Consider the following 60,948-nt stretch of genomic DNA (forward strand, 5'->3'; position numbering starts at 1 on the left):
GCAGCGGGTGTGTTATAAAGTTGCATGAATTGACTAATAGGAAACATCCAGAGCTGAAGGATCGCTCTTTACTAAACCACTGCATGCACTAACAAAATTAACTAGTACTAACAAATCTACTAATGATTCTTAGAGGCCTGTTTTGAAGTTTTCTGTGTTTCCCTGATGAGCTCCAGCCTGAATTTGCCTCATACATTGCTAACTGATGAATTCTAACCAAACATTTCTGTGGCCAGAGGTCGGCGTCTGAAAACCACAACTGCAAAGAAAGGTTTGTTTGCCGCTTACTCTTTAACCCTTTCACAATCGCTAAACCCTTTTTAATCCAGGCTCGACCGCCAGGTAGGTATACCCAGGGGGCATCGCCAGCCACCATATGCCCATGGGCCATGTCAGCCTGGATTAGGGTTCAAGGTCCCATCTCCTCTTCCTGTGCAGTCAATACAATTTCTGGCTTACTGTGAATGGATGCATCAATTGGCTGTCACCCAAATACCCTCCTCAGGATGGGTTGCACCACTGGTTGGGTCACTATCGATTCTCTTGGATCTATCTTCCCCAGGATGTCGTATGTACTGCCTCCTGTTACTTGTTGTGCAGCACACATCAAAGATGGGGCACAGTGGCTTCACTGACCTGGGTTTTGCCATGCCTTTAACCGGCAAAGGAATCTCAATGGAGCGGGGGTAAGGGAACAAAACATTCATATAAAACCTTCCTACGATTTGATAACCTCACAGTAGCTGGATTGTATTGTTGCATGAGAAGATTTCTAACTCTTTGAGGACGGCACTATACATTCAATGGAGTGTGATGGACCCATTTGGCTCTTGTCTGTCACCAATGTTAGTTGATGTCCTTATCGTTTCCTTCCTGGGTTTGCTTATAGCAATGAGCTGGAGATTTGTCTTTCATTCCAGGACAGACCCACAGAGCTGGTAACCCTACCTCCAAGACATGTTAACTTGCCTCCTGATACTCCCTGCCAAGTCTTACACCAAAAGAATAAGTCACTTGGGTAACCGTGGGATCCATACCCTCAGTAGGGAGTCGACTCCTTGAGCAGAAGGGAGAAAATTGGCCGGAAAAACGAGAGAATTTGGGAATGTTCCTGCAGGATTTTAACTGGTGGAACAACAGGTCCTGAAAGGGTAACGAACATGAATAATGGGACCAGTGAAGGGGTTAAAGGTCAGAGGACACAGAAAACTTCCTGTACTTTCTGAAGAGGCCAGACAACTTATCCAGAAGTAAAGACATACTAATCCTTTCAACCAGGACATTCTGGTTTTACTAACCATTACTAACACCACTAATGGTTACCTGCTTACTAACAATGGCGGGAGCTCTCCCCAGCTTTGCAGTGCATGGAAGCTTGAATGATCAGGGATGTGAACAAGAGTTGTTTATTGGAAACCTTACACACGCGTTGTTTATGGGCGGGTCGCTTTTTAAAGGGGCACGGTCTGATCAGATCGAGACCAAAACTCTTAAATTTGACCGAATTCTAAACCGTGAGGGTTTTGGAAATATCAAGCATGAATTCTTGTGTACACAACTCAAAATGTACAGCGTGCGTCTGTATCTCCAGTTGCGTGCCAAGCTAGCTGATCCATAGCCAGCGGGGTTAGAGGGAGGGATGCTATAATTGGCCAATGCATCTTTCCCTAGGCCAGGGAATGGGATTATTGGACAAGAAACCCGGCCGCTATTCGCCGGTTGGTAACTCTTGCTGGGGAAAGATGGAATTGGGCTTAGAAGCTGGCCTTTATTGAGAGCAGTATCTAGTCCTGTAGAAGGAATAGCCTGTAGACTGAACTGGCAGAGACATAGAGATAGCTCTGGGACTGGGTTCTACTGATGAGCCAGTTCCTTCTGGAGAGGCAAACCCCAGCAGGGGGTGGGGGAATAGGGGAATAAGAAGGTCTGAATTTTCAATCTTGTAAATTATGTTTTGTGCACAGATGGAGGTAATGAGCATCTACACAGGGCTTGTTATCAGCCCCTGTAGCACAACCGTTCCCCTTTAAAGGCATTGTAGCGGCAGGAATTTCTAGCATGTTAAGCAGTTCCCTGAGTGCAAACCTTCAGCATGGTGCCCTGCAGGGTCTGCTCAAGGAGGGAAGTTACATGAGAATCTCTCTGAGCCTCAGATTCCACAAACATGGTGTTATTGTTGCATTTTGCTATCTTTAAGGAGCTCCTCAGACATAATATAATCCAGCCGTGGGGATAGGTATTCCCCTCCAGACATCAACTCATCATCTCCCCTCAGTGCTGAGTACAGTACGGCGCTGCTTCACCACATAATTAGGATGTTGGTGCTGTCAGAACAACCTGGCAGATGATGTGAAGCAGGGCACAGCTTTGCATCTACAACTTGCAGCGTTTCAGTGTCGAAAACTGGGTCTCTACTAATGCATCGGATTTTGAGATGAAGAGAGAATCCTGGTAGCGTTAACGAGCAGAATGCCAAAATCCTCTCTCTCTCTCCGTGCTGTCCTCATTAAAATTCTCATCCTTGTTATCCAACCCCTCCCTCCCTACGCAATGTTCTTCAGCCCCACAACCCTCGCGATCTCCACACTCCTCCAGTTCTGCCCTTTTGCTCATTCCCTGTTCTAATCAGTCTGCCGTTGGCAGTTGTGTTTTCAAGTGTCTGAGTCCTAAACTCTGGAATTACCTGTCCACCCATTTAACACCCCCCCCCCCCCCTCTCTCTCTCTCTTTCTGTCTCAGTAAGAAGTCTCATAACATCAGGTTAAAGTCAGGCAGGTTTATATGGAATCACGAGCTTTCGGAGCACTGCTCCGAAGTGAGTCACCTGATGAAGGAGCGGCGCTCCGAAAGCTCATGATTCCAAATAAACCTGTTGGACTTTAACCTGGTGTTGTGAGACGTCTTACTGTGCCCACCCCAGTCTAATGCCAGCACCTCCACCTCATGCCTACCATCTCTCACTCTCCTCCTTTAAGGTGCATGTTACAAACCACCTTTTGATCATCTGTCCTAATATCTCCCGTGGTGTCACATTTTCTTTTTGAATGCTCCTATGGAGACTCCTTGAAATGTTTTACGATCATTGAATCCCTACAGTGCAGAAGGAGGCCTTTCGGCCCATCAAGCCTGCACTGACAACAATCCCAGCCAGGCCCTAAACCTGTAACCCCATGTATTTATCCTGCTCGTCCCCCTGATACTGAGGGACAATTTGCCATGGCCAATCCACCTAACTTGGAGTGTGAGAGGAAACCGGAGTATTCGGAGAAAACGCAGACACGGGGAAAACGTGCAAACTCCACAAAGACAGTGACCCGAGGCTGGAATTGAACCCAGGTCCCTTGCTCTGTGAGGCAGCAGTGCTAACCACATGCCACCGTGCCGCCCATTTGGTGGGCTAATGGTTATGTGATTGGATTGGTAATCTAGAGACCCGGGACTAATGATCCTGAGTCAATCCATCATGCACCTTGGAAATTGAAACTCAATTAATTAAACTTGGAATTTTAACACAAAACCAATCTCGGAAACGGTGCCCGGGAAACAAAAAGATTGTCATTTGAAAACCCCGACACTTCATTAACGTCCTTTAGGGAAAGAAAACTGCCATTCTTGCCTGGTCTGTTGTATTGTCCTGCTCCCTAACACAACAAACTAGCCGATGTGTGAGCCACAAGGCCCTACTGAGTTTACCCATGGGGTGAATATTCCTCCAGCTGTAGGGATCCTGTGTGAAATGATTTTAATTTGATACAGTTCAAGCCCCCAATGGGCATGCAACACTTAACTTGCAATTAACTGGCAAAGAAGGTGGCATATCAAAAGTCACACTTTAGAATCACATTTGTAAGGGTGGCGTGAGGAAGTTGCTTGAAGTAACCTGGAATCAGTGGAGGTAAACTCTACATCTCACCATGTCTGACTCCAAAGCTGGAAGCTTGAAATGGGAAGCCTTACGGATCCCGCCACTGATTGCCCTCACCTTGAGGAGCGCAAAAATTCAAAACAAAATAAATTTCTACTGAATGTTTGCAACAAAAAAAGGGAACTGAGTTCTTGAAAGCAGGAAATTCCTGTCGATTCTTCAAACGAGGATCGCGAGTTGTCAAAGTGGACTTTTTCTGACCTTTTATTCTAATGTGTTTGTGTGCCCTTTTTTTCTATCCAATAACGCACTTGTGTCTTTTCCAACAAACTAATAACCAGCAGCCATTGTGTTTGCTGTTATACTAACCTCACTAACCTGATTAACCGTTACTAACAGAACTGGTTTATGCAGACCTGCCAACCACCACCCCCCCTGTGAGCAGCTCTCTCACAGCAAAGAGAAGAACATCCTACAGCCTTTAATAGAGTCTCCAGCCGGGATACTCCGACCTCGCCTGCAACAGGGATTCTCCGGTCCCGCTGCAATGAATGGAATTTACGGCTGAGCGCCAAATTCCCCATTCTCGCTGGCAGCGGGAGTGGGGGTGGCGTGCGAGACTGAAGAATTCCAGCCTCCATCTTCCTTCCCCGCCCCACTGTTCTAAAATCCTCTCAGCTCCTCTGACATGGCCTGTTAGCACATTAGTTCCTGTTAGCACGTTAGTTTATACCTCGGTGCAACTCTTTATATGCAGGATACTGAAAGGCAGAGACTCAAACCTAGGAGAAGAGGAGTGTGCGGGGGTGGTGGTGCGGAGGGAATGTAGAAAGTCAGTTTAACTTTGTATTGCACAGAGGCTGGTGAATGTATAGATGGACTGGCGAGAGAGGCAGTGGAGACAGACAAGAAAGTCAAGAGACATTTCCATACATGCTTGAGGAAACAATTGGAAGAAGAGGCATTGTTGAATATGACGTGTTGATGATGACGGCCCTGATGTCCCAGGAGGGTTCTTCCGATCTCCCAGAGATATGGCACCATTTTTATCATGGTGAGAAATTAGGAAACTCACAAGTTACCTCCACTGCTGAGATTCGTTAGACACTGGGATCAGCCCAACGGACCACAAAGGTCTTTAGCATTCACTTTTTCCACTCTGGTACACAAGTCACCAATGTTCCCTCAAAGCCACTCTGTTGATCTCTTCAGATGACCTCATGAAGCCATGCAACAAAATATAAATTGGGCCGCACGCTTAAATAAATCACACGCATACTCCAGAGCAAAATTTAGCAGGAAGGTTGGCAGCCACCCAGGGTTTGTCCATCGTTTTCCCTCGTTAATCTCCACCAATTTATGAGTGCATTCTCTGGGGTGCTAATGAAGAAGGCAGTGCAGTGAAAGATCCAAATTCAACCCCAAGCCTGTGTTCAGATAACTCAACTCAGGCCAGGATAGCATGAAGAGATCTAAACATGGCTTCTGTCTTCCTGATCTTCAGAAGAGAAAATCAGACAGAATTCCCTCCCACAGTGTCCAATATTAATGGACATTAGATAACTGGTCCGCTATCAGATCCCTGACGCACGATGACACTTAACCGTTTGGGTCCACACCCAGAGGAATGACCACCTCAGGTGAAGGATAAAACCATGAATGGCCCAGGAGACTACAGAGCTCACCTTCCTTCTCTGAAAGGGCCATTCATTCTGTCCCATTCCTCTTCCCTTTTCCGACACCCTTCCCTTTCAAAGTGTCCCTTTCCTCCACTGTTGCTGAAAATTCCACATCCTAACAGCTCTCTGCATAGAAGAGGTTTTCCTAATCTCTCCCTTTGTTTATTTTCGATGAGAATCTGGAAGATATGCCTTGCTTTAACTTCACACATGTGAAACGCTACTGTCCGTTTCCCATGTGGCACCAAGTCTCTCTCGCCCATCCTTGCATTGCCTGCGATTTAAAATTCTTATCATCCTGTTTAAATTCCTTCATTGTCTTCCTTCCACATTCCACCCTCATTTTCCAGAAGTTCCTCCCATATTTTCCCCAGACTCCCTTTTCCACCAACTCTAGCCTTCTGTGGCTCCCACTGCTTCAGCCAAAGAATGGCAGCACCTTCAGCAGCCTGGGGACCAAGCCTTTTGCTGCCTTACCCAGTGTTTGCTCTGATTGCCCCTCAGTCCTGCTCCGACAATACTCCGTGGAAGTTGACACCTAGCTTTGCGGCACTGACCCAAGCTGGTGTTCTTTTTTAAAATTATTCTTCCATAGGATGTGGGCACCGCTGGCAAGGTAAACATTTGTTGCCCATCCCTCGAACCTTGAACTGAGTGGGCATTTCTGGGGGGCAGTTAAGAGTCACCCACATTGCTGTGCAGGCCAGACCGGGTAAGAATGGCAAATTTCCTTCCCTAAAGGGATATTAGTGAATCAGATGGGTTTTTAACAACAGTCAGTGATAGTTGTCATGGTACTTTCCATTCCAGATTTATTAATTGATTCAAAGGGGATTTGAATCCAATGTGGTCAGATCATCGGCTTAGACCACTGGATTATTAGCCCAGTGACATTGCCACACAATTACACAGTAGCGATGGCAAAGACATGAGAGCCAGTTGCCCTGTTCACAATGTCCCTTGGGATCTAACGTGTAGGATAGGTTATAGAGTCATAGAGATATACGGCACGGAAACGGGCCCTTCAGCCCAACTCGTCCATGCCGACCAGTTTTCCTAAACTGAACTAGTCCCCTTTGCCTGCATTTGTCCCCTTTCCCTCTAAACCTTTCATAGAAGATCGGAGCGGGAGGAGGCCATTTGGCCCTTCGAGCCTGCTCCGCCATTCATTATGATCATGGCTGATCATCCAATTCTATAGCCTAATCCTGCTTTTATAGAAACGTAGAAGATACCCAGGTTTCCCATTCATGTACCTGTCCAAACTTCTTTTAAATGTTGTAATTGTACCCGCCTCCACCACCTCCTCTGGCAGCTCATCCCCATATACTTCATCCTCTGTGTGAAAAGATTACCCCTCAGGTACCTTTTAAATCTTTCCCCTCTCACCTTCGACCTGTGCCCTCTGGATTAGGACCAAGAGGGTCACTATCTTCTCCCAAAAGAACATTTGGCAAACATTTTACTTTTGGGTGGAGCAGTGCCATTCACCACAATGGCACCCAAGGGTGCATTTGGTGCACTAAATGGATGTTATTCCCTCCCCCTCCCTCCCCTCCAGACTTTTCCCTCTTCTTCAAGACACTCCTCACTGGGGTGGGATAAGGTTCTACGGGCACTGGTTGCCACTTAGTACCTCACTTGTTATTCATACACAAGCCTAACCAGGGAGTGCCTGCAAAGCTATTTAACCGCATAAGTTGAGGAGGCAACACGTAAACCCCAATCCTGCCCACACCTTTAAAGTTTAAAGTTTATTTATTAGTTGCAAGTAGGCTTACATTAACAATGAAGTTACTGTGAAAATACCCTAGTTGCCACACTCCGGTGCCTGTTCAGGTATACAGAGGGAGAATTTAGCATGGCCAATGCACCGAGCCGGCACGTCTTTCGGACTGCGGGAGGAAACTGGAGCACCCGGGGGAAACCCACACAGACACAGGGAGAACGTGCAGACTCCGCACAGACAGTGACCCAAGCCGGGAATTGAACCCAGGTCCCTGGCGCTGTGAGACAGCAGTGCTAACCACTGTGCCGCCTCCAGCCACAATTCAGCACAATGTTTAGGAGGGTTTCCTTGGCTGAATCTTCCCTTCCGTAGTCCAGAAGCATCCAAGCAAATGGTACTGTTCCATTCACTGCCCCCAACGAACCCCGAATGTATGGTGGAACATTTGGGTGCAGTTTCCAAAACGCAAAGGTTGCAAAGACTGACTTTTCAACTTTTCAAATGAAAAATCACAAAACAGAAACGAACGCCGAAACATTTGAAATCCTGTCACATCAGCAGCTGAATTGCAAATTGGTCAAATGGACATTTCATTATGAGCTAGGAGTTTAGGGTGAAGGTTTTTTTTTAAAAAGGGCAAGCAAAAGACAATTCCTTCACATCTTTCACCTTAACTGTGCAGTTCCAAAACCCAGAACAAAAAACTGTTCTTTAATTGAGAGGCAGCAGAATGGAAGGTACCACGGGGAGAGAATCAAATAATTCACATCAAAGGATGGGTTAGACTTTCAATGAGTCACCTGTGCTTAATTGCAACCACCCAGCTTCCAGCTTGAGGCTGGCTGGAACAGGGTCTTTATTACCGACTGTGAAAGACACGGTGATTAATTTGATCCTTTTTGAGTTGGGCCACAGTCTGCGTGGTCTTCTGCTCACTGATCTGTACAGCGGATGTGTCCTCTGAGAGTTGACTTCATGTTTAGGACTCTGGCCTTGCATTGTCTCTCCTTTGATCAGTCTGTCTCCCACACATCATTTTCCTCTCTTTCTCTCACACTTTACTGCTTCCATCTCATTTTATCTCTCCTTCTTGTTTTTTATTTTGCTATTTGCTCACACTCTCCACCTCATTTTCCTTGGCGTCAGTATTTCTTCAATTCATTCCTCCTCCTGCTTATCTCTCATTCCTTGTTTCCTTCTTGCTTTTCTTTTATTTGGATTAGTTCATGGAAGCATGCCTCCTTGCCTTGCCCCGCACTTGTGGAGTGGTGCCCCTCAAGATATATATAACCAATTGTCCCTCTCTGATGGAGACAGATGCCTATGGTCTGTCATGATCAATGGCGTATTACATTATTCCGTTCTCTTTTGACTTGTCTCTTACCTTGTTTCCCTTTAAATTTTAAGGAAGTTGAAAGCCACTCACATGAAGGTGATAGAATCTAGAATCCCTACAGTGCAGAAGGAAGCCTTTTGGCCCATTGAGTCCACTAACTCTCTGACAGAGCATCCTTCCCAGGCTCACCTCCTTGTAACCCCACATATTTACCCTGCTAAGCCTCCTATCCTACACATCTTTGGACATTAAGGGCAAATTTAGCATGGCCAATCCAGCTAACCTGCACATCTTTGGTCACTAAGGGGCAATTTAGCATGGCCAATCCACCTAACCTACACATCTTTGGACTGTGGGAGGAAACCGGCGCACCCAGAGGAAACCCACGCAGACATGGGGAGAACGTGCAAGCTACACAGACAGTGAACCCAAGCCAGGAATCGAACCCGGGTCCCCGGCACTGTGAGGTAGCAGTGCTAACCACTGCGCCACCGCATCACACTGTATTTAAATGATGGTCCAGGACTATATTTCTCAAACCCCAGCCGAGCCCTGTTTATTTTAGTGGGGACTAGAGCAGGAAGGTGGAGTTGAGGTAGAAGGTCAGCCATGTCCTTATTGAATGGCGGAGCAGGCTCGAGGGATCGTGTGGCCAACTCCTATTTCTCGTGTTCTCAAATGAGGACTGCAGAGTGTTCTGTGTCACCTAGCCACACGGAGATAAAACAAATAGAATAAGAGAGCACCACCGGAGGTCCCCTGGGGGCTCCTAATATATCTGGGCTGTTGGTAAGTCTGTATATGTCAGTCACTGAAGAATTTAACATTTACTAATACTATTAACACTGGACGTTCGTGGGCCAAGGTACAGGGGGAGGGGAGAGGGTGTTGCTTCATATTTATTTCATCCTGTGGCACCTTAACCTTCGCAGTGAGGAGGCTACAGGGCACATTGAAACTTGAGGGGAAAGCTTTTCGAAGAGCATCCATTAAGGATGAGATTAGGTAAGAGTTCTGTGAAGAGCTGTTCTCCCTGCACTGGGTCACTTGTACGAGTGGTCAAAATTCCAGGACTCGGACTTGAAAGTTAATTGGTGGGGGAAGCAGGTGACATCCAATCATCACTGGTTCAAACCCAGCTCCCTCCATTACAGTAAAAGGTTCTGCTCTTGCTGGTCCTAAGGATCTTGTGTGGAATGGTCCAGGACTATATTTCTCAACCCCCAGCCGGGGTTTCCCAATTCCTAATGGCCATGGACACAAAACTGGAAATTGTCATTCAGAAGCACCAAGTGTGAGGTGTTGGGTGCCACACTAGTCCAGTGGAGGCTTTTCTGTGGTGCTGAGACTCATTATTAGGTCCATATAGAGGGAACTTGATTCGGAATCCAACTAATCCTGGCAGCACTTGTTGTTGACACAAGAGGTGGGGGAACAATTTAATCTCACTCCCTCTTCCCCTTCAGGAAACTGACAGGATTGAGTGTAACATTGTTCTCTCCTCCTCCTCCCCCCCCCGCCCCATATTTCTCTCCATGGAGGAATCATAGAATCCCTACAGGGCAGAAAGAGGCCATTCAGCCCATCGAGTCTGCACCGACTCTCTGACAGAGTGTCTTACCCAGGCCCTCTTCCCCACTCTATCCCCGTAACCCCACACATTTCCCATGGCCAATCCATCTAACCAACATGTCTTTGGACTGTGGGAGGAAACCGGAGCACTCGGAGGAAACCCACGCAGACACGGGGAGAATGTGCAAACTCCACACAGACAGTGACCCGAGGCCGGAATTGAATCCGGGTCCCTTGCACTGTGAGGCAGCAGTGCTAACCACTGTGCCACCGTGCCGCCCATTTGGTGGGCTAATAGTTATCTGGTTGGATTGGTAATCCAGAGACCCTGGACCAATGATCCTGAGTCAACCCATCATGCACCGAGGAAACTGAAAATCAATTAACTAAATAAATTTGGAATTTTAACACAAAACCAGTCTCGGAAACGGTGCCCATGAAACAAACAGATTGTCATTTTAAAACCCCTACACTTCATTAACGTCCTTTCGGGAAGGAAAACTGCCATTCTTGCCTTGAGTGGCTGACCAGACACATAGCAGTGTGGGTAAACGGCCTGGCAAGCTGTACCCAAGAAGGTTTGCACTGGAGGGCAGCTGGAGCTGAGCTTTCAGTCCCCCTACCAGCAATGTTCAGATCTGATGAAGGAATGTTTTAAAAATATCCTTTAGCTGCTTGACATTGAAACATAGAAACTAAAAGTAGGCCATTCGGCCCTTCGAGCCTGCTCCACCACCATTCATTATGATCATGGTTGATCATCAAATTCCATATCCTGATCCCCACTTCCCCCGCAATGATCCCCACCTCCCCCCCCCCTCAAACAAATGCCCCATTCCTCAGACTGCCTCACTTTGATGACCACAATTTAAGAGGCGGCACAGTGGTTAGCATTGCTGACTCACAGCGCCAGAGACCCCGGTTCAATTCCAGCCTCGGGTCGCTGTCTGTGTGGAGTTTGCACATTCTTCCCGTGTCTGCGTGGGTTTCCTCCGGGTGCTCCGGTTTCCTCCCACACTCCAAAGATGTGCGGGTTAGGGTGATTGGCCATGCTAAATTGCCCCCTAGTGTCAGGGGGATTAGAGGGTAAATGTGAGGGGTTACGGGAATAGGGCCTGGGTGGGATTGTGGTCGGTATAGACTCGATGGGCCAAATGGCCTCCTTCTGTACTGTCGGGATTCTATGAATGGCCTTTAGAAATTGACAATTTCTCTGTCATTTGGAGGAAATGCTACATTTTGATTCATGTGGGCAGAACAACTCGATCCCTACAGTGAGATCAGGATTCATCCCCCTGGTATTCGACAGCAACTTGAGGTCATTGCTGAATAGTAACTCTAGTCTTTGATTTTTGCTTCATTCGACGTAGCGACCAAGTGAGATGATGGTCAATTTAACCTCACTGACAGATTAAGGTGGTACAGGTTCGGGGTGAGTGGAGCGACTCCTCAATCAGACGGTCAATTATACGGGAATGAACCTCTGAATGTGCTTTGTAAATGCTACCATATCTGACATCCGATTCCCAATGTAAGTGAGATGTCTTATTGACAAGAGGAGTGGAATTGGATTTGGCAGCTGTATTGCCGTGGTACCCGTCATACAGTATGCCATGTGGCACTGCCAGACATGAGTCCAATCTACCCCCCCTTGTAACGCTCTGATATGGTGCCCCTGTGTGTTGTGTATGGAGTGGCTCCATCATGAATGAAGATATAGACAAGTGCCATTTGCGTAACGTCATTTTATGAAATGTATTTAAACAATTCTCAACGGTTTGCAAATGTTACAAATGAAGTTAGGAATGGGGAGGGAAGTCAAGCTGTCTTTAATCCTCTAAAAGGACAAAATAATTTTTGATAAATGAACCCTTGGTGTTATATCCCTCAAACTATCCAATAATCTGTACCATCACCAGACTTTATTACTGCTTGGCTCACTGTCCTCAATTGGTGATTCATTCTATAGATCTGTTGAGTGAGAAGCTTCGATCTGACTTCTCTTTGTCTTCCTAACTTCTTATTTTTTATTTGTTCTCCCTCTTTTTGGTGTTTCAGCCCTTTACCAGAATGGACCGACTGGCTGGATTAATGTTTGTAATTATTTATTTCTGGAAGTGTAACCGCGCCTGCGATGTTTTAAAGTTTATTCATTAGTGTCACAAGTAAGGCTTACATTAACACTGCAATGAAGTTACTGTGAAAATCCCCTAGTCGCCACACTCCGGCACCTGTTCGGGTACACTGAGGGAGAATTTAGCATGGCCAATGCACATCTTTAGACTGTGGGAGGAAACCGGAGCACCCGGAGGAAACCCACGCAGGGAGAACGTGCAGACTCCGCACAGTCACCCACACCGGGAATTGAACCCGGGTCCCTGGAGCTGTGAGGGCAGCAGCGCTAACCACTGTGCCACCGTGCTGTCCCATGAGGATGAGATTGTGAATTCTATCTTGTCACGGTCCCGTTCTGCTCTGGGGGGGGGGGGGGTTGTCACTCATCTCCTCGTTGATTTTCATTGTATGATGGTTCAATGAACAGACTGGTATCCATACGCAGAGTATTGGCATCAAGGAAAATGGGGCCACCTGGTGGTGACCTCAATGACGGTGCAAGCTCACAGCTCAGAGTGGGTGCAGGAGGAAAGGGAATTTAGGAGGTATCTGCATAAATCATTGAAGGTGGCAGCACAGGTTAAGAAAGCGCTTGGTAAAGCATTTGGAATCCTTGGCTTTCTAAATAGAGATATGGGCCAGAATTCTCTGACCAGGCCCACGGCTGGGATTCTCCAGTCCCGCTGCAGTGAATGGTGAGTGCCAAATTCTCCATTCTCACCACCAGGGGTAGTGGGGCATATGAGATCGCAGAACTCTGGACATTGAGTACAAAAGCAAGAAGGTTATGATGAAACGAAAACAGAAAATGCTGGAAAACCTCAGCAGGTCTGGCAGCATCTGTGGAGAGAGAATAGAGCCAACGTCTCGAGTCTGGGTGACCCTTCATCAGAGCTGAAACGTTGGCTCTATTCTCTCTCCCCGCAGATGCTGCCAGACCTGCTGAGATTTTCCAGCATTTTCTGTTTCTGTTTCGGATTCTTTGCTTTTATCTTAAGGTTATGGTGAACCCTTCGAAAACACTGATTCGACATCAAGTGAGCTTATTGAGTTCAATTTTGGGCACCGCCCTTTGGGAAAGATCCAAAGGCTGCAGAGGAAGTACAGAAAAAATTAAGAGAGTGTTTCTAGGAATGGTGAGCTTCAGTTATCGGGATAGATTGGAAAACTGGGGCCGTTGGAGAAGAGCAGTTTGAGAGGAGATTAGATGGAATCATAGAATCCCTACAGTGCAGAAGGGGGCCATTCGGCCCATCGAGTCTACACCGACCACAATCCCACCCAGGTCCTATCCCCATAACCCCATGCATTTACTCTAGCTCGTCCCCCTGACACTAAGGGGCAATTTAGCATGGCCAATCCACCTAACCCGCACATCTTTGGAGTATGGGAGGAAACCGGAGCACCTGGAGGAAACCCACGCAGACACGGGGAGAATGTGCAAACTCCGCACAGACAGTGACCCGAGCCGGGAATCGAACTCGGGTCCTTGTAGCTGTGAGGCAGCAGTGCTAATCACTGTGCTACCGTGCTGCCCTAGAGGTATTCAAAATCATAAAAGTCAGGGCAGAGTAGAAAGGGAGAAACTGCTCTTTATATAAGAGGCGAGAATTGGAGGGCACGGATTTAAGGGAATTGGCAGAGGAAGCGTTGGAAACATAGGGAAAATCTTCTTCTCTCAGCGGATGTTTTCGATTGGAATGCACTGCCCGAGAGCATAGTGGAGGCAGATTCGATCGGAGCTTTCAAAAGAGAATCGGATAATTATCTGAGAGGAAATGATTTGCAGAACTGTGGGGGAAAGGCAATGCTCGAGATTAGCGGAGTTGTACTTGCAGACCGAGGGCTAGTATAAACATGACAGACCGAGTGGCCTCTTTCTGGGCTGGAACCATCTCATGACCAGAATTTCACACTCTTCCTGGCAGGTTCTGAGGTCGCTGGGAGGATTAAAATTCCCCGAAATGGAATCCCTCCCGGATCCCGCCCACCCCAACATGGTCACGATTTTACGCCTGGGCTGGCAGTGCCTCGGAGAGGAGGCCCACCCTTGTCCCATGAGACCCTGATCTCCCCCGTCTCTACCCCATCACCACACCTAACCCACACCAATTCCGCCGCCCACTTCACCTTGCTGCTTGCCTTTCCTTCAGTTCCTGGCACTCTGTTCCAGGGACCTGGTTGCAGTGACACAAGTAGAAAGTGCTGGAAATTCTCAGCATGTCTGACAGCATCTGCGGAGCGAAATTGAGCCAACATTTTGAGTCTTTCAGCTAGTTGCAGTGCCTCTCCTGGCCACTGCAGCGCTGTTCCTGGAGTACCTGGCGAGCTGCCAGCCAATCTGATTGGCCAGGAACTCTCCAAGACCAAACTTTCCCCCGGCGACAAGGTGAATTCCCACCTTCTGCCAGTCGACGCTCACTTAGACCGTGAAATGGATGTGTTCCTCTCCGGCTCCCGCCATCCTGAAGGTTCTGGCCTGCGATTCCATAGTTTGGCCAACTCCAAGCTTTTTTTTGACATTGCCAACCTATGTAATTTTGCCAACCTTCCCCGCCGTCAACCTTTGAATAACTGCATGCTGTCACCATGCTGTGGATGCCACCCCTCAGTGCAAGCAGGGCGCATTCAGAACAGCGGGCAAAGTAAAATACTGCCCCCCCCCACCCTCCAGCAGAGGTTTCCACAAATAGCCATATGCCATTCACAGGGCATTATTGACAGATGCAGTGAAGTTCAGGAACATCAATCGTTGTCACACTGAGTGCCAATTTTCTGTAGTTGAAGCAGCTGGCATCATTAATGACTGATGGACACAGATGATGATGGATGTGAAAAAATGCTTATCTTGGTGAAAGGAAAGACTTGCGTTTATATAGCGCCTTGCACGACCTCTGGATGTCCCACAGCACCTTTTTAAAAAAATTCCTTCATTGGATGTGGCTGCCACTGGCTGGGCCAACAGTTGTTGCAAATCGCTAATTGCCCTCGAACTGAATGGCCACTTCGGAGGTCAGTTAAGATTCAAACCACAGATAAGGAGAGCAGATTTCCTTTCCTCAAGGTCCAAATCGACAACAGCTTCATGGTTAACATTAGATTTTAATTGAATTCAGTTTGCAGCATCTGCTATGGTGAGATTCGAACCCAGGTTCCTCAGAGCATTGCCCTGAATTCCTAGTCCAGTGACAATACCACTAGGCCACAACCACTTCCCAGGGTATGGGGTGTGTGCAGTGTTTCCTTTGAGGGTAAATAAGCCACGTTTATCCAGATCATTCAGATGAAATCATCAGAGCAGATCTTCCTTTGTTTTTAGAGGCACGGTCTTCATGGGGGGTAATGAGGAGAGTTTGTGTTTGTCACAGCAGGGATACACGTGGATAATAACCTTCCAGCGTTGGCCAGGTGGAATATAGGTTTACCCAAAGAGTTTTGATTTGATTTGATTTGGTTTATTATTATCACATGTATTGAGATACAGTGAAAAGTATTGTTTCTTACGTACTGCACAGACAAGGTATACCGTTCAGAGAGTACATAGGGGAGAAAGAAAGGAGAGTGCAGAATGTAGTGTTACAGTCATAGCCAGGGTGTAGAGAAAGATCAACTTAATGAGAAGTAAGTCCATTCAAAAGTCTGACGGCAGCAGGGAAGAATCTGTTCTTGAGTCGGTTGGTACATGACCTCAGACTTTCGCATCTTTTTCCTGACGGAAGAAGGTGGAAAAGTGTATGTCTGGGGCGCGTTGGTTATACTGGCTGCTTTGCCGAGTCAGCGGGAAGTGTAGACAGAGTCAATGGATGGGAGGCTGGTTTGCGTGATGGACTGGGCCACACTCACAACCCTTTGTAGTTTCTTGCGATTTTGGTTGCCCCACCCCATGATTGATGACACCTCGTACAGCAGCTATCTGGATGGTAGCACTGTAAAGCTACTGTTTGCCCATAGATATGCTGCACTGAGATACTCCCAAAAGCAGATAATATACAGTATTGAAAAAGCTGTGTACCCACAATACAGGGACCGGCCCTGTTCCCATGGCATGCCGGCCTTCATTGGTCAGGGCGTTGAGTATAGGAATTGGAAACTCATGTTGCAGCTGTATAAGACTTTGGTTTGGCCGCATTTGGAACATTGTGTACAATTCTGGTCGCCACACTACGTTGATGTTGATGCGTTGGAAAGGGTGCAGAAGAGATTTACCAGGATGTTGCCTGGTTTGGAAGATTATGAACTATGAAGAAAGGTTGAACAAACTTGGATTGTTTTCATTGGAGCGTCGGAGGATGAGGTGGGGGGAACCTGATAGGGGTTTACAAGATTGTGACAGGCTTGGATAGAATGGATAGTCAGAGTCTTTCTCCCAGGGTCAAAGGATCAATTATTCGGGAGTATGGGTTGAAAGTGAGAGGGGGGAAGTTTAAAAGAGATGTAAGTGGCAAGTTTTTCACACAGAGGGTGGTGAATGCCTGGAATGAGCTGCTGGAGGAGGTGGTGGAAGCAGATTCTATCACAACATTCAAGAGGCATCTGGATAGATACATGAATAGGCAGGGAATAGAGGGATATGGACCACGTAGAGGCAAGACAGTATTAGATTAAAGAGGCATCTGTGTCAGCACAGACTTGGTGGGCCGAAGGGCCTGTTCCTGTGCTGTACTGTTCTTTGTTCTTCTTTGTTCAAATATAAATGTTTGTCAAATGATTTTCCATTTCCATTTTAAATAAGGCTTTTAAATATCTTGTTCACCCTTCCATTGTCAAGTAATGGGTGAGTGATGCAGCATCACAGAGCAGCTTTGTGTTTGCATCCAGCAATGAACTGATCAGCTAACCCTGCGATAGATCACACGCTGGAGTAGCCCATCATTGGAAACCGCGCCCCCCCCCCCCCCCCCCCCCCACACCAACTCATTTCAGTGCTCGCGCTCTCTAATTGGGGTCCCAAGGTGGCAGGTTCAAGGCCCATTTCAGGACATGAGCACATAAGTCTAAGCTGACGCTCCAGCGCAGTACTGGGGGAAGAGCTGCACTGTCAGAGGCGCCATTTCTCAGAGGAGATATTAAACCCAGACCCGAGATGTCCGCCCTCTCACAATGGTTCCCATGGTGCAATCTCAGAGAAGAGTGAGAGGAATTGTCTCCTGGCCAATACTCTTTACTCTCTGTGACAAAAAACAAATTCTCTGGTTATTGTTGTTTGTGGGAGCTTGCTGTGCGCAAATTGGCTACCGCGTTTCATGCTTTACAACAGTGAGCACACCAAAAAACATCCTCGAAGGCTGTCCAGTGCTTTGAGACATTCAGTGGTAATGAAAGGCGCTATATAAATGCAAGTCAGTTTTCCTTTTCTCTGTTTTGTGTGTGAACTCTTGTTTTGAGAATGTGCCTCGATCTTGCCCCATGTGTCTCCAGGCGACAGGCACCCCCAGACTGATGACCTCAGCATCGCCAGCCCAATGTGTCACTGACGTTCTGAGTCTGTGACCAACAGCCATGTCTGAGCTTGGGTTGGGGGTGTTTGTATTAGCCAGTGCCTTTCAGCGTAAACTCTACAATACTGAGGTTTGATGACGGATTTATTTAAAATAATAATATATGTGTTGCCCCTTCCCATGGTCCTCCATTTTGCTCAATTTTTGCAAGAGGATCATCATCTCACATCCTCCTCCAATCAGGATGGACCGCGGTCCCGTTGCAGTTTTGTCAACGGCCAGCAGGGAGCAGAGTTTGAACCAACAGATTGATTGTGTTTGGGAGGTTTTCGTTTTAACTTTCCCCACAGGGGGTGGATTCTGCTCCACTCGCAAATTTTCAGCCCCCATCGGGGTGGCTTGCAGGCCCTCACCAAGCTCCTGTGAGAGGTGCAGCCCTTGGCACGATCCCTCTGAGAGACAGGACAGCGGAGGGGTGGGGCAATAGAGGAAGGACTACCTGGCCAGCAGTCTCAGTGGAGGAGATGGGCGCTACTGCTACTGAGGGAGAGCGCAAGGGTAGCTCAAGATGGAGGCCCAGTCGAAAGGCTTCTTAGAGTCATAAAGGTTTGCAGCATGGAAACAGGCCCTTCGGCCCTACCTGTCCATGGCACCCAGTTTTTACCACTAAGCTAGTCCACATTGCCCACATTTGGCCCATATCCCTCTATACCCATCTTACCCATGTAACTGTCTAAATGCTTTTTAAAAGACAAAATTGTACCCGCCTCTACTACTAACTCTGGCAGCTCATTCCAGGCACTCACCACTCTCTAAGTGAATAAACTGCCCTCTGGACCCTTTTGTAGCCCTCACTCTTAACCTATGCCCTCTAGTTTTAGACTCCCCTATCTTTGGGAAAAGATGTTGACTATCTACCTTATCTATGCCCCTCATTATTTTATAGACCTCTATAAGTTCACCCCTAAGCCCCCTACGCTCCAGGGAAAAAAGTCCCAGTCTATCCAGCCTCTCCTTATAACTCAAAGCATCAAGTCCCGGTGGCATCCTAGTAAATCTTTTCTGCACTCTTTCTAGTTTAATAACATCCTTTCTATAATAGGGTGACCAGAACTGTACACAATATTCCAAGTGTGGCCGTACTAATGTCTTGTACAACTTCAACAAGACGTCCCAACTTCTGTATTCAATGTTCTGATCAATGAAGTAAGAAGTTTAACAACACCAGGTTAAAGTCCAACAGGTTTATTTGGTAGCAAAAGCCACACAAGCTTTCGAGGCTCTGAGCCCCTTCTTCAGGTGAGTCACTGGTCACTCACCTGAAGAAGGGGCTCAGAGCCTCGAAAGCTTGTGTGGCTTTTGCTACCAAATAAACCTGTTGGACTTTAACCTGGTGTTGTTAAACTTCTTACTGTGTTTACCCCAGTCCAACGCCGGCATCTCCACATCCTGATCAATGAAACCAAGCATGCCGAATGCCTTCTTCACTCTGTCTACCTGTGACTCCACTTTCAAGGAGCTATGAACCTGTACTCCTCGATCTCTTTGTTCTATAACTCTCCCCAATGCCCTGCCATTAACTGAGTAAGTCCTGTCCTGGTTCGATCTCCCAAAATACACATCGTATTTATCTATTTTAAACTCCATCTGCCATTCATCGACACACTGGCCCAATTGATCAAGATCCTATTGCAATCCCAGATAACCTTCTTCACTGTCCACTATGCCACCAATCTTGGTGTCATCTGCAAACTTACTAACCATCTCTACTAAACTCTCATCCAAATCATTAATATAAATAACAATAGACCCAGCACCGATCCCTGATGCACACCGCTGGTCACAGGCCTCCAGTTTGAAAAATAACACTCTGCAACCACCCTCTGTCTTCTGTCATCAAGCCAATTTTGTATCCAATTGGCTACCTCACCCTGGATCCTGTGAGATTTAACCTTATGCAACAGCTCACCATGCGGTACCTTGTCAAAGGCCTTGCTAAAGTCCATGTAGACAACATCAACTGCACTGCCCTCATCTACCTTCTTGGTTACCACTTCAAAAAACTCAATCAAATTCGTGAGACATGATTTTCCACTCACAAAGCCATGCTGAGTGTCCCTAATCAGTCCTTGCCTGTCTAAATGCCTGTAGATCCTGTCTCTCAGAATACCTTCTAATAACTTACCCACTACAGACATTAGGCTCTCCGGGTTCTGTAGTTTCCAAGCTTTTCTCTGCAGCCCTTCTGAAACAAAGGCCATCCTGCCATCTTCAGGCACCTCACCTGTGGCTGCCGATGATTCAAATATCTCTGCTAGGGGTCTGGCAATTTCCTCCCTAGCCTCCCACAACGTCCTGGGATACATTTCATCAGGTCCCAGGGATGTAACTACCTTGATGTGCTTTAAGACGTCCAGCACCTCCTTCTCTGTAATATGTTGCCCTGTGGGTGAAAGGTTATCAGGGGTAGGTGGGAACGTAGGGTTGAGGATGCAATCTGGTCAGCCACAATCTTGTTGAATGTGGAGCTGGCCCAAGTGGCTGAATGGCCGACTCCTGCTCCTAATTTGGATGTACATAGGCTCATGGAGCAGGGCAGGCGCTAAACATCTCCAGTAAGATTGGCTTACTGTGCACAATTAAGAGCAAATTGGCCTCTTACCTACACAGGCCACCCACTATGAATAGGCATCCAAATACTGCCTCCAGGAAACTCTCCTTGAAGCAGGCACACCTGAAGAGACATGACCCTATTCATCTTGGTCCTGATTTTCCTCATCCTGACCCCTTGCCTCCCAGACCGGCCCCACAGGGCTGAGAAAATCCCACCCTACGTCTCTCCTTCCTTTCCCACTTCTCCCTGGCTGTCCTGTCTCTCAACACCAAGTTAAAGGTGAGACTTCTTACTGTGTTCACCCCAGTCCAACGCCGGCATCTCCACATCATGTCCTGTCTCTCGCAGGATCAGAACCTTTCTAATATGCGTTCAGTGAGTTGCAGATTAATTCCCAGTGAACGAGGTTCCCTTCAGGATGGGGGTGGGGGGAGGTCAGAACTATTTCTGGGTTCCAAACCCATCCCTTGGGTTGGGAGAGGTGGGTAAGTCGCCTCACCCTCCTCTTCATATGGCCTGGAGACGGGCTCGCTATCCAATCCAGGATGGGTGAGTGGGCTCTGGAAGTTGGAGGCCCAATGAAAGGTCTTCCAGGTTGAGAGGTGTGGCAGGCTGTAATAGAGAGTAAGTAAGTGAGAGGGAGTTTCAAAATGGAGGTGCCCGCTCGCTCGCTTTTTACAACTTCAATTCAAAAACAGATCTTGCGGCTGGGTGAGGGGAGAGGGTTTCCCCTCAACTGGGCAGGCTGTGGCTGCTTCTGCACTTACAGAGGAAGGGAGGGTGTCTAATCCTCTCAGGAGAACTGGCACCCCACACCCTGCCATCGGTAGGCTGCCTCTAGGCAATAAATGGCCCCTGTCCTCTCATTGAGGTCTTCAGCTCAGAGGGAGGCCCTTTGGCCCATCATGTCTGTGCCGGTCAAAGAAAACCACTCAACTATCCTAATCCCATTTTCCAGCACTTGGTCCATAGCCTTGTATGCCCTGGCATTGTAAATGTGCATCTAAATACTTCTTAAATGTCATGAGGGTCTCTGCCTCCACCACCCATTGTCAGTGGGGAATCTGGAAGATCCCAGTCAGTTTCCTTTAATTGGCTCCCACAGGCTCTTAACAAGCTCACTGGAGTACCTTCCCTCCTCCCATCCATTCCCCCATCCGCACAAATAGCCCAGGGCCAGGATGGAGCTGGAGAACCTGGCATGCCAGGTGTGCCCACCTGCCCGCCCACTGCCAGTCCCAGCTCAGGCCGGAGGCTCAGAACCCAGCCCCCGAGCGCCCAGTAATCTGCCTCAATGGAAGTAAGCAACTCCACCTCCCACTTCCTCACCTGTCATCTGCTTCCTCCTCTGGGTTTCTCCCTCTCCTCCTGAACTTCCTCAGCCCACGTCTCAGTCAGATGTAGACAGTGACTGTTGGCAGGATGTTTGATCATTGAGTTGAAGCATGAGATCCGTCCGTACACACAATCCCCGGTTGGTGAATCGTCAGGACTGAAGGCCTGGGAGCTGTTGCTGTGAATCTAAGGCGGTGTGTGTTCTCTGATCCCTGGGATTGCCTCACAGCATCTGTGCAGGATTGAATAATGTGGATGATTTTGCGAATCTCGGACAGGGTGACAACCCAACAGAGCTGACTGACAATTAAGAGTCCAGTGTTCCTGCAGTGCCCCACTTCCCTTCACCTGAAAGCTGCTAAACTGGGACAGGGGGAGATATTCAGTCATGTAGCCAACCTTTCCCTATTCAAAGTTTGGTTATAATATTCAAACCTTTATTCGATTGTATTACGATCATCTCGTGAAATGTTTCTGCAATCAAAGCTTGTATGTGGCTTAGGAAATAATCTTATGTTATTATAGCAAGCAATTTTCCAACTATGCATGTAACAACAGCTGTTAAAAAACTGTAAAATGTTAATACTGTCCCTCATGAGAGTCAATACAGATTGTGGTTCTGCCATCTCAATGTTTTGTTGAATCTGTTAATGGAAAATAAAATATATTGTTTGTGTAACAATACTCTCGTTCTTTCAACAAGCACATAGGAACGTAGGAATTGGGAGCAGAAGTAGGCAAATTCAGCCCTTTGATTTGATTTGATTTATTATTGTCACATGTATTAGTATACAGTGAAAAGTATTGTTTCTTGCGCACTATACAGACAAAGCATACCATTCATAGAGAAGGAAACGAGAGTGCAGAATGTAGTGTTACAGTCATAGCTAGGGTGTAGAGAAAGATTAACTTAATGCGAGGTAGTTCCATTCAAAAGTCTGATAGCAACAGGGAAGAAGCTGTTCTTGGCACGTGACCTCAGGTTTTTGTATCTTTTTCCCGACGGAAGAAGGCGGAAGAGAGAATGGCCGGGGTGTGTGAGATCCTTAATTATGCTGGCTGCTTTGTCGAGGCAATGGGAAGTGTAGACAGAGTCAATGGATGGGAGGCTGGTTTGCGTGATGGATTGGGCTACATTCACGACCTTTTGTAGTTCCTTGTGGTCTTGGGCAGAGCAGGAGCCATACCAAGCTGTGATACAACCAGAAAGAATGCTTTCTATGGTGCATCTCTACCATTCAATCAGATCATGGCTGATCTCTCCCTGGTCTCAAATCCACCTCCCCTTATCCCCTTGTCCCTTTTTTAATAAGAAATATGTCTATTTCCTTCTTAAACCCATTCAATGATTCAGATTCCACCGCGCTATGGGGCAGTGAGTTCCACAAATTCAACACCCTCTGTGAGAAGTAGTTCCTCCTCATCTCAGTTTTAAATCTACCGCCTCTCAACCTATACCTGTGACCTCTTGTTCTAGATTGCCCCATAAGAGGAAACATTTGGTCAACATTTACTTTATCAATCCCTTTTTAAATTTTAAACACCTCGATCAGATCCCCTCTCATCCTTCTAAACTCCAGCGAGTACAAGCCCAAACTGTTTAATCTCTCCTCATACGTCAACCCCTTCAACCTCCTCTGAACTGCCTCCAATGCCACCACATCCATCCTCAAATAAGGAGACCAAAACTGGGCACAATACTCCAGATGTGGTCTCACCAACACCCTGTACAACTGCAACAACACTCCTCTATTTTTATACTCCAGTCCTTTTGCAAAAAATGCCAACATCCCATTTGCCTTTTTTATTACGTGCTGCTTCTGCATTCCGACTTTCTGCGATTCATGAACTTGGACACCCAGATCCCTCTGTCTGGACGCATTTTGAATCTGCTTTCCATTGAGGTAATAACTTGCCTTTCGCATTAACAAACTATTCCACCGACCAGCTATAATCCTCTTTTATTCTTCTGTGGGATGTGGGCATCGCTGGCTGGGCATGCATTAAATACCCAGCTCTAACTGCCCTTAAGAGGGCATTTAAGAGTGATCCATATTGCTGTGGGTCTGGAGCTACATGGAGGCCAGACCAGGTAAAGACGGCAGATTTCCCTCCCTAAAGGACATTAGTGAACCAGATGGGTTTTTTCCAACAATTGACATGGTACAGTACGGTACGGCACGGTAGCACAGTGGTTAGCACTGCTGCTTCACAGCTCCAGGGACCTGGGTTCGATTCCCGGCTTGGGTCACTGTCTGTGTGGAGTTTGCACATTTTCCTCGTGTCTGCGTGGGTTTCCTCCGGGTGCTCCAGTTTCCTCCCACAGTCCAAAGATGTGCGGGTTAGGTTGATTGGCCATGCTAAAATTGCCCTTAGTGCCCTGAGATGCATAGGTTAGAGGGATTAGTGGGTAAATATGTAGGGATATGGGGGTAGGGCCTGGGAGGGATTGTGGTCGGTGCAGACTCGATGGGCCGAATGGCCTCTTTCTGTACTGTAGGATTTCTATGATTCTATGAATGGGCATCATTTAATTCCAGATTTATTCTGCCGTGATGGGATTCGAAGCTGGGTCCCCAGAGCATTACCCTGACTCTCTGGAATGCTAGCCCAGTAACAACACCACTACGCCACCATCTCTCCTAGTCCAGAAGGCCCAGGCTGAATCACGTCCGCACCATGGGCAGCGGTGTCCCCAGCCCGTGGAGACAAGCTTGAGGGTTGGACTGGGAGGAAATTCACAGAAGCTGGCATTGGGTCAGCGAGCTGACACACTCCCCTCTCTGGACAATCTTTCCCAAACTGAGTCATCAGCTGAGAGGCTGGGCAGGGGTGTGTGACCAGTCTGCATAATTAATGGCGTGATTGTGTGGATGGAGAGTCACCACTAAGGCCCAGGCCCAGCAGATGTCTGGAGATAGTTTGCCAAAAGCTGGCCGGATTGAGGGTGCCCCCAACGCTCCTACATTCACCCTCCACCCCTGGCCAGTGCCCTGGCAGCTGTGGCCAGAGTTATTTTTCCAACAGATCCCAAGCTCCTGAGAGGGCAACTCAAGATGGAGATCTCTGGTGGTCCCTATACCTCAGTGGCACCGCCAATCTTTGCCAATAAAACTGTCATCCATCTGAAAGTGCAGGCCAAGTAAGAGGGAATCCGTCTATTGCCCACAATTGGACAATGGGCACAGGGATTGGTCTGTAATTGGCCAAGGCCAGGTCACACACACTCCAGCAGAAGATCTTGCTCCAATGTTGCAAACAGGAGTTGTTGGATTGCATTCAGGAGATTTCTTTTTAGACATTCATGGGATGTGGGCATCACTGGTTGGACCAGCATTTATTGCCCATCCCTAATAGCCCTTGAACTGAGTGGCCAGGGACAACTTTGTAAGAGTTACATGTAGGGAGAGACAAGGGAAAGGTGGCAGATTTCCTTCATTAGTGAACCAGGTGGGTTTTTACGACAATGGTTTCATGGTCATCATTAGACTTTCAATTCTAGATTTGTATTGAATTCATATTTCTGCCATTAGTGGGATTCGAACCCAGGTCCCCAGAGCATTACCCTGGCTCTCTAGAATACTTGTCCAGCAACAATACCACTTCGCCACTGCCTCCTGACTGATAACACTCATTGAGAACCAGAGACACACAGTCATCTCCCCAGAGCTAAATTCTCCAGGAGTCCTGACCAAATATGTATCAACATGCACGGTGGCACAGTGGTTAGCTCTGCTGCCTCAGGGCGCCAGGGACCCGGGTTCGATTCCCGACCTTGGGTGTCTGCCTGTGTGGAGTTTGCATGTTTTCCCGTGTCTGCGTGGGTTTCATCCAAGTGCTCCGGTGTCCTCCCACACTCCAAGGATGTGTGGGTTAGGTGGATTGGCCATGCTAAATTGCCCCTTAGTGTTAAGGGTGTAGCTAGGGTAAATGTATGGGGTTATGGGGATAGGGCCTGGGTGGGATTGTGGTCAGTACAGACTTGATGGGCCGAATTGCCTCCTTCTGCACTCTATGATTCTATGAACATCTCACAACAGCTCAAAGACGGGGAGCAGGACGAGATGACTGAGACCTTGGCGACATTGCTTCAACACCGGTCAGCAGGTAAAAATATCATTTTGATTCTTGTTTTCAGATTGTTTTAAGTTTGTTTCGAAGCCAAAGTCCAGTTGTATTCGCGCAGGCCGCTGACAGGACAAAACAGACAAACCTCACTCATCCTTTAGATAAAAGCAAATTACTGCCGATGTCGGAATCTGAAACAAAAACCGAAAACGCTGGAAAATCGCAGCAGGTCTGACAGCATCTGCGGGGAGAGAATAGAGCCAACGTTTCGAGTCTGGATGACCCTTCATCAGAGCTCTGAGCAAAGAGAATCAGCAGAGATTTATACCATGAGGGTGGGGGCGAATGTAATTGGACAAAGGGAATGTAAATGAGGATAAAGACGGCTAAGAGGGGTGGTAAGAGTGTCCATTACGTCATCAGAATGTGTGAATGGCAGACAGAGGTACAGATGGTGAAGACAGTTGGTCTGAAGGAGGGCAAGATGGAGAGAGGGAATGGAAAAGTGGAAAAATGGAAGTGAGAATGAAGGATGATAAAAATGGATGAATGAGATAAAAGGAGAAATAAAATAAACTGGAATGGGGTGAAGGTGGAGGGGAGAGTTCGTGCTCTGAAATTGTTGAACTCAATGTTCAGTCTGGGAGGCTGTAAAGTGCCCAATCGGAAGATGAGGTCCTGTTCCTCCAGTTTGCATTGGGGTTCACTGGAACATCGCAAAAGGCCAAGGACGGACATGTGGACAGGAGAGCAGGGTGGTGTGTTGAAGTGGCAAGCGACAGGAAGGTCTGGGTCCTGCTTGCAGACAGACCGAAGGTGTTCAGCAAAGCGATCACCCAGTCTGCATTTGGTCTCTCCAATGTAGAGCATTGGGAGCAGCGAACGCAATAGACCAGATTGAAGGAGTGCATGTGAAGCATTGCTTCACCTGAAAGGGGCGTTTAGGACCTGGGATGGTGAGTAGGGAGGAGGGAAAGGGGCTGGTGTTGCACCTTCTACGATTGCATGGGAAGATGCTGTGGGCAGGGGGTGAGGTGTCTATGGTTCTATCCTGGTTCTGGGTGGGCAGGGAGGGGGTGAGAGCAGTGGCCCGGGGGATGGGTCAGACACGGTCGAGAGCACGTCTCACCCAGTGGGTGGAAAACCACGACTGAGGAAGAAGGGAAACATATCAGCAGCGCTGGTTTGGGAAGTGACATCATCAGAACAGATGCGGCGGAGGCGAAGGAACTGAGAGAATGGGATGGAGTCCTTACAGGATGTGGGGGTGTGAAGAGCTGTAGTCAAGGTCGTTGTGGGAGTCGATGGACTTGTAATGGATGCTGGTGGACAGTTTATCTCCCGAAATGGAGACAGAGAGGTTAAGGAAGGGAAGAGAAGTGTCAGAGATGGACCATGTGAAGGTGATAGGGGGGTGGAAATTGGAAGCAAAATTGATAAATATTTCCAGGTCCAGACGAGAGCATGAAGCAGCACCGAAATAGACATCGATGTATCGATAAAGGAGTTGTGGGAGGGGGCCGGAGTAGGACTGGAACAGGGAATGTTCCACATAACCCATAAAGAGACAGGCATAACTGGGACCCATGCGGGTGCCCATAGCTACACCTTTTATTTGGAGGAAGCGGGACGAGTTAAAGGAGAAATTATTGAGTTGAGAAAACCAGTTCAGCCAGACGGGGAAGAGTGGTGGTGGATGGGGGTTATTCAGACCTCTGTTCAAGGAAGAAGCGAAGAGTTTGAGGCCATCCTGGTGGGGAATGGAGGTGTAAAGGGATTGGATATCCATGGTATGGAGGAAGTGGTTTGGGCCAGAGAACTGGAAGGTGTCGATATGGCGTAGGACATCGGAGGAATCGTGGGTGTGGGTGGGAAGGGACTGGACAAGAGGAGAGAATGGAGTCACGATAGGAAGAAATGAGTTCGGTGGGGCAGGAACAGGCTGACACGATGGGCCTACTGGGGCAGTCCCGTTTGTGGATTTTGGGAAGGAGGTAGGAGCGGGCTGTTCGGGGTTGGGAGATTGAGGTTGGAAGCTGTGGAGGGAAGATCTCCAGAGGAGATGAGGTCATTGACAGTCCTGGAAATAGTGGCATGATGTTTGGTGATGGGGTCATGGTCCCGGGAGAGGGAGGAGGAAGCGTTGAGGGTTGGCATTGAGCCTCTGTGAGGTAGAGATCTATACGCCAGACAACAGCACCACCCTTGTCAGCGGGTTTGATGACAAGGTCAGGGTTGGGCCTGAGAGAGCGAAGTGCAGCAAGTTCGGAAGGAGACAAGTTACAGTGGTTGAGGGGAGCAGAGAAATTGAGACGGCCGATGCCACGCCGACAGTGAAAAGATCAAGAGCAGCTCAGAAGCCGGAGGGAGGAGTCCAGGTGGAGGGGGAGGGCTGGAGGTGGGTGAAAGGATCTGCTGAACGGGGGGAGGACTCCTGCCCAAGGAAGTGAGTACGGAGACGAAGGCGGCAGAAGATCATCCTTTCCTCAGCCTGGAAGCTCCGCACTTTGATTTTCTCCATTACCCATTCACAGAGGGGAGAAGACGGGAGGTGGAGAGTAAGGCAAAGCTCAGAGGTTTCAGATCCAGCTTTAGGAATGGTTTAAGAGGTCACCCAGAGCCTTTCGCAGATTGAATGTTCCAAAGTCCTTCTGGCTTCTGATTCATGTTCAGAACGATCTCATTTGGACGGCATCAGAACACGTTATCAGTTTTCTACCTGAGGTACTTCGCAAAGTTCCCATTTAAAAGGAATGTAGTGGTTCGTCCCTTACCATCCAGCTGCTCTTGACCCTTTCTGTCCAAAGATGTGTTGATTCGGTGGATACGCTGGGATAGGATGGGGGTTGGGGGGGGGGGGGGGGCGGTGGTGGTGGGGGGTGCGGATGGGCCTGGGTAAGATGCTCTTTTGGAGAGTTGGTGTAGAAGCAATGGAGTCTGCCGTCCGAATGTAAAGTGAAGGAAATCGGAGAAACGGAAGATAACATGACAAAAAAACATGGAATGTAAAGAGGGTGAGAGCTTCTGATCAATGTTGAGTTGTGAAGGCTGTAAAATGCCCAGTCAAAAGGCAAGATACTGTTCCTCAACATTACGTTGCGCTTCATTCAAACAGTGCATCAAACCAAGGAGAGAAATGCCAGTGACAGTAAGATGGAGAATTAAAATGACAGACTCAGGATCATACCTACAGAATGCGCAGAAGATTTTCTCCAAAGAGATCAAGCAGTCTGTGTTTGGTCTCCCCGATGTAGCAGATACCACAGTGTTTAAATCCGCTTCATGCTTTGTAACACAGAGCTGAACAAATCTTAGGGGTGAGATCTTCAACTGGAATATTTGCTGGAGGTATTGCCTCATCCATAAACATTAACAGAGTTAAATTCTTAATATTGTTCTGTGATGCCTCAAATTGAAAATTCTTGTCTATGTGTTCGTGTCCTCATTCCTCTAACTTTGTACTTTCCTCCCAACAACAACTTGCATTTATTTAGCACCGTCAATACAGTAAAAAAATCCCCACGTGCTTTACGGAACTGATTGTCGAACATCTGAAAATGAGCTACACAGAAGTGATATTGGCACGGGTGACCTTGTCAAAGGGGTGAGTATTAAAAGAGCTTCTAAAAGCAGAGAGAAATAGAGAAAGAGGTGGAGATATGGAGAGATTTACAGGAGGAATTCCAGAGCTTTAGGGTCTAGAAGCTGAAGGCCCGGCTGCCAGTGTTAGAGGGATTAAAGTCAGAGATGTTTAAGAGGCCAGAGTTGGAGGACTGCAGCGGGTTGGAGGAGTTTACAGATTCAGGGAGGACCGATGGCATTGGAGGGCTTGGAACGGAAGGATGAATGGGGATTGGTGTAAGGACGCAGGGAGCAGTGTTTTGTAGCTTATGGAGGGTGGAAAGTGGGAATTTATTTATTGGCGTCACAAGTAGGTTTACATTAACACTGCAATGAAGTTACTGTGAAAATCCCCTGGTGCCACACTCCGGCACCTGTCCGGATACACTGAGGGAGAATTTAGCATGGCCAATGCACCCTAACCAGCACATCTTTCGGACTGTGGAAGGAAACTGGAGCACCCGGAGGAAACCCAGGCATACACGGGGAGAACGTGCAGCCAAGTCGGGTATTGAACCCGGGTCCCCGGCGCTGTGAGGCAGCAGTGCTGTGCTGTTGTGTTGCTCCAGTTTAAACTGAAGGAGGTTGGTTTATAGGAACTGACACTCCCCAATCACTGGATTTCTCCTCTGAAGAGAGACATTTCTGCATTTTAGGATATTTTCTAGTTTGTAGAGTTACCGGGGGGAGGGGGGGGTGATGGGGAGAGTGAGGGACAATGGCATTGGGGTGGCTGAATGGTGGGACAGGCTGAAGGGGCTGAATGGCCTGCTCCTGCTCCTATTTCATTTGTTCCTATAGCAACAAGACATCAATGGAGGGGGATAAAATCAGAGAATGCAGGAAGCACTCAGCAGGTTTGGCAGTATGTGGGCAGATAGAGACAGAGTTAATGTTTCACTGATCAGACCTTTCATCAAACCAAGAATCAAACTGAAGGCAGCAACAGGACACTGAATAACAGCGGGGCGGAAGTGACGGAAGCCGAGTGGCGTCCTGCGGGGCGGAAGTGACGAACGTGGGCGATGCACGGTGGGACGGAAATTACGAATTTGTTGAGCCTACGGGGCGGAAGTGACGGAATCTGGGTGACGTACTGCGGGGCGGATGTGATAAGTAGGCCGGACGTGACGCATTTGTGGGGTTTGCTGCTGCGGGGTGGAAGTGACGGGAGCACAGCGGGGCGGAAGCTGCGACATTGGGGAAGTGACGCGCTGGCGGAAGTGTGCTGGGGATGAGGGCAGGCGGCGGGGTTGATGGTGAGTGGGAAAGTTATGGAAGTTGGATTTTAATCAGGGATTTGTCTCGGCGGGATTGTCCCCCCCCGCCCCGCCCCGCCCCGGGGGAGAGAGCGCTCGGCACCGCGCCTTCCCCAACCCGGCTCCCGCCCAGTGAAACGGAGCTTGTCCGAGAGTCCGAGCTTCCTCAATTCAGGTGGAACTGGGGGGAGGGGAGGGAGGGGCTGGGGCTCGGGGGGGGGGAGGGGCTGGGCGGGGGGAAGAGGGGGCTGGGGGGGGGGGGGAGGGGCTGGGCGGGGGGAAGAGGGGGCTGGGGGGGGGGTGTGGGAGGGGGGCTGGGGGGGGGTGTGGGAGGGGGGCTGGGGGGGGGTGTGGGGGGGGCTGGGGGGGGTGTGGGAGGGAGGAGAGGGGCTGGGGGGAGGGGGGCGGAGAGGGGCTGGGGGGAGGGGGGCTGGGTGTGGGGGGGCGGAGAGGGGCTGGGTGTGGGGGGGCGGAGAGGGGCTGGGGGGGGAGGGGGGCTGGGTGTGGGGGGGCGGAGAGGGGCTGGGGGGGGAGGGGGGCTGGGTGTGGGGGGGCGGAGAGGAGCTGGTTGTGGGGGGGTGGAGAGGGGCTGGGGGGAGGGGGGCTGGGTGTGGGGGGGAGGGGGGCTGGGTGTGGGGGGGCGGAGAGGGGCTGGGGGGGGAGGGGGGCTGGGTGTGGGGGGGCGGAGAGGAGCTGGTTGTGGGGGGGCGGAGAGGGGCTGGGGGGAGGGGGGCTGGGTGTGGGGGGGAGGGGGGCTGGGTGTGGGGGGGCGGAGGGGCTGGGGGGAGGATGGCTGGGTGTGGGGGGGGCGGAGAGGGGCTGGGTGTGGGGGGGCGGAGAGGGGCTGGGGGGGGAGGGGGGCTGGGTGTGGGGGGGTGGAGAGGGGCTGGGGGGAGGGGGGCTGGGTGTGGGGGGGCGGAGGGGCTGGGGGGAGGATGGCTGGGTGTGGGGGGGGCGGAGAGGGGCTGGGTGTGGGGGGGGGAGGGGGGCTGGGTGTGGGGGGGAGGAGAGGGGCTGGGTGTGGGGGGGCGGCGAGGGGCTGGGTGTGGGGGGGCGGCGGGGGAGGAGAGGGAATGGAGTCTGGGGGTGGGTTGGGGAGAGGGTTAGGGTAGCCCTCACCTGGATAGGGACAGTGTGAGGGTCAGTTTGGGGGCAGTACTGGCGAGGTGAGGTTGGCATGTTCTTTTCACTGTGTCATTGATTGTTGGATAATATTTTCCTGGGGAAATCTTATAGAAACCCAGGTCAGGGCTTACATACATAACTCAACACTATCTGTTATAAACACCAGACATCACACACACACGCAGCAAGCCACGAGATAAAGGCAAGGCATCGCGGGGAGCAACAAGGGTTGGACGTGAGCCGAAAGAAAAGTGGCAGAGCACAAAGAAAAGGGGATATGTCCCCTCTGTCTGACCCCAAAACTCACACTCACTCGCGCACACTCACTCGCGCACACTCACTCATCCATAGCTTTTGTATCTGCGAATAGAGAGAAACTATTTCTGCTGGGTGGGGAGTCTCGGACTGAGGCACAGTGTTGGATATTTTGAAAAAGAACTTTCAGGAGTGAAGTTCCTGAAAGAGATGCTAGATCGATTGTTCACCTTGAATCTGAAATTAAACAGATTAGTGCTGCCTGAGTGTGTGTTGGTGGCCGGTTCATTTGTGGCTTTCAAAGAAGAATTGGATAAACACTTGAAAGGGGAAACATTGGTAGGTTTACAGGGAAAGGACTGGTGAGTGGAGCTCTTGCAGCGAGCTGGCATCACGGGCTGAATAGTCTTCTGTGGCGAAACCATTCTTTCAAGGGAGGTGGGGCCATCGGTTGTATGCGTGGTGTATAGAGTTATGTCAAAAATCAGCAACTAGCTCATTTAAATGGCAGAACAGGCTTGAGATGCTGAATAGTCTCCTGTTGCACTCATTCTTTGTATTTCCTTAGGTATTGATATTTATAGTGTTAATATATTAATATTTAACAATAAGACTAATTTTTATTACATTAGAATAAATGGAACTTTATTCTAGTGATGATGTGGAGATACTGGGGGGGCGGGCACAGTAAGAAGTCTTAACACCAGGTTAAAGTCCAAGAGATTTATTTGGTATCACGAGCTTTTGGAGCACTGCTCCTTCATGAGGTGACTCACCTGATGAAGGAGCAACGCTCCGAAAGTTTGAGATTCCAAATAAACCTGTTGGACTTTAACCTGGTGTTGTGAGACTTCTTGGTTTATTGGAGCGAGCGAGATTGCTGTGGTCGATTAGATATCAACCCAGTTGCACTTGTTTGCAGCTGGATCCTATTGTTCAAACAACTGTTATTTTCACCATGTTTGGAATGAAGTGTTTGGGCTGTCCTCGTTTTAAACTGAAATAAGACTCGCTCCATTCAGTGAAGTTGACAGTTTTTACAGAAAAACATTTGACAGGATTTCTGCTTGGGTTCATCGATGTGGAATGATTACATGTTGCTGAATGTATCGCAATTAAAATAGTTTGCCTGTGTGTATAGGCCGGAACCTGCCATGGAGGAAGTTGGAAATGTTGGTTGATGAAGTCATGCAATTCTGAGGAAACGCAAATAGAATGTAAAGGAAGGCGAGGGAACCAGTTCTAGAATTAGGATCTGTTAAGGCAGCACGGTGGTTAACACTGCTGCCTCTCAGCACCAGGGACCCGGGTTCGATTCCAGCCTCGGGTGACTGTGTGTGCAGTCTGCATGCTTAAAATTTTAAAGTTTATTAGTCACAAGACTTGCATTAACACTGCAATGAAGTTACTGTGAAATTCCCCTAGTCGCCACAGTCCGGCACCTGTTTGGGTCAATGCACCCTAACCAGCACGTCTTTCAGAATGTGGGAGGGAACTGGAGCACCCGGAGGAATCCCACGGGGAGAATGTGCAAATTCCACACACAGTGACCCAAGCCAGGAATCGAACCTGGGACCCTGGTGCTGCGAAGCAGCAGTGTTAACCACTATGCTACCGCGCCACCCCGTGTCTGTGTGGGTTTCCTCCAGGTGCTCCGGTTTCCTCCCACAGTCCAAAGATGTGCGGTTTAGGTGGATTGGCCATGCTAAATTGCTCCTTAGTGTCCAAAATTAGGTGGATTAGCCATTATAAATGCACAGGGTTATGGGGAGAGGGGAGGGCCTGGGTTGGATTTTCTTTCCAAGAGTCAGTGCAGACTTGACAGGCCGAATGGCCTCTTACTGCACGGTAGTGATTCTATAAATCGAAGTGTTACCCAATTCTGAAATGTATTAAAAGTCTTGCATATTGTCCAGCCTTGAGTGTTACACTACCTTTCATAGTTGTTCTGTTTCAGTTTGTTGGTAACAGTGTGTGCTTTGATTCTCCCAAAGCCCAAGGGCAATTTACTGATCTGGCTGTTGCAATGCGGCTTATATTTGGTGTGTTGTATCCAATATAATATTATCTGAGTATTTTTTTAGGGCAACAAGGGATTAAGTCGGCAGAGAGAGATGGCTGTCGGACAAGCAGTTCTTTATCTCTCCTTCCTTGCTGCTGAGTTCATGATCTCAGTTACAGTGAGACAGCCCCGGACACAGTTACTGGCTGCAGTTACTCCCTGGTCTAAAGCGGCCAGTGAGGAAGGAAGAAGGACAGTATGATGCGGAATTCACATCCAAGTTTAATGAGAAGTTTGTTTTCTGCTGAAGGATTTCCAACAGTTGTTCAATCCGGTCCTTGCAGTGAAAGGCCAAAGAGGAACGGGTGTAAATTCAGGTAGCACCTTCCCCATCCTCCGGGTAGGCCTGAAACATTTCCCAATCGCCCAGTTACCTTTTGCAAGCAGTGTTGTAAAGTGGCCAAATTCTGCAGCCAGTTTGTACGCAGTAGGACCCTGTCGAAAGCATGATTCATTAATCTGCATTTGCTTCCTGGTGATGTTGATTGAGAGATGAACTTTGGACTGTGGGAGAATTTTTAATTCATTTGTGGGGCACGGGCGTCGCTGGCTGGGTCAGCATTTACTGCCCATCCCTCGTTGCCTGAGGGGAGTCGAGTATCAACCACATTGCTGTGGCTCTGGAGTCACATAAAGGCCAGACCAAGTAAGGGTGGCAGATTTCCATCCCTAATGGACATACGTGAGTTGGTCTGTTCAGATAGTGCTGCGCAGAGCTGAGGCTTGTGCTGGGGGGCTGTGGGGGCTCGTATCCGGGGCTGTGGGGGCTCGTATCCGGGGCTGTGGGGGCTCGTATCCGGGGCTGTGGGGGCTCGTATCCGGGGCTGTGGGGGCTCGTATCCGGGGCTGTGGGGGCTCGTATCCGGGGCTGTGGGGGCTCGTATCCGGGGCTGTGGGGGCTCGTATCCGGGGCTGTGGGGGCTCGTATCCGGGGCTGTGGGGGCTCGTATCCGGGGCTGTGGGGGCTCGTATCCGGGGCTGTGGGGGCTCGTATCCGGGGCTGTGGGGGCTCGTATCCGGGGCTGTGGGGGCTCGTATCCGGGGCTGTGGGGGCTCGTATCCGGGGCTGTGGGGGCTCGTATCCGGGGCTGTGGGGGCTCGTATCCGGGGCTGTGGGGGCTCGTATCCGGGGCTGTGGGGGCTCGTATCCGGGGCTGTGGGGGCTCGTACCCGGGGCTGTGGGGGCTCGTACCCGGGGCTGTGGGGGCTCGTACCCGGGGCTGTGGGGGCTCGTACCCGGGGCTGTGGGGGCTCGTACCCGGGGCTGTGGGTGGCTGGTGGTAACTGAGTCTGGAGATTGTGTTTAAAATGCTGTGTTAATCTCTGGTAATGTGGATTATGATTCGGATTGCTGGTTTGGTTGATGTGGCTGAAAGGCCAATGTTTAGACAGCAGCATTGGCGATGTCGGGGCACTGTGAGCACTGTGTCAAGTTACTGGGCAGGTGCCTTTACAATAGGGAACGTCCGGTTTGTGTGAACCCACTGTTTCCTGAAGCCTCCCAGTTTTCTATTGTGCTGTGACTTCCGGAGCTAACAGTTCCCGAAAGCTCCAGTGCCTGCATCCTGCTGGAAAACCGGAGCGTCCCTCCTGCAAACAAGAAGCTGAACGTTTCGGACTTGCTGCAGAATGTAATCGAGGCAGGAGCCATGTTATCACAGCGGGAAGTCTCAGTGGGCGAGGTGCTGCTGTTTTCCTCCACTCACCTTATTACAAACTCTGTGTCCGATCAGCCACTCGTCGTTGTTCAGAGTTCAGCAAGTTTGGTCTATAAGATGGTGGCACTCCTACTGATCCACAGCTCATCTCTGCCCGTTCGCGCCATTGTCGGGCGTGTGAGGACGGGGAGGGGGCATTGTCGGGCGTGTGAGGACGGGGGGGGCATTGAGCGTGAGAGGACGGGGGGGGGCATTGTCGAGCGTGTGAGAACGGGGGGTGGGGGGGCATTGTCAGGCAAGTAAGGGCGGGGGAGGGGGTGGAATTGTCAGTCGTGGCTCAGTGAGTAATACTCCCAACTCTGAACCAGAAGGTTGTGGGTTCAAGTCCCACTCCAGAGGCGAGAGCACGGAAGCTGACACTGCGGGGAAGTACAGAGAGAGTGCTGCACTGTCAGAGAGGCTGTCTTTGAGCTAAACCATTGAAACAGGACACTGTCCACTCAGATGGGTGTAAAAGATCCCATGGCATTACTCTGAAACAGAGCAGCGTGGCCATTTCTGGTGTCCTGGCCGATATTCCTCCCTCAATCAACACCACAAAAACAGATAATCTGGTGCCATGCTAAATTCTCCCTCAGTGTTACCCGAACAGGCGCCAGAGTGTGGCGACTGGGGGATTTTCACAGTAACTTCATTGCAGTGTTAATGTAAGCCTACTTGTGACACTAATAAATAAAGTTGATCACATCGCTGTTTGTGGGAGCTTGCTGTGCATAAATTGGTTGCTCCGTTATAGCAGCGAACACCCTTCGTTGGCAGTAAAGTGTACAGGATTATCCTGAGGTTGTGCAAAGTGCTATACACAAATCCTTCCCTCTCTAACTGAGCCATGCTGTGTTTTGCAGGAAGAGAGAATGTCCGGAGAAAGTGCGGTGAGTCCCGTGCCCGCAGCGTCAACCCGCACCACCTCTTTCAAAGGGGCGAGTCCCAGCTCCAAGTATGTCAAGCTGAACGTGGGCGGCGCTCTGTACTACACCACCATGCAGACCCTCACCAAGCAGGACACCATGCTGAAGGCCATGTTCAGTGGCAGGATGGAGGTGCTGACAGACAGTGAAGGTAATTCGAGTTTCACCAGGCCAGTGACTGTCGCACCTGTACAAGCCGGCCCCAGAGAAAGACTTAATAGGCTGCAGCACTCTGCTCAACGAGAGAGAGAGAGAAGACCGATAGAGGACTTCAGGGTTAGGAAAGGGTTAATGTCGTCGATGCAGAGATTGTTTCCACTTGTGGGGACGACCAGAACTGGGGGGGGGGGGGGGGGCATAAACCTAAGATAGTCACTCATAAAAACCATCGGGGAATTCCAGAGAAACTTTACCCAGGGAGTGGTGAGAATGTGAAACTCGCTACCGCAGGGTAGCAGTGAGGGGGAGGCCGGGGTTGGAAGGCTAAGGGGGTTGGGGAGGAGGGAGGGCAGGAGAAAGAGGTAGAAGGAGGGAGGGAAAAGAGAGGGATACAACAGTGAATGACTGGCAAAAGAGAGGAAGGGGGAGTCACAGGACAGGAGCCACTCCCCTCCTGTGTTGCTTTGTCACTCTTTCTCCAGGTCATTCAGGGGGGGAAATATTGCCGTGTGGTAATTGCTCTGTAACCATTTGGAATGATGGAAAACATTGCCTTATTTGTTCAGGAAATTTAAAAGCTCCCACTGCATTTCTGCAACAAATTCCTTGGCTCCCAGCCTGATGTGATTCACATAAAGCCACTTGGCTTGTTTTTCCCCCTCTCTCTCTCTCACCAAATCCAGATATCTGCATGCCTGAAATATTTGAGTGAGAAAATAGCACCAACCCTTCTAAAAGGGATGCAAAGTACTGAATAGCTCTCAGTAATCCGCTACAGGACTCGAGCCACGCACTGGCAGTCATAGAATTAAGAGTTGTTCAGATTTTAATTACTGGCAGCCGCTGCTCAGTTGGCAACAGCCTCACTTCTCGAGTCCGTTGGTCGTAGATTCAAGTTATCCTCGGGCGTCTTCAGGGTCAATATCGAGGCTGACATTCCAGTGCAGTCGTGAGGGAATGCGACACTGCTGAACTCAGTGTCAAAGTGAGATCCCGTCTGCTCTAAGGTGGCTGATTAGGATCCCGTGGCATTATTATGAAAGAGCAGTGAAGCTGATCTCTATCCCGGCTAGTATTTACACCTTCGTCAATGTCACAAAAATAGATCATAGAATCAGACCGTGCAAAAGAGGCCCTTCGGCCCATCGAGTCTGCACCGACACGTGAGAAGCACCTGACCTCCCACCTCATCCCATTTTACCAGCACTTGGCCCATAGCCTTGAATGTTATGATGTGCCAAGTGCTCAACAGGGAATCTTTTAAGGGATGTGAGGTATCCCGTCTCCGCCACCCTCCCAGGCAGCGCATTCCAGACCGTCACCACCCTCTGGGTAAAAACGCTTCGCCCCTCATTCCCCCCCTGGGGTAATAAAGGTCTCGGTAGGTTTGGAAGGCGTTGCCAAAGGAGTCTTGGTGAATTGCTGCAGTGCACCTTGTAAATGGTACACACTGTTGGCAGTGGAAGGAGTGAATGTTTGTGGAAGGGGTGCCAATCAAGCAGGGGCTGCTTTACCCTGGATAGTGTTGAACTTCTTGAGTGTTGTTGAAGCTGGATTCATCCAGGCAAGTGGGGAGAATTTCCACAGAAATTCCCTGTTGAGCAGAGGTGGACAGATTCTGGAGAGACACAGGAGGTGAATTACTTACTCAGAATTCCCAGCCTCTGACCTGCTCTTGTGACCGCAGTGTTTATATGGCTATATCTATCTATTTATGGAAGATAGACTGTCAAATCACTGCATAGTTCATGTTCACTTCAGTCAGTTCTGAAATTGTGGCAATGCCACGCCACCAGTACTTTACCTGTGGATGGATCAGCTGTTGGTTTTTCCAGTGTTCAGTTGTGATATGAAGAGTCCGACAGCAACAGCCGGTTTCACCAGAAGGACAGCGCTCTCCGCAAGTAAATGCTGCAAGGGAGCAGTGCACAAAGGGTTAACTTAGACCCGTGGCTGCAGGAGAAAAGCAGCTCAAGGGACCCACAGACTTTACTTACTGCAGACAGGAATAGTGGAAAATAGCCAGCTTGGTGTGAGAAATACTGGAATTTTAATAATGGGGGAAATAATTCTGGGGAAAGGAACAACCTAGGAATTAGGAGCGGGAGTAGGCAATTCAGCCCTCCGAATCTACTCCGCCATTTTATATAGTCATGGCTGATCTCCATCTCATCCCAGCTCCACTTCCCTGCCTTTTCCCCACAGCCCTTCATCCCGCTGGAGCCACAGGATTGATCCGCTTTCAGATCAGCAAAAGAGCCGGAGTGTCTAAACAATTTATCTTATTTATTTGTGTCACAAGCAGGCTTACATTAACACTGCAGTGAAGCTACTGTGACAATCCCCTAGCCGTCACACTCCGACCCCTGTTCGGGTTACACTGAGGGAGAATTTAGCACAGTCAATGCGCCCTAACCAGCACGTCTTTCAGACTGTGGGAGGAAACCGGAGCACCTGGAGGAAACTCGTGCAGACACGGGGAGAGCGTGCAAACTCCGCACAGACAGTGAACCCAAGCCGGGAATTGAACCCGGGTCCCCGGCGCTGTGAGGCAGCAGTGCTGACCACTGTGTCACCGTGCCGCCCCCTTCTTGCAGACTCGATGGGCTCAAGGGCCTCCTGTGCACTGTAGGATTCTGTGATTCCGTGCTTGTTTGCTCTCGAGCTTCCATGCAGTTTCTCGGGTTAATGGTGAAAAGATTCCTCTTGGGACCTTTTAGTCTTCCTGGCTCTGAATTACAGTGGGATTGCGTGGACTTAATCTTTCTGCCCAGTCCCAGGCTAGAATGGACAATTGCGGACTGAAAGTTTTTTATTTTGCATGCTTGCCATTTCCTGTTGTTCAGTTCAATGGGACACAGTGTGTGTGAGAGGTTGGCAATGCTCCCACCTCCTGGTCGCCAAGATCCAGGTTCGACTCCCAGTGCAGGGATCGGTCGCACAAATCCAACCTGGCACTGTGGTGCTGCACTGCGGGGAGGGGTGGGGTGTTTGCACTGTAAGATGAGACGTTAAACTGGGGGCTCCATCCACCCGCTTGTTGGATGTAAAAGATCGCACAGTGCTGTTTCGGAGAGAAGCGTGGGGCCATATCAGCAAAACATCGCAGAATAAAAGCTGTCATTATCACATTGCTGTTTGTGGGAGCTTGCTGTGCGCACATTGGCTGCCATGTTTCCTACATTACAGCAGTGACTAGACTTCATTGGCTGTAAGGTGCTTTGAGACGGCTGGCAGTCGCAGAAGGCAACATGAGTGCAAGTCTTCCTGAGGTCACGTCATTCCTGTTCAGTGCTGGAGTTCCCACTTTGCACTGCCTCTAGATTCCTCCTGAGGGCAGTGCTGAGCACACTCAATTCCAGTGGGACAGCTGCTCCACCTAGAGGAGCTTTGGTGCTAAAAGAGCTGTTTGCAAAATCACTTTTTTAATGCAGGGGGAATAGTGAGTGACAGCTAAGATGGCAGGCATGTTAGAATAATTGAATCCTTACAGTGCAGAAGGAGGCCATTCGGCCCACCGAGAGTCTGCACCAACTCTCTGACAGAGCAACTTACCCAGGCCCAGCCCCCCCCTCCCCGTAACCCCACACATTTACAATGGCAAATTCATCAAACCTACACATCCCGGGACACCAAGGGGCAATTTAGCAAGGCCAATCCACCTAACCTTCACATCTTTAGACTGTGGGAGGAAACCCACGCAGACACAGGAGAATGTGCAGACTCCGCACAGACAGTCACCCAAGCCAGAATTGAACCCAGGTCCCCGGCACTGTGAGGCAGCAGTGCTAACTTCTGTTCACATTGGAGATGTAAGCTCTGCAGATTTCTACAGTTCCCCCTCACCTTTTCTGATTCTCATATTAGTCACACAGCTATGAAGAGCTGTTAAGTATGTGCAACTGGTACTCCAGCCAAGAAGGAGAGGCAGCCTATATGAGTTAACTGTGGGCTTATCACACAACCCCTTCATGTCTCTTTTCAGAGTAGAATTAGGGACAGCCCGTGGCTCTAGTGTAGGAAGCAGGGCTGACAACTAAAAGATACTTAGAGCTGAGATGAAAAGGTCTCCAGCTGAGTTGAGCACACTTAACTCGACAGGTAACTTGTCCAAATAATCGCCGTGTAAACGCGATGATCTGTCTCTCAGCAGAAAGATATCAGTCAGGGAAATCACTGCTTAAAAACTAATCGACTAAGACTTTTCATTGGAAGGAAACGCGGCCATCATCAGCGACTAAATATTAACCTTCCACTAATGAAACAATGGAATATTGTGGATGCTGGAAATCTGAAATAAAAACAGGAAATGTTGGAAAATCACAGCAAGAGTCGCAGCGTCTGTGGAGAGAGAAACAGAGCTGAAGTTTCAGGCTATAATGCCCTTCCGTCAGCTGCTGATATGTCAACTTGTTAGTTCCTCCCCCCCCCAGATTATCCCCCCGATACCCCCTGACCTGCTGAATACTTTCCAGCGTTTTCTGCTTTTTGTAACTTGACTATTTTAGTATCAGTTCCCACAAGGAGCCACGGTGGAGAGTTCTTCCAGGCTCCTCTCTCGCCACCCCACCCCGAATTGATTTTGAATGCGCCCACATGGGCGCGGCAATCAGAGGCGGGGGTGGGGTGGGGTTGGGTTGGGGGGGGTGGTGTGGGGTGGGGGGTGCTCACGGAGGTGAGGAAAGCATCAAAGATCGAGCTGATGGCTGAGATGAGAATGTAAACCTTTCCTGTCCTTGCAGGCTGGATCCTAATTGACCGTTGCGGAAAGCATTTTGGTGCAGTTCTGAACTACCTGCGTGATGGCGCAGTTCCCCTCCCAGAGACCAATCGCGAAATTGAGGAACTTTTGGCCGAGGCAAAGTACTACCTAGTCCAAGGGCTGGTGGAGGAGTGCCAAGCAGCCCTTCAGGTAAATCCACCCTCACCGTCTTCCCTAGATCCCCTCGTCAGCGGTAATGGGCTATCCTCGCAGCATCTTCCTCTTAACTCCCTCAGACTTCATCAGCCAGGGCATTGATATTAAAAATTGACAAGTCATGTTGCAGCTTTATAGAACCTTAGTGAGGCCACACTTGGAATATAGTGTTCTATTCTGTTCGCCACACCACCAGAAGGATGTGGAGGCTTTGGAGAGGGTACAGAAAAGATTTACCAGGATGTTGCCTGGTATGGAGGGCATTAGCTATGAGGAGAGGTTGGAGAAACTTGGTTTGTTCTCACTGGAGCGATGGAGGTTGAGGGGAGACCTGATAGAAGTCTACAAGATTATGAGAGGCATGGACAGAGTGGATAGTCAGAAGCTTTTTCCCAGGGTGGAAGAGTCAATTACTAGGGGGCACAGGTTTAAGGTGCGAGGGGCAAGGTTTAAAGGAGATGTATGAGGCAGATTTTTTACACAGAGGGTGGTGGGCGCCTGGAACTCATTGCCAGGGGAGGTAGTGGAAGCAGATACAATAGTGACTTTTCTGGGGCGTCCTGACAAGTACATGAATAGGATGGGAATAGAGGGATATGGTCCCCGGAAGCGTAGGGGGTTTTAGTTAAGTCGGGCAGCATGGTCGGTGCAGGCTTGGAGGGCCAAAGGGCCTGTTACTGTGCTATAATTTTCTTTGTTTGTAGTAGCTTCAAGCACACAATCTATTTGATCCCCAAACTACCAGACTAGCAGCCTTCCCTTTATAACAACTAGTTTCCTCATCGATTCCAGTCTCATTGCTCCAATTGTGAAGGTTTTCTTTGATGGAGAAGCTGTTTCCACTGGCAGGGGAGGGAGGATGGGGGGCAGAGGGGAGATTCAGCAGATTTCTCTGTGCAGTGAGCTGTTATGTTACAGAATGCTCTCAATGTGTGGTGGAAGCAGATTCAATGAAAAGGAAATGGATAAATACTTGAAAATGGAAAAACCTCCGATGGAATCTTGCATGTTACAGAAGTGATGAGTATCCGACTTAAAACTTGGAGGTGATGAGCAATAGGCTGAAAGAGAGGAAGCAGCGGTTATTAGCTCGGGTGTCTTACTTGCTGAGGTGATGGATTAAATGAAGAGCCCCAGAAATACTGCAATATTTAATTTACATAAAGGGCTTAGATTCCGAAGCTTAAGGGAATTGGTTACATTGATAAATCACTCTTGGGACACAGGGACCCAACAACCTTCTTTTCCTAAGTTTCCGTGTCTATGCATTATATTAATTTCCATCAGCTGTACAGTTCTGCCGACTTGAAAGCATTGTCACTTCCCCCACCTATTAGAACAAAGAAAAGTACAGCACAGGAACAGGCCCTTTGGCCCTCCAAGCCTGTGCTGATCATGATGCCCTAACTAAACTTAAAAAAACTTTTGCCCTTACTCGGTCCGTATCCCTCTATTCCCTCCCTATTCACGTACCCAATCTGATTCCTCTTAAATGTTGCTAATCTGCCTGCTTCCACCACCTCCTCTGGCAGTGCGTTCCAGGCACCCACCACTCTCTGCGTGAAAAACTTCCCCCGCACATCTCCCTTAAACCTTCCCCCTCTCACCTTGAACCCGTGCCCCCTTATAATTGACACTTCCATCCTGGGAAAAAGCCTCTGACTATCCACCCTGTCTCTGCCTCTCATAATTTTGTAGACCTCTATCAGGTCTCCCCTCTGCCTCCGTCTTTCCAGTGTAAGATTTATTACGGTTTACTATTTAACCAATTTCCAACCGGTCATGAATGATCTGCGCTTCATTTCCATTCACCCATCTTCAATCCGTAACTCTTGATAACCTAACAAAAATCTACCAATCTTTAAGGGCAGCACAGTGGTTAGCACTGCTGCTTCACAGCGCCAGGGACCCGGGTTCAGTTCCCGGCTTGGGTCACTGTGCAGAGTCTGCACGTTCTCGCTGTGTCTGCATGGGTTTCTTCCGGGTGCTCCAGTTTCCACCCGAAAGACGTGCTGGTTAGGGTGCATTGACCATGCTAAATTCTCCCTCAGTGTACCCGAACAGGCGCCGGAGTGTGGCGACTAGGGGATTTTCACAGTAACTTCATTGCAGTGTTAATGTAAGCCTACTTGTGACACTAATAAGTAAACTTTAAACCTTGAAAACCTCGAGCGATCCCCAGCATCCACATTGGGAAAAGGGAATTCCGGATTTCTGCTCCCCTGTGTGAAGAAGTATTTCCTGATTTCCTGAATGGTCCAACTTTCATTTCAAGAGTTTAACATCTCACCAGAGTTTATCTCACTGAATCTCTTTACAATATAAATGTTCTCCATTAGGTCAACACCCAGCCATCAAAATTCAGAGAAATACGAGCCAAGTTCAAGACTTCATAATTTAATCCCTATAGCCCCAATATTATTCTGGGGTTTTGCATTGAACAAATGGATGAGGGGGCGAGGGGGGCATAATTAATGGTGTTTAACTATCTTGGGAACTGCTGAAAAGAGATCTTGGAATGATTGTAAATTCAATATTGTACCCAGACATTGGAGGCCAGCCATCAACAAGTAGGTATATTTATTCATCACTTTTAACTGTAGGAACCACCACAAAACACCTTCCAAATTGGCCAACCACAGAGGGGGAGATTGGTAGGATCATAGAATCCTGACAGTGCAAAAGGAGGTCATTCGGCCCATCAGGTCTGCACCGACCACAATCCCAACCAGGCCCTATCCCCGCAACCCCACATATTTATCCTGCTAATCCCCCTGACACTAGGGTTAACCTAGCACGGCCAATCAACCTGACCTGCACATCTTTGGAGTGTGGGAGGAAACCGGAGCACCTGGAGGAAACCCACGCAGACATGGGGAGAACGTGCAAACTCCGCACAGACAGTGACCCGAGGCCGGGATTGAACCTGGGTCCCTGGGGCTGTGAGGCAGCAGTGCTAACCACCGTGCCGATGATTAGGAGGGGTGAGCAGAAGCTTGGTGCTGGGCTTTGTGACGTCAGCTTCCACAATTCCATGGACCTGCCTGATTGTCACAACTTGGAATCTTTTCCAATGCCGATTACTGAGCACTTATTGAAATTATGATGGATAAAGTAAGCTGTGCTTTCAATGTTATTTTTAAAAAAATGTTTGAAAAATGTTTTTGGGTTGGAAATATTTGCGATTTCTGAGATCTTTGTGCTTGTTTTACAGCAGAAAGAAACCTATGAGCCTTTCTGTAAAGTTCCTGTCATCACATCTAACAAGGAGGAACAGCGATTAATAGCCACTTCCAATAAGGTTAGAGCAATCAAAGGGTGTGTCACTCAGGTCGCTGACATCTGTGATGTATCGTCAATCCCCCACCACCACCCAACCGCCAAATGTGTCGTCCCCTTTCACTGTTAGACATGGAAATCCCAGTATTTCTCTCTATCCAGTGTGGGTATTAAGTCATGCCCAAGTGAAGCAGAGCTCGATGGAGACTGAACTCCAACCTGCCGGAGTCCATCAGCATGAGTGTGAATGTTTCCATTTCCCACCCTGAACCTTGCGTGGCACTGCCAGTTTGAGCCAATGCCTAGACTCGTCTATGCAATTTACCTCTAAGAATTAGATTCAGACTGTCCAGATTAGTTTAACATTGGATCTTTAGTGCAACTCAGAGAGAGATTTCTTTGGACTTGATCAGTGTGACGTTACCCAAAACCATGGACCGTATAGAATCATAGAATCCTACAGTACAGAAGGAGGTCATTCAGCACATCGAGTCTGCACCGACCACAATCCCACCCAGGCCCTATCCCCATAACCCCTTGCATTTACCCTAGCCAGTCTCCCTGACACTAAGGGGCAATTTAGCACGGCCAATCCACCTAACCCTCTCATCTTTGGAGTGTGGGAGGAAACCAGAGCACCCGGAGGAAACCCACACAGACACGGGGTGAATGTGCAAACTCCACACAGACCATGACCCAAGGCGGGAATCAAGCCTGTATCCCTGGCATTGAGTCAGCAGTGCTAGCCACTGTGCCACATGGGCACAGTAGTATTTTAATTAATTACCACTAGTTCTCCTTCGCATCATGAAACCACAACTAGTTGATATTCTTTTCTCTCTACAGCCTGCAGTTAAGCTGTTGTACAACAGAAGCAACAACAAATATTCATACACCAGGTAAGTGAAGACCATCTGATCTGTGCCAAGTGCTGTCTTAGTCTTTCAGCAAATGCAGTGACGCTCTTGCAATGTCCTAGTGAGTGGAATATGAGGCAACTGTCGATTAAAAGGTTCAAATACTCAGTGTTGCAGAGGGAGCATGGTGATTCAGTTGGCTTCGATATCCTGAGACTAGGGTGGGAAAATATCAGTCGTAGCTTGCATTCCTGATCATTATCCAGTAACTCCCCTTCTGGGCAGGGAACACGTCCGAGCAGCAGGAAGGGGCAGCATGTCTTTCAAGATAAAAAGTTGAATTTCATGTGACACCTTCAAAATAAAACATCCCAAGGCAAATGGCATGTTGGCCTTCATTGCAAGAGGTTTTGAGTACAGGAGCAGGGATGTGTTGTTGCAATTATACAGGGCCTTGGTGAGGCCACACCTAGAGTATTGTGTGCAGTTTTGGTCTCCTTTTCTGAGGAAGGATGCTCTTGCTCTCGAGGGAGTGCAGCGCAGGTTTATCAGGCTGATTCCGGGGATGGCGGACTGATGTATGAGGAGAGATTGACTCGGTTAGGATTGTTTTCGCTGGAGTTCAGACGCATTGGGAGGGGGGGCGGAAGAGTCTCATAGAGACTTATAAAATTCTAACAGGTCTAGACAAGGGTAGATGTAGGGAGGATGTTTCCGATGGTGGGAGTTTCCAGAACCAAGGGTCATAGTCTGAGGATTCGGGACAGACCATTTAGGATGGAGATGAGACATTTCTTCACCCAAAGAGTGGCGAGCCTGTGGAATTCATTACCACAGGAAGTAGTTGATGCCAAAACATTGAATGTATTCAAGAGGTGGCTGGATATAGCACTTGGGGTGAATGGGATCAAAGGTTATGGGGAGAAAGCAGGATTAGGCTATTGAGTTGGACAATCAGCCATGATTGTGATAAATGACGGAGCAGGCTCGAAGGGCCAAATGGTGGCCTCCTATCTTCTGTTTCTATGTTTCACAGGAGTGTTATCAAACGAAGCGTGATAGCGGACCACGTGAGATTTTGGGGCTAGTGACCAAAATCAAAATTTGCCACCCAGTCTCAAAAGGGGTATTGGGACAAATGGTTAAAAACAAATGAAGCAGGCTTTCAGGAATGTCTTAAAGCCACGGTGGCACAATGGTTAGCACTGCTGCCTCACAGTCCGAGGGACCCGGGTTCAATTCCGGCCTCGGGTCACTGTCTGTGCAGAGTTTGCACATTCTCCCCGTGTCTGCGTGGGTTTCCCCCAGATGCTCCGGCTTCCTCCCACAGTCCAAAGATGTGTGGTTTAGGTAGATTGGCTGTGCTAAGTTGCTCCTTAGTATCCCAAAATGTGTAGATTAGCCGAGCAAGTACATGGGGTTAAGGGGATAGGGTTTGGGTAGGATGCTGTTTTGGGGAGTCAGTGCAGGCCGAATGGCCTCCTCCTCCACGGTACAGATTCTATGATTCTGTGAAGAGGGGTAAAGAGTTGGAGAGATTTGGGGAGGAAATTCCAGAGTTCAGAACCTTTAGCTACAGATATAAGAAAGAAGCATTAGACTTTATTTATATATCCTTGTCACAAACTTAGAATTTCCCAAAGGTTTGATGCCCATTGAAATTCCAAAGCTGCTGTGTCAGAAAAATGGTGTATTTTTGTTGACTGCTAATCATGTATATCATTGGTACTGGGTCCTTGGTACCAGGGGTGAAAACTCTCGTTTCTGATCGACTCGTTAATGTGTTTCCAATTGCTGGCCGTACCATTGAAGTTTTCTCTTTATACTTCCAGCAACTCGGATGATAACATGCTGAAGAACATCGAGCTGTTTGACAAGTTGTCGCTGCGCTTCAATGGCCGAGTGCTTTTCATTAAGGACGTGCTGGGCGACGAGATCTGCTGCTGGTCCTTTTATGGGCAGGGCCGGAAGATCGCCGAGGTGTGCTGCACCTCCATAGTGTATGCAACAGAGAAGAAGCAGACCAAGGTGGGCTTTTAACATGGAGGCTGAGCTGGCCTTTTGGTCACTGACATACCTGTAACCCGGGCACGGGTTCTTCCATTGACCATAGAGGTTTACAGCATGGAAACAGGCCCTTCGGCCCAACTTGTCCATGCCGCCCTTTTTTTTTTAAACTATTAAGTTAGTCCCAAATGCCAGCGTTTGGCCCATATCCCTCTATACCCATCTTACCCATGTAACGGTCTAAATGCTTTTCAAAAGACAAAATTGTACCCGCCTCTACGACTACTTCTGGCAGCTTGTTCCAGACACTCACCACCCTCTGAAAAAATTGCCCCTCTGGACACTTTTGTATCTCTCATCTCTCGCCTTAAACCTATGCCCTCTAGTTTTGGACTTCCCTAGCTTTGGGAAAAGATATTGACTATCTACCTTATCTATGCCCCTCATTATTTTATAGATTTCTAGAAGATTACGCCTCAGTCTCCTATGCTTCAGGGAAAATAGTCCCAGTCTATCCAGCCTTTCCTTATAACTCAAACCATCAAGTCCCGGTAGCATCCTAGTAAATCTTTTCTGCGCTCTTTCCAGTTTAATAATATCCTTTCTATAATAGGGTGACCAGAACTTTACATTGGCCTTACCAATGTCTTGTACAACTTCAACAAGACGTCCCAACTCCTGTCTTCAATGTTCTGACCGATGAAACCAAGCATGCTGAATGCCGCCTTCACCACTCTGTCCACCTGTGACTCCACTTTCAATGAGCTATGAATCTCTTTGTTCTATAACTCTCCCCAACACCCTACATGGGACGAACAAAAAAAAACTTGGGTTTGTACAGCATCTTTCACCACCACTAGAAGTCTCAAAAGTGCTTTACAGCCAATGAAGTATTTTTGATGTGTAATCTCCATTGTAGTGTTGGAATAATGGCACCGATTTGCACACAGCAAACTCCCACAAACAGCAATGCGTCAATGGCCAGCTACAGAGGGTTTTTCTTTGATGCTGGCTGTGAGATAAATGGCCTAGTGGTGTTATCACCAGAATATTAACCCAGAAACTCAGCTAATGTTCTGGGGGACCCGGGTTCAAATCCCGCCACGACAGATGGTGGAATTTGAATTTAATTTTAAAAATCTGGAATTAAAAGTCTATTGATGACCATGAAACCATTGTCGATTGTCAGGGGAAAAAAGCATCTGGTTCACTAATGTTCTTTCGGGGAGGAAATCTGCTGCCCTTACCTGGTCTGGCCTACATGTGATTCCAGAGCCACAGCAATGTGGTTGGCTCTCGACTGCCCTCTGAACAAGGATAACTAGGGATGGGTAATAAATGCTGGCCCAGCCAGTGACGTCCGTGTGCCAGGAATGAATTTAAAAAGTGTTGACCAGGATACTGGGGAGAATTCCTCTGCCCTCTTTCAAAATTGTACCTTGGGATCTTTTAAGTCCACCCATGCAGGAAGATGAATCCTTAGTTTAGAGTCTTGCCTGAAAGATGTTGTCTCAAAGTGCAGCATTCTCTCAGTCCTGCCTCCCGAGCGTCGTTGGCCCTTGAATTTTCTGCTCTCGGTCCTCGACCTCCTAACGCAGGTGAAATGCCACCAGCTGAGTCACAGCTGACACTAAATGAATGGTCCTGGACTGTCCTTCAGTTATGTGAGCTGCAGTCTCTGTGACCTTGGGCTGCAATTGCAGAAAACTCAATCCATTTCCTTTATTGTTTTAATGAGCTGTAAAACCTATTTTACATTTTTTGTAATATTTTCATCCGAGCATTTCCAAAATGCTATTGAGCGAGCAGCATTCTAACAAGCGGTTCAGTGTGAATGAGGTAATTGCTGTTTCCAGCGGCAGTATACAGCGTGATCGGGCAAAATGGAATAGCTTGTTTTGCTAATACTGCCTATCACCACCTTCGAGCAATCTAAAACACTTCACAGTGCATGAAGCTCTTTCTGGAGTACACTCACTGTTGTAATGGGAAGAAACAAGGCAGCAGATTTGCAAAGGTCCCACAGACAGCAATCCAGTTCAGTGATGCTGGTTGGGGGAGGTCTTCATAGAAAATCATAGAATCCCTACAATGCAGAAGGAGGCCTTTCGGCCCATTGAGTCGACACTGACCCCAATCCCACCCAGCCCCTATCCCTGTAACCCTTCATATTTACCCTGCTAATCCCCCCGACACTCGGGTCAATTTAGCATGGCCAATCAACCTAACCCGCACATCTTTGGACTGTGGGAGGAAAGCGGAGCACCTGGAGGAAACCCACGCAGACACGGGGAGGATGTGCAAACTCCACACAGATGGTGACCTGAGGCTGGAATTGATCCAGGTCCCTGGCGCTGTGAGGCATCAGTGCTAACCGCTGTGCCACCGTGCCGCCCCCATCTTATGGTGCATCCCTACATCTGGGCTAAGTCCCTGGGTTCAAGTCCCACCTCAGGACTTGGGTGGTGCCACTCATAAGATGGCCAAACTGGTTGCGAATCCTCTCACCTGTCTTCAGGTGTATTGGGAAGAGTGGGAGAGTTTCCTGGTCAGCTATTGTGCAGAAGGCAGTGGCAAAACACGGCGGTACTTTGCCAAAACTCACGGATCAATCACCAAAGCCCTCTTGGCGGCACGGTCCCCAAAGGGAGAGGTTGAGGGATAAATATCGATCAGGAAAGTGGAGAACGGCCCACGCTCCTTTTGGAGCAGTCCCATCCCGTGGGATCTTTTTTGCATCCCTCCCCTCGAGAGGAAAAATGGGGTCCCAACCTAACGTCTCGTTCAGAGTGCAGCATTTCCTCAACACTGCACTGGAGTGTCAGCCCAGATAAATGTGCAGAGTGAAGCTTCAATCCATGACCTGATTCAGAGCTACTGCTGCCCACGACTGGCATCAGACAGCAATGTTCCTCGGTGGTGTTAGTGCGATAATTAATATTCTGCCACCAGCTCTTACTTGGCTAGTTCTTTCCGCAGAGAGAGGGAGGCTAGATTTTTTGTTTTCATGAAGCAAGATATTGTCAGAATGGCCGTGGATATTTAGATGCAAGTGTAATAGAGAATGATGGTGCGATTACAGGGCAAATGCACTCACTCAAAAGACCTGCAATCACAAAGTGCAGCTGTAACGCTCGAGTGGTTTTATCACCTGAACACTCCGATTCCATCATATTTTGCAATTACTCTGGAGCGGAGGTGCCTCCTGGCACCAACTGAACTGCAGGATTTATGACTGTGGTGTGCAATTATAAAACCTGTGTTTAACTCTTCAGTGGAAAAATAACATGGCCGCTGTACATGGCTGCTCTTGTTAGAAATGTCTGAATTTTTATCCACGTGGAGGGAGCACGTGGAGAGGGAGTTTGTTCATTCTACGTTACATTGTATGTCCCATGTGATAAAGGTTCAGTCATTTCACAAGCACGGTACAAGAAGGGTTCTTTACTGATACCCCTGTTTCATCCTCACCATCACTCTGACACAGTCCTTGTTGGTCTCCGCTCTCTCTCCCCCTGCCCCTCCCCCCACACACACACACACACACACACACACTGCAATTCATTCTGGAATCTGGGACCTGCATCAAGAGCACAGTCCTGTGCGTCCATCATCTCAGTACATGCTCCCTGCACCTGACACACTTGACCTATAGCCTGTAAAGTCCATGTCCGTGTCCCAGCTAGGCCTTGCTCCAGCCTACCTCTTGTGATCCCCTCTGAACGTGAAAGCTCCACTCTTCCTGCTCTGGTCTGCTGCACCTCCCTCTATACACTGCCACTACCTGAGCCTACGGTCCCTCTGGGCTCTGCACCGTGATACACCTTTGTAACCTCTTTGTTTTTTTAAAAGTTTATTTATTAGTGTTGCAAGCAGGCTTACATTAACACTGCAATGAAGTTCCTGTGAAAATCCCCCAGGGTATAGAGAAAGATCAGCTTAATATAAGGTGGGTCCATTCAAAAGTCTGATGGCTTCTAGAAGGTGCTACATCAAAGGTTACTGTGGAAAATAAAGTTACAGTTTATTAGTTACAAGTAGAAATACATTAACACTGCAATAAAGTTGCTGTGAAAATCCCCTAATTGCCACTCTCCAGCACCTGTTCAGGTACACTGAGGGAAAATTTAGCATGGCAAATGTACCTAACCAGCACTTCTTTCGGACTGTAGGAGGAAACCAGAGCACCCGGAGGAAACCCACGCAGACACGGGGAGAACGTGCGGATTCCACCCAGGCAGTGACCCAAGCAGGGAATTGAACCCGGGTCCCTGGAGCTGAGAGGCAGCAGTGCTTACCACTGTGCCACCGTGCTGCCCACGTTACCCATTTCCCACCATTATAAAACCAGTGAGCTTCCCCCCCAGAGTCCTGTTTGATGTCCAATTTGTCCAAATGCAATACTTTGCAATACTCTGACATGAAAGCATTTTTAATGTAACTTCCTCCTCCCTGTCCCTCCCCCACTCCACCAACCTTCACTTCAGTGCAATTAGTGAGACTAGTTCACAATCTTGCTCCTTAGCTTCCGTATAGGCGGTGGTGGTAACTAGTTGGTGGAACATACATTAGGAGAGTCTTCCTGCAACCTCAGATGTGGGGAAGCAACTGTCCTGCAATTGGCTGAGCGTCGTAGGAAATTTAGTGCGAAGCCCTGTCCTGCCACAGTGCTGTAACCTCTTTTTCTAATTTTCCGTGCTGCCTCGTATGTTAAATTGCACTAATTTATTATTAAAGCTCTGCAGTTTGAAGCTTTATTGGAAGGTTTCTTGGCTGGTGACCAGTGCTTGTATAATCGATAGTTTAAATTGTGTTGCTGTAAAATCCTGTTCAACATGATAGCATGTCACATTAATCAGGAGCTTACTCACTGAGAGAGACATCCAGGCAGCTGAAGGACTGGAGAGGGCGGTAAAATTATTTAAACTCAACAATCCGCTTTTGACTGCATTCTCATATTGTGTAGGAAGGTCGGGTTAGGTGAACTCTAACAAAGGTGTTTCAAGTGATGTAACCAGGAAATGTTGGAACTGCGTAACAAGTTAATTCACATTGGGGTTGGCCCCATCCAGACATCAGCTTGTGTTCCAGTTTGATGCCATGCTGCCCCTTTTCTGTTTCACCCCACATTTACAGTGTTTCTTCTGTACGGTTGAGAGATGTTAGACTCTCTCCCCTCTCGGTGGGCAGATTAGATCCCACGCCTGAATTCCAAGAAGAACAAAGATGTTCTTTTTTGGTGTCCTGGCCAACGTTTACCCACATCCAACATCACAAATTCATTATCTTATTGCTGTTTGTTGGACCTTGCAATCGGCATTTCCCAGGGTAAAAGTAAAGTCGCTATAGTCCCAGGTGACCCGAGGCTGCTATCCCCTCGTACAACAGTGACTACACTTCAGAAGCACCTCGATTTACTCTTAACCTCTTGGAGCCGGAGATCATCAAGTGCTGTAGAAATACAAATCTTTCCATTTTTACCGATTGAAGTCCCAGTTTTCAGAGGGGAGGCGATGGCCTAGTGATGTTATCACAAGACTGTTAACTCAGAAACTCAGCTAATGTTCTGGGGACCCGGGTTCGAATCCCGCCACAGCAGGTGGTGGAATTTGAATTCAATTAAAAATATCTGGAATTAAGAATCTACTGATGATCATGAAAGTATTGTCAGAAAAACCCATCTGGTTCACTCGTGTCCTTTAGGGAAGGAAATCTGCCGTCCTTACCTGGTCTGGCCTACATGTGACTCCAGAGCCACAGCAATCTGGTTGATTCTCGACTGCCCTCGGGCAACTAGGGATGGGCAATAAATGCTGGCCAACCAGCGACACCCATGTCCCACGAATGAATAAAAAAAAAGACCTCGCGGCAGCTGGTGGGCTAACCAATAGAGGATTCTGACTGAGCTGGTAATTACCCTGGGAGTAAAGCTGTGTCAGTTCATGAGTGAGGAAAGTGTACTGAGTCTGTGCTGTCGGATTACCTGTTTGAATTGACAAAGTTTGATGTGCAGCGTTGAGATGTGGATTGATGATTTGTCTCTCCTGCAGGTTGAGTTCCCCGAAGCCCGAATCTACGAAGAGACTCTGAATATTTTATTGTACGAGACCCAGGATGGACGCGGACCAGACAACGCCCTGCTGGAGGCGACCGGAGGAGCGGCGGGGCGATCTCACCACCTGGAGGAGGAGGAGGAACGGGAGAGGATCGAGCGGGTTCGGAGGATTCACATCAAACGCCCAGATGATCGATCACACCTACACCAGTGAGGCTTCTTGGCTTCCGTTCGGCCGAGTCTCGGCATAGATCCAACTTCTGATCCTTCGTCCATGTCCCCCCCGGAGAGAGAGAGAGATCGTTGTCACGTAATGGGGTTTGATAATAGTGAATGGGTTCAAGCCAATCGATAAATCTCAGCCAGACTGAGGAACTCCTGATGACATGGAAAGCCAAAGTATGGCCATATCCTTACACACAGCAAACTCTAGTTTAGATATTGCGATTGCACGGTTAAATTCTAACCTTTAAAAGCTGCCCTGATTATTGGTGAAGAGGCAATTCCGCCTTTTCTCTTTTTAAATTGTATAGAATATGTTCAACTATTACTCTTCTCAGACAATGTCACTGCACAATTAAGTTATTTTCATTGTTTCTCTGCAAGTTACTCTTTCGATCATGATAGACCCAATTGGTTGATCAGAACTAACTGAAAATGGTGGTGGTGTACGGCAGGTTAACCAGTAGCTGAGAGAAATGTTCTTGTATGGCGTCTTCATGTGAAACAGTGGCCTGATTCCTTTTCTTTCGAACAATGCTAACCCTGCTGTGTGTTTTCCAGGAATTTCTCACTGCTGTTTCGGTCTGGGCTAATTGGTGTTGCCAAGTCAGTCGCAGCCGAACAAAAATTCACTTCCGTCCCTATCAAGTTATATTCCTCGTTTTTTTTTTTCTCCACGGCATAGTAGACTTAGCTTTTCTGTTTTAGACACTAGCTCCCCGATTCATCCAAACAACTCGGAAGCCCTTGTTGTAGTCCTTGCATTCCATCGCAACCCTAGAAGGATGTAACCCGTTGCTTTTCTGACTAAGATTTGCCAAGTGTTGCGATTGATTTCCTCGATCCTTCCTTGCCGATCAGAAGAGGGCTTTTTCTTTTCATTCCCGGTCATGATCGGCCTGTAGCACTCCTCTCCCTTCCCAGTGTTTCCCTCGGGCCTGTTCCAGTTTCTGCTTTTCGCCGTGCCGGCGTCCAATTTGACTCCTGAGCTGCCACATGGCAGCAAACGGGAAGAGGTTTATGGATACCTCTCCCAACAATGGATGATGGAAAGGCTGACTGTATTGTCACGTTGCTCACAGGGATGCCCTTGTGCTGTCCAATGGATTTTTCTTGGACCCCTTTGGATTTATCTCCACCCCACACGCATGAGGCCATGATTCACTGCGTACTGATGTCAGCAGGGACAGAATGTGTCTTCAGTTTTCCTGACTTTCAAATGTACGTCTGATTTTTTTTTTTTGGCCAAGTCGGAGCGGGCCCCTGTTCCTGATCGAAGTGGATACCAGAACAAGTGTAATTTTGAAAAATTACCGCTCCTGCTGGCCCAGATTTTGACCATGCTTTAAGAAGTTGGTCATTACGTTGATCGTCTAATTCCATAATGGCGCAACCCTACTAACTCCCTCCCTTCCCCGCCCCAGCCACTACACTCCACCACCCAAAATGCCCGAGATAGGAATCGAATATTACAAAGAGGATCTTGTTATTTTTATCTTGTTTGTTTTCCATTTGAAGCATATCCTGCAGTTGAGGTAGTGCTGGTTTTGAGTTTGGAAGTCTGGGTGGGCAGATTGAAGATGTCACGGCTGAGGGAGGTCCCAGTGCTATACGGCAGTGTAGATGGTGATGTGCCTACCCCTTGTTAGAGATATTCTATTGAACGACCTGAAGAAATTCCCTCTGGAGGTAACGCAATAAGACAGTAATTGTTACCGAGCGAAAAGCGTTCTGGTGTAAGGCCTCCTTTGTCTTGAATCCAAACTGCATTACCGTTCAGACCACTCAGCGTTTAGGAGTTAACATTTTGTTTTTCTGCTGGTCAGGTGCAATAGCTGACCAGCTAAGTAAAATAATTGGCCAAATCGTGGACAGTGGTTAGCACTGCTGCCTCACAGCGCCAGGGACCCAGGTTCGATTCCAGCCGCTGGTGACAGTGTGCGGAGTCTGCATGTTCTCCCCGAGTCTGCGTGGGTTTCCTCCGGGTGCTCCAGTTTCCTCCCAGCCTCCAAAGATGTGCGAGTTGGGTGAATTGGTCATGTTAAATTGCTCCTTAGTGTCCCAAGATGTGTAAGTCAGGGGGAATAGTGGGGTAAATACGTGGAGTTATGGGGATAGAGCCTGGGTAATATGCTCTGGTGGATCAATGCAGACTCGATGGGCCGAATGTCGTCCCCCAGCACTGTGGGGATTCTGTGAAAGCGGTGCTGGAAATACTCACGGTTTGGCAGCATTTGTGGAGAGAAAAACAGTTGACACTTCCAGTCGAATATGACTCAGAATTCCTACATAAGCATTCTCCAAGTTCTCAATAAACCCAATACTGGTGCAGAAATCTGTGAGATGCCATGAATCAGCCTAATTCCTTAAGGGCATTGGAAGGTAACATCAGCCTCCAGTACAGAGCAGATTAATTACACCAGTCTGAATCTAGATGAACAATCATTAAGTTTTAATTCTCTGACCTAAATTTTAGCTGATGAACTATTTGCTCAACATCACATTGTGAGGGGACAATGGAAGAAAGATTGAGAATTTACCTGTAATTAGTCACAAGGCGATAAACGGCCTGTATTATTCATCACTGTATGATTATATATACTTTGAACTTATTGATGAAAACAGTTACCCTGGTGCTAGTTTTTCACTCCATTGAATCAGCATTTTAACATCAGATTACGTTTAACCTATAGAATAGAAACTCTAGTCTGATCAAGGTGATCAGGGATTATTATGACTGGTACATCTGATGGGAAACTGCAGCTAACCAGTAATTAGGACCAATGCCTTCCTGTTAATCAAACACCAGCGTTTTCTCTCGCTACTACTTGGGATTTTTCTTGGGCAAATTAGCAACTCTTTGGGAGCGAAAGCACTACAAGTGCAACAAGTGTTGACATAAAACGTGAAAACGTGTGAACTCAGGCAGCTGCCGTTGCAGAGCCCCTGCGCAGAGACTTTCTCAGCTAGTAAATTTCAGTCAGTCCCGTGTTACCATTGCGTTCACGTCTTTACAGAAAAACTGACTTTTCTAGTCTCTACAGCCTGAACCCACTCCACCTCGAGTCCTCCAGCTTTGTGTACTTAAAATTGAAAGTAACACCCATGTATCTGCTTAACCGTGACTGCACATTGAAGGCAGAACCTCAGGGGCGACACGGTGGCACAGTGGTTAGCACTGCTGCCTGACAGCACCAAGGACCCGGGTTCAATTCCGGCCTCAGGTCACTGTCTGTGTGCAGTCTGCACGTTCTCCCCGTGTCTGCGTGGGTTTCCTCCGGGTGCTCCAGTTTACTCCCACACTCAAAAGATGTGCGGGTTAGGTTGATTGGCCATGCTAAATTGACCCTAGTGTCAGGGGATTAGCGGGGTAAATATATGGGGTTACGGGGATAGGGCCTGTTTGGGATTGTGGTTGGTGCAAGCTTGATGGGCCGAATGGCCTCCTACATTGTAGGGATTCTGTTCTCTGAACTTACCTCATGCCCTTGCATATTGTATCCGATCAATCTTCTATAGTGCTTCCTGTTGACTTGTATAAATTTCTGGCTACCAGCAGATTCACCTCCTCCCAAGTGTTAACTTAGCTTGGTGAGGACACAAGGTTGTGAATTTGAACACACAATCCAGGTTGATGTTTCAGAGTGGTTCCTAGGAGGTGCTACACTGTCGGCCTGCTCAGGGGGATGTTAAGAGCTGGAATGGAAAGGGTGGTGTGGTATCATGGTTGAAATAAGATCACACAAGCTGGAGTCTGTCTGAAGGTGAATCTATCTCAGAAACTCTGCATCCTTGTCTTTTACCTCAGTCTTACTGCAGTCAGCGTGCGGCTGCCAGTATAGAATCCAATACGGCCTGCGGCAAGAAAAATTATTTCATTGCCCGTTACTAGGAGATGATGTGGAATATGGGGAGATTTTTTTCTCCCACTTTGCTAGATATCCAGAGTATTTTTTTATTCAGATGATGATCTGAAACACTGAACCTTTGTGTATTGGGGGAGGGGGGGATGCTGTCTCACAGCGTCAGGGACCCAGATTCGATTCCAGCCTCGGGTGGCTGTGTGGAGTTTGCATGTTCTCCCCGTGTCTGCGTGGGTTTCCTCCCAAAGTCCAAAAATGTACGAGTTAGATGGATTGGCCATGCTAAATTGCCCCTTAGTGTCCCAAGATGTGTAGGTGAAGGGGGATTAGAGAGGTAAATGCGTGGGTTTACAGGGATGGGGCAGAGGGTGGGCCAGTTGGAGTCGGTGCCGATTTTATAGGCGGGATGGCCCCCTGCACTGTCGGGGTTCTACTGATTCTATATTAATGAGTTCAAGTCCAGCCTCCCTTTCCTCCTTTATGAATCCAACAAAATGTGTGGAAACAAATTCAAATTTCATTCCTAGAACTTAGCTGAAGGCTGTGTGTCTTATTGAAAATTATTGGGGTGGGACGTTAGTCTGTATGGAGGTGTATTTCTTCACCTCAGAGTTCAAATGTACCCAATGGATCAATCTATTGAAGCTTATTTTGATTTCTAGTGCGCTTAAACTTGTAGTTTTATTGGGCTATCGGTGAAAAGTTCTAAATATATCCATAATCAAGGGATTGCAGTTAATTACGATGCCAGTAGTCAGCCACTAATTCCATCTGATTTATTCTGGTGCCGGTTTTACTTCAGGCCAGCCAGTGTGGGCCCTGTTGACGCTCAGTCTGAGCATGACTGTGAAGCTGATATCTAACGTGTGATTAACGGCTATTTTTGTTTTGCAAAGTCTGTGCATTAAGAAGCAGCCACAGGGGGGATCATTGAAATTGGTAATTAACTGATGAACCTCAAGTTTTGGCCTCAACCATGCAATATGAGGATGAAAATACATCCAGCGCAAGTAATCAAAGAAGTGTATAGTTTCAACCACCTAGAAATTTGATTTGACAAAAGGGGCGCACAAATCTCAAATACGGCAGGCACGCTTTTATTAATCACTGCACGGTGGCACAGTGGTTAGCACTGCGTCACAGCGCCAGGGACCCAGGTTCGATTCCTGGCTTGGGTCACTGTCTCTGTGGAGTCTGTACCTTCTCCCTGTGTCTGTGTGGGTTTCCTCTGGGTGCTCTGGTTTCCTCCCACGTTCTGAAAGACGTGCTAGTTAGGTGCATTGACCAGAACAGGCGCTGGACTGTGGCGACTCGGGGAATTTCACTAACTTCATTGCAGTGTTAATGTAAGCCTTACTTGTGGCTAATAAATAAACTTTTACTTTTACGTTTTGATTAAGGCAGAAAATTAGACAGTAAGACTCTCATCACAGAGCCAGCACTGTTCAGAAACACAAGGTCAATGTGTGACCTAACTATCGATCCTTAAAAGGATCCAACAGGCGTCAATAGTTCATCGGTCTCCTGTAAATGAGGCCTGAAGTCAGGCAGACCTACCTATCCCAGTGTTGAACTCTGTGCCCAGTCTCACCAGCAGGCTGATGGGAACCAATTTCTAGGCCAAATTTGCCCATGCAAAAATCGGGCTGGGGATAATTCGAGTATTGGGAGCGGCGATCCCACCGAACGTGTAGAGAATGAGAGGTTTTTGCTTTGTTTCATATCTGCTATTTTTTTAAAGCATGCTCATTTTTTTAAAAAAAACTAATTGCCTGGTTCTCCTAATGACTGAACAGAAATTTAGGAGGCAATATAACAATTAATGACACACATGGCTCAGTTGTTTAATTGCTTGACTTCTGATAGCATCAGAAACTAATAGTAAATGTCATCCATTGGGGGTTTTGACATTTGAACGACCGTACTTCCTCAGTTTGAGGTCTGTGACTGATACAAGACTATCAGTGAACATCACATTAGCCAGCAACCTTTGTCCAGGCTGCGGTACAAAATATGACTCTTGTCCTTTTCCTTATCTCTGTGTCCTCTATTCCTGAAAAGCTTTTGCAAAAAGTGGTCCACTCGAAAGACGATCAAAAAAAAAATTAAAGGCAAAAGCTTTCTGCGGTTATTACTAAGGTTAAATGTTTTGCCCCTCTTTCCCCAAGTCCTGATTCATCCACCTCCCCACCTGGTTAGACATCACTTGAATCATATGAGATTCTTTACTCAGGTTCCAGGGTTAGCAGTCTAACTAAATAGCTCAATTTCCAAGTTTTTCCAATCTTTAGAATGGTTTCCTAGTCCTTTGAACACAATCTTGCCATTTGATTGCATTTTGAATGAGAGTAACCATGGTTTAACTAAGCCTGGATCGAATTTGACAGCAGAGCTTATTCAGAGCTCCTGATACTCGTAATGCTTGCATGGTGCTACGCGTAGTGAGTGAGTAGATCCAAGAGGAGTCGGGTGGCACAGTGGTTAGCACTGCTGCCTCACAATGCCAAGGACCCGGGTTCAATTCCGGCCTCAGGTCACTGTGTGGAGTTTTCACGTTCTCCCCGTGTCTGTGTGGGTTTCCTCCGGGTGCTCCAGTTTCCCCCCTCAGTCCAAAGATGTGTGGGTTAGGTTGTTTGGCCATTCTAAGTTGACCCTCGTGTCAGGGGATTAACAGGGTAAATATGTGGGGTTACGGGAATAGGGCCTGGGTGGGATTGTGGACGGTACAGACTTAATGGCTGAATGGCCTCCTTCTGCACTGTGGGGATTCTGATTGTAGAGTTGTCTTCAGTTGACATTTGCGCTCAAGGATGACGAGGCAACGAACATGGGTAGTGGGTGGATGCACACTGGTACATGTGGCAGTGTTCTCCTGAGGTCCGTCATGAG

The 60,948-nt window shown here is 48.4% G+C and overlaps 1 protein-coding gene across 2 annotated transcripts; it reads left to right on the forward strand.

The window, feature by feature from the left end:
• Window positions 1-30,564: 30,564 nt before the first annotated feature.
• On the forward strand, window positions 30,565-56,814 carry kctd10 (potassium channel tetramerization domain containing 10). 2 transcript variants are annotated; one of them, XM_078227272.1, is made up of 7 exons: window positions 30,565-30,631; window positions 36,637-36,850; window positions 41,601-41,770; window positions 44,994-45,077; window positions 45,902-45,954; window positions 47,745-47,940; window positions 53,970-54,316. In XM_078227272.1, exons 1-7 carry the CDS (start codon window positions 30,629-30,631, stop codon window positions 54,186-54,188), a joined length of 939 nt encoding a protein of 312 aa, XP_078083398.1. In that variant the 5' UTR covers window positions 30,565-30,628; the 3' UTR covers window positions 54,189-54,316. The 2 variants fall into 2 exon arrangements, with proteins under 2 accessions (XP_078083398.1, XP_078083399.1); XM_078227273.1 differs by having other exon boundaries at window positions 30,586-30,631; window positions 44,991-45,077; window positions 53,970-56,814.
• Window positions 56,815-60,948: the final 4,134 nt, after the last annotated feature.

Source organism: Mustelus asterias, chromosome 13 (assembly GCF_964213995.1).
Source record: "Mustelus asterias chromosome 13, sMusAst1.hap1.1, whole genome shotgun sequence".
Classification (NCBI taxonomy): domain Eukaryota; kingdom Metazoa; phylum Chordata; class Chondrichthyes; order Carcharhiniformes; family Triakidae; genus Mustelus; species Mustelus asterias.

Coding starts and splice junctions, on each gene's coding strand:
- kctd10 (XM_078227273.1), top strand. Junction 36,851..41,600: donor GGTGCTGACAGACAGTGAAG/GTAATTCGAGTT, acceptor CTGTCCTTGCAG/GCTGGATCCTAATTGACCGT. Junction 47,941..53,969: donor CAGAGAAGAAGCAGACCAAG/GTGGGCTTTTAA, acceptor TCTCTCCTGCAG/GTTGAGTTCCCCGAAGCCCG.